The sequence below is a fragment of the Vigna unguiculata genome, chromosome 9, assembly GCF_004118075.2.
Source record: "Vigna unguiculata cultivar IT97K-499-35 chromosome 9, ASM411807v1, whole genome shotgun sequence".
Lineage (NCBI taxonomy): Eukaryota > Viridiplantae > Streptophyta > Magnoliopsida > Fabales > Fabaceae > Vigna > Vigna unguiculata.
This window is the reverse complement of record NC_040287.1, coordinates 43,066,263-43,126,634: the sequence shown is the minus strand read 5'-3', so window position 1 is coordinate 43,126,634 and position 60,372 is coordinate 43,066,263. Positions and strand designations below refer to the sequence as shown.

The 60,372-nt window shown below is 31.4% G+C and overlaps 8 protein-coding genes and 1 non-coding gene across 14 annotated transcripts; 6 read left to right on the top strand and 3 right to left on the bottom strand.

Annotated features, from left to right (window-relative positions):
* The first annotated feature begins 9,876 nt into the window (after window positions 1-9,876).
* Window positions 9,877-11,714, top strand: LOC114163232 (40S ribosomal protein S10-1-like). The gene is made up of 5 exons (XM_028047413.1): window positions 9,877-10,031; window positions 10,121-10,169; window positions 10,254-10,533; window positions 10,717-10,852; window positions 11,494-11,714. Exons 1-5 carry the CDS (start codon window positions 10,029-10,031, stop codon window positions 11,566-11,568), a joined length of 543 nt encoding a protein of 180 aa, XP_027903214.1. The 5' UTR covers window positions 9,877-10,028; the 3' UTR covers window positions 11,569-11,714.
* Window positions 11,715-13,953: 2,239 nt separating this feature from the next.
* On the top strand, window positions 13,954-19,188 carry LOC114163226 (probable phosphoribosylformylglycinamidine synthase, chloroplastic/mitochondrial). 2 transcript variants are annotated; one of them, XM_028047404.1, is made up of 3 exons: window positions 13,954-14,095; window positions 14,302-14,368; window positions 14,791-19,188. In XM_028047404.1, the coding sequence occupies exons 2-3, from the start codon at window positions 14,327-14,329 to the stop codon at window positions 18,979-18,981; spliced, it is 4,233 nt and encodes a 1,410-aa protein (XP_027903205.1). In that variant the 5' UTR covers window positions 13,954-14,095; window positions 14,302-14,326; the 3' UTR covers window positions 18,982-19,188. The 2 variants fall into 2 exon arrangements, with proteins under 2 accessions (XP_027903205.1, XP_027903204.1); XM_028047403.1 differs by lacking the exon at window positions 13,954-14,095 and having other exon boundaries at window positions 14,136-14,368.
* Window positions 19,189-22,738: 3,550 nt separating this feature from the next.
* On the top strand, window positions 22,739-26,579 carry LOC114163227 (BEL1-like homeodomain protein 7). Of its 2 annotated transcripts, none has more exons than XM_028047406.1 (5): window positions 22,739-23,030; window positions 23,207-24,363; window positions 24,886-25,262; window positions 25,373-25,433; window positions 25,568-26,579. In XM_028047406.1, the coding sequence occupies exons 2-5, from the start codon at window positions 23,509-23,511 to the stop codon at window positions 26,225-26,227; spliced, it is 1,953 nt and encodes a 650-aa protein (XP_027903207.1). In that variant the 5' UTR covers window positions 22,739-23,030; window positions 23,207-23,508; the 3' UTR covers window positions 26,228-26,579. The 2 variants fall into 2 exon arrangements, with proteins under 2 accessions (XP_027903207.1, XP_027903206.1); XM_028047405.1 differs by having other exon boundaries at window positions 22,740-23,030; window positions 23,241-24,363.
* A 3,217-nt stretch (window positions 26,580-29,796) lies between these two features.
* On the top strand, window positions 29,797-31,382 carry LOC114163230 (26S proteasome regulatory subunit 10B homolog A-like). The gene is made up of 7 exons (XM_028047410.1): window positions 29,797-30,003; window positions 30,111-30,197; window positions 30,289-30,375; window positions 30,463-30,600; window positions 30,685-30,876; window positions 30,942-31,040; window positions 31,128-31,382. The coding sequence occupies exons 1-7, from the start codon at window positions 29,803-29,805 to the stop codon at window positions 31,176-31,178; spliced, it is 855 nt and encodes a 284-aa protein (XP_027903211.1). The 5' UTR covers window positions 29,797-29,802; the 3' UTR covers window positions 31,179-31,382.
* Window positions 31,383-31,473: 91 nt separating this feature from the next.
* LOC114163228 (bifunctional phosphatase IMPL2, chloroplastic) lies at window positions 31,474-34,634 on the bottom strand. Its single transcript, XM_028047408.1, has 9 exons — window positions 34,273-34,634; window positions 34,082-34,160; window positions 33,533-33,627; window positions 33,395-33,444; window positions 32,886-33,010; window positions 32,633-32,699; window positions 32,051-32,140; window positions 31,831-31,942; window positions 31,474-31,713 (listed from the first exon to the last, which is right to left on the bottom strand). The coding sequence occupies exons 1-9, from the start codon at window positions 34,487-34,489 to the stop codon at window positions 31,643-31,645; spliced, it is 906 nt and encodes a 301-aa protein (XP_027903209.1). The 5' UTR covers window positions 34,490-34,634; the 3' UTR covers window positions 31,474-31,642.
* Window positions 34,635-35,404: 770 nt separating this feature from the next.
* On the bottom strand, window positions 35,405-36,355 carry LOC114163233 (late embryogenesis abundant protein-like). The gene is made up of 2 exons (XM_028047414.1): window positions 36,040-36,355; window positions 35,405-35,939 (listed from the first exon to the last, which is right to left on the bottom strand). Exons 1-2 carry the CDS (start codon window positions 36,313-36,315, stop codon window positions 35,673-35,675), a joined length of 543 nt encoding a protein of 180 aa, XP_027903215.1. The 5' UTR covers window positions 36,316-36,355; the 3' UTR covers window positions 35,405-35,672.
* A 1,512-nt stretch (window positions 36,356-37,867) lies between these two features.
* On the bottom strand, window positions 37,868-42,704 carry LOC114163358. 4 transcript variants are annotated; one of them, XM_028047624.1, is made up of 5 exons: window positions 42,559-42,704; window positions 41,280-41,689; window positions 39,947-39,993; window positions 38,640-39,606; window positions 37,868-38,383 (listed from the first exon to the last, which is right to left on the bottom strand). In XM_028047624.1, the coding sequence occupies exons 2-4, from the start codon at window positions 41,593-41,595 to the stop codon at window positions 38,662-38,664; spliced, it is 1,308 nt and encodes a 435-aa protein (XP_027903425.1). In that variant the 5' UTR covers window positions 41,596-41,689; window positions 42,559-42,704; the 3' UTR covers window positions 37,868-38,383; window positions 38,640-38,661. The 4 variants fall into 4 exon arrangements, with proteins under 4 accessions (XP_027903425.1, XP_027903423.1, XP_027903422.1 ...); XM_028047622.1 differs by having other exon boundaries at window positions 37,868-38,386; window positions 42,480-42,665; XM_028047621.1 differs by having other exon boundaries at window positions 42,480-42,665.
* A 3,963-nt stretch (window positions 42,705-46,667) lies between these two features.
* Window positions 46,668-50,987, top strand: LOC114163908 (pre-mRNA-splicing factor SLU7-A-like). The gene is made up of 9 exons (XM_028048294.1): window positions 46,668-46,975; window positions 47,694-47,857; window positions 47,961-48,073; window positions 48,626-49,033; window positions 49,148-49,283; window positions 49,379-49,678; window positions 49,869-50,085; window positions 50,212-50,315; window positions 50,606-50,987. Exons 1-9 carry the CDS (start codon window positions 46,960-46,962, stop codon window positions 50,750-50,752), a joined length of 1,605 nt encoding a protein of 534 aa, XP_027904095.1. The 5' UTR covers window positions 46,668-46,959; the 3' UTR covers window positions 50,753-50,987.
* A 1,195-nt stretch (window positions 50,988-52,182) lies between these two features.
* LOC114164902 lies at window positions 52,183-52,343 on the top strand. Its single transcript, XR_003599637.1, has one exon. It is a non-coding gene; the product is annotated as a U1 spliceosomal RNA (small nuclear RNA).
* Window positions 52,344-60,372: the final 8,029 nt, after the last annotated feature.

Genomic DNA, 60,372 nt, shown 5'->3' with positions numbered 1-60,372 from the left:
TAGGTTAATTTTTATTTAACGATTTGTATTTAAATTTGAGTCGTTTATATTTACTATATTTTTTATGTAAGGAAAAAATAATAATGTTACTTAATCAAGTTGAAATCTGATGTAACAGTAACATTATAAATTATAAAGTAATAAAAATAATAACCTTAATAAATATTTATGATCCCTTGTATATTTAATTACTAAAATTACGTTCTCTATTAATGTAATGGAAAAAATAATTAATGAGAATGTGGTTTTTAATTGATTCTTATGTACGTTTCTTTTATCATCTTGGTATATATAATTAATTCCATTAAGTATTATATTAAACTAATTACAAAGAATTGTAAATGTTACAAAAATAATAAAGTATAATTATTGTAATTATAAATGTATTTATTTTAATAATTATTATGTAATTAATTTTAACTGATTTGATAATATTTTCAAATTAGGTAACTTTATCTATTAATAAATACAATATTTATTTGTTTATTTAATAAATTAAATAATTAAATTGTTTTTTATTTTAGTTTAAAATACACATTTGGCTCTTATTTTTGTTCAATTATGTCAGTTTAGTCATATTACTTTGTAAATCATATCTCAAATTTGTTGATTTTGTTCAATGTGGTCTTTTTTTTGTTAACGTTTTAAAATAATTAACTTTAATAATTAATTTTAGTGGATAATGACGGTTACATGTCACTTCATTTTTTATTAATCCTTAAAAAATGTTCATGTGTCAACCAAATACGTGTCATATGTCAAAGGGAATGTTTTATATTCAATTTGTTTTTATATTCCTTAATTTCTTTTTTCAATTTAGTCATTTAAAAAAATGAAAAAAAATTCTTTCCAAATAAAAACAAAAATTATTTTTTATATAAATGGTTTACGGTGTTTGTAAAAAAAGGAAGTAACACCATTAATTGATTTGATTATGTAATTTTTAACCTCTTAAATTTTATATCAATGATATTAGTCTTCATCCTTAACATTTACAAACTAATTTTAAATTAATTGTAATCATAAACCAAAAATATTTAACAAAAATATAAATTTTAATAAAAACATTATTATATTTATAACATTTATAAAGAAATTAAATTTTGTCTCAATCTGAAAGGGAATCAAATTGTTCCATCTTAGAAGACAGTGGGAACTATAATGAACAAACATAATAGATATAAGAATCAAATTGAATATAAAATATTTAATCTGACACGTGACATTAAAACAAAATCTATTTTTATATAAATGTTATAATGATGTTTGTATTTAAATTCACACTATTATTAAATATTTGATGTCTAGGGTTATAATGAAAATTTTGAAAGGTTAAAAAATGAGAAGTAACACCATTGCTTGATTTCATTATGTAAATGTTAACTTCTTAAATTTTATATCAATGGTATCAGTATTCATCCTTAACAATTTTCATACTAATTTTAAATCAGTTGTAATCATAAACAAAAAGTATTTAACAAAAATATGAATTTTAATAAAAATATTATTATAATATTTATATAAAAATTAAATTTTGTGTCAATTTGGAAAGGGATAAATTTGTTCCATGTTAGAAGACAATGAAGACTAGATTGAACAAAAAATAATAGATATATGGATCAAATTAAATATAAAACATTTACTCTGTCAAGTGACACGCGACTGGATTGACATGTGAACATTTTTTCAACAATACAAAGATTAAAAATTAAAAATGTTAAAGAAAAACAAAAAAACTACAAAGTGACACGTGACCGTCTTTATTCATTACCACTAATTATTTAAATGACGTTAACAAAAATTAAACAAAATTAACCAAAAATGGATCTGATAGAAAAAAGAAAGTATTTGGACTAAATTGACATAACTAACGAAAACAAGAATCAAATGTGTATTTTAACATTTATTTTAACATCATTAAAAAAACTTGTCACATAATATTTTAATATTATTTTATATTAATTATTCTTAAAAATAATGAAATTATATATTTTAATGTAATAAAAATTAAATAAATGTCCACTTTTGATTAAAAAAAATAATATTTGAATTTTCATACGTCGTAACTTTACTTAAAAAAAGGAAAATGGTTTATTTTTCAATATTTTTAAAAAAAAGTTAACCACTATTGGTATAATTAATTAAAACTGTATTCATATTATTTAATAAAGTTTAAAATTTAATATAAATTAAAAATAAATTTTAGTAAAAAACATTTTCATTATTAATGATTTATCTATAAAGTTAGTATACTACAATTGTTTGAAAAATAATAAATATTAAATGTTCATGATATTAAAGTTTGATTTATTCTTATAAAAATGTTTTTTATAACTTCACATTCATAATATAATTTATTGTTATCAATTACTATTATTAATAATAAATATATTTTAGGCTTTAATACCTTTTTGGTCCTCATTTTCGTAGTGTTTGTTGTGGATGATTCTCATTTTGATAGAATGTTTAAAATGGTCATCATTTTCGCAATTCATGTTTTATTGTTTTATTTGGTCATTTCCTGTAAGGCCGTTTAAATCATTAACGGAGTATTATAGGTGACACAGTTTGTATTATGGTGTGTTATGTGTACTTTACAGGTGGCTAATTAACGTTAATTTTTTAATTTAGGATAAATTTTGCAATTAGGGAAATTTCTTCATCTTTATCTTTCTTAAGCTCGGATTTGCAGAGGAAGCAGCTAATACTTGCCATTTCATCATTGGATTGCAGTTGCACTCTTCATTTCAATTTTCCAATTAATCATCATCAACGAGGTAAGTGGGTTTAGGGTTTTCTGGGTTGTGTTTGCTTGTGGGTTAGGGTTTTCGTAATTCTATTTTGGAGTTTATTTGTCTTTCGATTGTTGTGATGTTCTGCATGGTTTCTAAATTACCTGCTGAGACTGCACCAGATGCCCAAACTGCTGAGAATGCACCAACTGCTGAAACTGTTGAGAATGCACCAACTGTTGAAACTCAAACAACTCAACCAAGGAATGAAGTGGAGAGTCAAGCAGCACCACTACCAACACCAGAAGAACCATCTCAGCAGTTTAGGATGAAATTACAGATTAGGAGGAGACCATGATAGCAGCTACAAACGTCTTAATGATTTGTTGGAATTTTTGATGTAGAATTCATTATTGATGTACTGCATTTTGACTTTCCTTAAACATCGTTCAATTTTACTTTTGCCAAACATTGATGTAGTGCATTTTGATGAGATGAATTAACGTTATGAATTTAACTTCTTCCAGACTTAGATCAATTTAATTTTTCCCAAGCTTAGATCAATATCACTTACTTCAATGCTCAGATTAAGATGTCATTTTGAACATGTTGGGACTAATATCAACATAATCAAACTAATTCATTTCTTCATTTAACAATAGTACAAAATAGATTGGACTTTAAAAGATTACACACAATAACAGTACGAATAATACAATAACAACACAAGTGAACCCTATTACTAATTGCAGCTTCTTCTCAGCAACCTTCACTGACTCCTTTTCATCATTAATTTGCCCCATTTGTGTCATGATAATGATATCCTTTTCATCAACACCACCATTTGAAAAAGTTGCAACCCACATTATTGGAACCACCACTTTGTAAATCAATAAAGCAAAAATTAAAACCAAATTATTATTAACACAAAAATAAAAACATATTGTACCCAAAATTTTCTACCAATATTCTTTGAAGTTCTTGCCATCCTCAAAGTTGCCATCTCTCCGCAACTACAACTCGGGGTTAATCAATTTCTCGTTGAACCACCAACCGTGCACGAAGATTGGGACCGTAACATACCTATATAATGGGATTGTAGGAAGAAGAAGATTGCAACAACACCAATTGAGAATGGAGGAACAAGATTGTCAAAACTCACCAACTGCCCAAATATTCCTTACCAAAATCATAGCTCACTTATTTATCCCCAAATATCTAATTACCACACCTGTACAGTACACGTAACACATCCTAATACAAACCGTGCCACCTGTACAATGCTCCGTTAATGATTTAAACGGCGTTATAGAAAAGGACCAAATAAAACATGAATTGCGAAAATGAGGACCATTTTAAACATTCGGTAAAAATGAGGACCATTTTAAACATTCTGTCAAAATGAGGATCATCCGCAACAAACACTACGAAGATGAGGACAAAAAAGGTATTTAAGCCTATATTTTATATTTTACGATAGTAATTGAAATTGAGATATAAATTACAGAAGAAAAACTGAAATACTTTTCGTTAGTATTTAAATTTATATCTAATATAAGTGAAAGTTATCTAATATAAGTGAAAGTGAAATAAAAATGAATGAGACAAGAAATAAATCAAAAGTTATATTAAATTGGTAACACATTATATATTAATTGTTTTTTCTTCATTGAAATGGTTCAAGTTATGAAACTTTTTGTCTATTATTATGACACATGATTATAACATGTGATGTGAAGTATATTTATAGTAGTTTTTAGGTGAATTAATAAAATACACAGCCTTGGAAAATGTCGATAATCTAATAAAGTGACTTTTTTTTTCATCCTAACCTATTACAGTACTTGTTTGACATTATGCTATTTATTAATCAAGTTGCATGTTGGTTGAAACATTATTTCTGTTGACTTATAATAGGTATAACTTACATGGTAACTATTAAGACTTTCATCAATGATCATGTTTGTGAAGTACTTAATAAAACAAATTATTATTTGGTAAAAGTGAAACTTTTAGAATTTCAAAAGTAATTCCTCATGTGCGATATTGTTGAGAAAGTAATATATTAAATTTTGTGTTGTAAAAGAAAAAAATTGCATCCACATGTTCTAGGAAGGACACATGATCAGTAAAATCATGAAATATGTGCTTGTAATGCTCATTTGGTTTACGTGACAGGTGTGTTTAAATGCTATTTGTAGTTTTTACATTGTTCAGGATTTGAATGATTTTGAGTCTTTCAAAATAAGTTTATCTTCTTTCATTGAGATTTGTTTGATGTTATATTAATTAGATTGCTAAAGAAAAAATACAGGTGCGGATTAGGGCATTTCTTATTTATCTCACCTGATTTTAAAATCCCACTTTTATCTTCATGTATTAAAATTTATTGTTCTCTCCCATTTTTCCCTTTCTCATATTTGTCACCCCAACACTATCATTTTCCAGTCACTCTCCTTTCGTAGTTGATATGGACATATTAGACTGATCAATTCAAAATGATTTTTCAGATTTATTGATGCATACCGGACTTATTGACATGGAGTTGTGAAACTCTTTTTGTATAAGAGAGTCTGAGGTGTATAGTAGTCACAACTTGTCCTCTTCGCCATATGTTTTTACACAGAAAATACATTTGTTTTGTTATAAACCTGCTTTTCTCGGTCTTTTTTCTCGTCTTTGGAAGCGAGCAGCTGCTTAGCTTTATAAAGGTCTCTAGCTCATCCTTGTTTCAGTCCTCCTAAGATCGCGGGAGGTAGTTGATGTGTGTGGGGTTACCCGACCTACCTTTGTTGGGATGTGGCGTTATCCTCAGAAGAAAGGGACTACGTTTTAATTGAATTAGGCATTCCGGATAGGTCGGGTCCAGGTCAGACACAATGTAGTGGAGTAAGTAGGTTGACTTCAAGTCGGGCATAACACGTCCTTACAATGAAGTCGGCTCTAGTCCAAACCCAATACGTACTCGCACCTTGGTCTGCTCTAAGTCTAGTCCAATACGCACATACACATAGGTCGTATTGAGGTTGGCCCACTGCATACATACACATAGGTCGTTATGAGGTTGGCCCAATACGCACATACACATGGGTCATCTTGAGGTCGGTCTAATACACACATACAAATACGTTTTCTTGTGGTCAATCCAGTGCGTGCATACATATAAGTCAGCTAGATTCTGATTGCCAAGATATAAAAAACCAAATCATAAACCGAGTTTCAGAAACCCTCAACATTCCCTATAATCAAGTTGCATCGGTGTCTATGTATTTGACTCTCCATGACAGAACAAGATGAGAGGATATCAAAACGAATGAATACCATGAGACTAAAAAAAGTATATACAACATAACACGACTATTAAAATACATTTGTTGTAATGCATGTTAAAGAGAACAAACATATCCTAGATACATACTGAAATAACAGTGGTAGAGATCAAGTTCTCTGATTATCATATCTTTAGAGGAAAAATATTGTTTATTTTGAAGTCAGCATTTAAATAATTATATGTAGCTTTGGATTCATGAGCATCATCAGAATCAAAATCTCTCTTCTTCTCGTTCGGCCTTCACGATAATCTCTCCCATGTTCATTGTGATCAAGGAACATTATTTATAAACATAACATTTATTTTTTTTTAAAATGATATATATTTTATAATTATGTTAAGATAATAATTAGCACAGTGCTATTGTATGCAAAACAAAAGTAAGATGCAGCTGAACAAAATTAAAAAAACAAGTGAACATATTCAACATGTAAAATGAAGAGAACTGTATTATTAGAACAACTTAAAATTAGTGAATGAGAATAGAGAAAACATATCAAAGAATAGAGTTGATCCGGAATGGATGCAACCTTCTAAAACCCATGCATAATAAACATGCAGTTTTGGATTGGTCAATGTATATACTAATACATAATACATGTTAGATTGACCCTAATCTGAAAAATTAATTTCGAATTGAACAATTTGGTATGCATGATCAGATTTGAGATGCATTTCAAATTTATAAATTAATCTGAAAATAATAATGTAAAAATTATGAAGATGAAATTGGTGATGGGTGACAAAGATGACTGTCCATGTAAAAAAGAGAAAAAATATTTAAGATTTTTAATATATTTTATTAAAAAATAAGATGAGGATAAACATTTTATACATTACTTATTAAAATATAATAAATATATTTTTATTGTTTTAAAATACGAATATTAAAAAAAGAACAAAAAAAGTTGTATTATTTATCATAACTTTTTACTTGTTCATTTGCTATTAATTAATAGTTTTTTATTAATTTGTTAATATTATTTTCAAAAAAAACTTAGTTTAAAAATTCAATTCCACTATTTTATTGTGATGCTCTTTTTTATCCATCCAAATTTGAATTTCGAATAATTTATCAAGTATATTTGAATTATGTTTATCTTTTGATAAGAATGCAGGTGTATTTTACTTGAGCACAACTATTATTTTTCATAATGCTCTATTAAAGCAACCTTACAAAAAAAATGGAAAATAATTTTTTCCCCATTATAAATATTTACATGAAAAAACAAATGCATGCAAATTTCAATTTTGATGTAATTATTAATAGGTTCAATAATTTAAAAGAATGGATAATTTATTATATATATATGTTTTTTTTTATGATTGTAATCATATTAAACTAAATATTTAATTTTATTCTATTAATAATAATAATAAAATATAAATATTTTAGATATATGATTTTGATTCCCAAAATTAATATGGTTTACATCCGCTAGTGGACTTACTAAGATATAATATACTTATAGTAATTTGTCTTTCAATATATATCTACTTTCTTTAGAAATTTGACGATTTTTTAATTCTTTTAATATAAATGTATTTTGTTTTAAATACGTATGAGTGATATATTTAATATTTTAATGCCTTTACTCAGTCTTTTATAGTGGTATTTATATTAATCTACTCGTCTGAAATTGAGATGGGAATAAATGTAATCATTTTTTTTTCAAATATTATAGTAGAATATTATAAAATGATTTTATTGGTAGAGGCATATTATAATATATATATATATATATATATATATATATATATATAAACTAATTTAAAAAATATAATAATTTAAGAATATAATAAAATCTATTATTTAGAATATAATCAAATCTCAATTATCGAAATATATTATGAAATATATTATCAGATTCGTGTGATCGCAGTTTAATTATAATTTACTAATTATAAAATAAAAAAAAGAATAAATTATGATTACTACAACTTTCTTAAGACTATCAAACTAATTGTGCTTAATTGCAATATGTGTTTCTTGTAATTGTTTTCAAATTATATTATCATAATTTTAATATAGTCTTATTTTGTTTTAACGATGTATTAGTAATATAATTACATTGTTGTTTTTATGGTGACTTCTTTAGTAGTCTCTTTACTAACTTCTTTAGTAAGAATGAAGAAGAATGTAAAAACTACAAAACTAATATATTTTATGTTTGCTTGCTTCCTTTTTCAATTCGGTGATTAATAAATTTTTAATATAGTTTTTTTAATTTTTTACTTGTACTTTTTATGGCATTTATATTAACCATATTTTATGACTTTGAGTATTTCTGAGTATTCAAGAATGTATTTTAATTCAGGAATATTTAGTCTAAAAAATATTTAAAAAAAAGGAATTACATTACTTTTTATTATAATTTAAATAGAGATAGTGAGATGATTACAAATTTTATGGGATTGCAAGAATAAAAAAAGAGGTGCACGAAGAAATGCCCGAGATGAAATTGCCATTCTGAATTGTGAGGTCCACGAGCTCATAGTACAAAGAGCCATGAAAAGACAACTCAGGGTTTATATCGAAAAGAAAAGAAAGCAAAGAAAAATTGTCAATTTTAAATTTAAAAACAATTTATAATTTTGATAAAAATTTGATTACAATGAAATATATATGGGTACTACATTAAAATAAGTACAGTAATATTTGTCACCCGTGATATTATCAGGTTACGTGCCACTGACATTGTTACATGTCATGACATGAATTTAACACGTGGCAAAATTTAAAAAAAAAAAAAACAGGAAAGTGATACGTGCTTTAACGAACGACGTTAATTATTTCTTTCTTAAAGAAATTTAATTGAAATACTTCTCAAAAGTGCAGATGTAATTGACACTTTTTTTACCTGTGGATACCAAATTGACACACTCCTACTAAAGTGGATACCATCCGATTAATTAAATATTTAATTTACTTATAAAAGTGTAGAGTTCTAAAAAAGATTTAGGACACTTCTAGTATAACTATAATAAAAAAAGTCAATATACTTTATACTATATGTACAAAATCCAAACAATAATTTATTAAAAATTAAAACATAAAAACTAATTAGAAAAGTTTAAAGTTTAGTATAATGTAATTATCCTTTTTAGGTACTTTAAAGGTAATATTTCAAATCAAGTTTTTTAATTATCTTGATAAGTATATATATAAAATTGTTTTTTTTCAATTTTTATTAAAATATTTCTTATACTGTATACATAACCAATTAACGCATATATATTATTAATAAAATTAAAATAATATTGATAATTATATATAAAATAATAAAAAAATACTTATTGATAATATAATAAATGTAACTCATATTTGTTAATGGAACAAAATATCACATCACAAACAAACAAAACACCATGGTATATATATATGAATTTCAAACTAGTTATACTAAAAACAATCTCTTATGAAGGCAACTTTTTGTTTTGCATCTTTATATACTTCCTCGTACACTTGCATATTATAAAAAGCTTCAATTTTATCCTTTGTGCAATCTAAAAAGACCAAATAAATAATTTATTTTCTGAATTATGCATTTAAAAGTAAAAATTACTTTTAGATTGTACAATCTCAATTTTTTTTCTTTGAAAAACTTATAAATTGTATAGTTAAGAGGTCAAAAAATTATAAATTATATAATTAAAAAAATCAAATAACTTTTAAATTATATAATTAAAATATAGTCATTTTTTATTTACATATTACTCAATTCAAAAATTATTTTTGCCTCCCAAAATATACCAAAAAAAATTTACAAAATGATTTTATTTTTTTTCACATCAAATGCTGGGAGAAACATACAGGGGTGTGCAAGCGGCCCATGAACAGGCCCATAATGCAAATATGAAAAGGAAAGTTAGGGTTTACGGAGAAGAAAGAAGGTAATCAAGAGATAACTCTGTGGATTGTTGGCGGAGCCTCCATTGTATCTCTTCCACCTTCTCTTCTGACCATGGTACGACTTCGAATTATTTACGGCTAATACTTTTTTCGTTATTCAGTTGAATTTGATTCTTATGTTTGCGTGCGTTTTTATTTGTTCAGATCATTCCGGAGAAGAACCGTAAGGAGATCTGCAAATACCTCTTCCAAGGTAGGTGTCTCAGCGTTGATCCCGAATAATTTTGTTCTTTAGGGTTTTAACTCGTTGAGTAATCTGAGATTGTTTATGGTGCAGAGGGAGTTTGCTTTGCGAAGAAGGACTTCAATTTGGCGAAGCACCCTGAGATTGATGTGCCTAATTTGCAGGTGATTAAGCTGATGCAAAGTTTCAAGTCCCGTGAGTACGTGAGAGAGACCTTTGCTTGGATGCATTATTACTGGTTCCTCACCAATGATGGCATCGAGTTTCTCAGAACCTACCTTAACCTTCCTTCCGAAATTGTTCCTGCCACTTTGAAGAAACAGGCCAAGCCACCTGGCAGACCCTTTGGTGGCCCCTCCGGTGATCGCCCTAGGTATGTCAAGAAGATCACTGTTGCAATTGATTGAATAATATCATAGTATAAAGCAATAAACCATACATTTATAGGATAAGTGGGGTACTAAGTGAAGTGTTATGACCTTATAAAACCCAATCCAACAGATCACTTTTTCTACTAGTTGGTTGTTATGTGGATGATCTTTGTTTTCTTGAACAGGGGTCCTCCTCGCTTTGAAGGCGAGCGGAGGTTTGGCGGCGATCGTGACGGATATCGCGGAGGTCCCCGAGGACCTGGTGGAGACTTTGGAGGAGACAAAGGAGGAGCTCCTGCTGACTACAGACCCTCTTTTGGGGTAATTCTATTGCCAATGCAGTTCTACTGTTGTTTATCAATGTGCATTGTCATCTGGTTGGCATTTGTTTTTGGCCTAGTTTTCATCATCAAGATTGTTGTTTGTTGTGTAGTTTTAAACTAAATAGAACTTTAACTTTTATGAGTATTTGTTTTCAAGCTCTTACAAATGTATAGGTACTTGATGTGCAGGTTTAAGTTAATTTTCTTTCAACAAAGGTTGACTCATTCACTATATTTTTTATTTTTCTTTGACAAGCTCTTGGTGATAAGTTTACTCGAATAGATCGAGTCTACTAGATTATAATTTCCCATGGTTCGCACCTTTTACTAAGTCCTTTGTTGGGAACTCTATCTTGTGAATGCACAATCTTTTCTTCAGTTAGGCGATGCAAATAAGCTATTCCTTCATTTTTTAAAGCTTGAGGATTGATTAAGTGATCAATAGTGTGATGTGATTAATGCAGTGTTAGTGTTATGATGACTGTGTCCTTGAAGCTGTACAATTAAATGTTCATAATCATGCTTGCATCTTCTAGGGACATTTCATTATGCGCAGCAAACAATATATATAATGGTTTTGGTTTCTTTTCATTCCGTTGTTTTCCCCCTCTCCTTATCAATTGTTTTGCCATATTGCAGGGACCTGGAGGAAGGCCTGGCTTTGGTCGTGGATCTGGTGGTTTTGGGGCGCCAACCAGCTCAAATATTCCTTAAGTATTATGTTTTGTGCTTTATTTTTTGTTTAGTTTTCTAGAATATTGCCCTCTCCTATAGATTGTTTTATGGGCTTGACAAATTACTTTATATCCAGCTTTTCTTTCAGTGAAGATTTTGAATTGAGTGTTTCTGCTAATTTGTGACCTTCTCTTTCATCCCCCATTTTATTCCAACTTCAAATGCCTGCAGTTCTCCCAACCTTGTCAAAGTTTGGTCAATACATACATACTAGTATTTTATTCTCTGCATTTTAATGGACAAATTTAATATATATAATAAAAAATAATAAAATAGTTAAGATTCAAAAAACAGTTAAATTGAAAAAATGTTAAAGACTGAAATACTGATACAAGTAATTATTTTGGTTTTAAAAAATTATTATTGAAATGGTAAAATTGAGAAACAACTGTGGACAACTGAAAGGATAATTATTTTGTTATATATAGCTATAGATTAATTAATATTCAAGTTGAAAAAAACAAATGGTTGCGAGGTAGTTTATCGAATCCATTTACTGACTCTGTAAAAATTGGCTAAGATACTTGAAGTCGATATAGGGATTATTAGGACCCTTAAAAGGGAATTGTGATAATCGAATAGGGGAAGGAAAAAGAAAATTTTGAAAGAATAGATTAAGAAAAACTGACGAGTGTTGTTGGTTCTAATTACTCACATAATCGTATCTCAAATACCTATTATATTACTTAAATCATACATACACACGTGTATATATATATATATATATACATTCACTATTATACTCATACTTTCTTCTCAGTTTTCGTCAATATCTCTTGTTTTATTATTTTATTGTACTTTTTATTCTGAAAATTTTTGACCTACTGATACAATTTTCAATTTTATTTTTGAATGTAGGATACTGTACTTTATATCTTGTGAAATAATACAATTTTGAATTTGGTGTGATGTTGATTATTGAGAAGCTGAATTGTGAGTTAACTTTTTGTATTTTTTTAATTGAAAATTTTAATTAGTTAAAAATAAATGTTTGAAGGAAACTATAATTAATTATGCAGTATTTAATTAAGTAGACATCTACAAAATTAGATATATATTTTTTAAAATAGATATATTTTGAAGAAATGCCTAGAAAAAAATATATATATATATATATATAAACAAATAAAAATAAATATTTAGAAAACTTATATATAAATAGATATAAATATTCTAAAAGATGTTATACAAAAAATATTTAGGTAAATAGATATAAAAAATAGATAAATAAATATTTAGAAATACATATATTTTATAGTAATTAAAAATAGCAAATTTTTAAAGATTTTTTTTGGTGAATAAAAAAATTAAGATTTATTAAGAAAGTAATAGAATAAATGTGATATAACTGAATTTAGTGAATTGTAAAAAATATATTCATTTGAAAAAATTATCTAATATATAATTTTAGAGAAATAAAGATATAAATAAACAAATATTTTAAATAATTTTTCAGAATGTATTTATTATTTTTAGAGGCTATATGTTTTTTTCAAATAATAAGAATTGTTTTCGTGGATACAATGAAATATATACAATAAAAGAAAGAATGCAAATGAATGGTTACACGTATAGAAATTTAAATTTGCTATACAAGAATTAATGTGATATAACAACAGAAATAAAGTTCATATTCAAATATGTTAACTCATTAATCGTTATTTGTTTCAAAGTTTTGTAAATCACTTGCAATTTGATAGAAACATTACAACTTAAAAAAGAAAATTCAAATTGTACTTACAATTTCGGTAAAGTCAGTTATGCTTAGAGTTGAATGAACGGTCACACAATAATAATAATAATAATAATAATAATAATAATAATAATAATAATAATAATAATAATAATAATAATAATAATAATAATAATAATAATAATAATAATAATAATAATAATAACAGTAACTACTTTTTCTTTTGTCAAATAAAAGTCGTACTCATTATAAAATACATAGAAATTACTGTTTGCTAACTTCAATTTAATTACTTTTTTCTGTATCAAACTTAATATTTACATTTATCTTACTCTAAAAAAGAGAAAGTGGTAATCGTATAATATTTCACACAATATTTTTATTTATCTTACTCTAACATTATATTATATTAATCTCTCCATTATTATGAGATATAGTAGTAAATAATACGAAGGGAGATAAATACAAAAAAAACTTTTATAGAATATCACTTTTCTTTTTCTGAAAAGAGATGAGGAAAACCGGAGCATACACAACTTCTGAATATGAAACCATATCTTATTCACTAGACAAGTAACAGTATAAGAATATATTATTAAAACTACCTCGTCCTTATCTTTCTAAAACATCATAGTAATTTACAGCTCACAATTAAAAGAAAAACAAATGTGCTTACATTATCATTCGGATTCGACTGAAGAAAGACAGGAAAAATGAGCAGAGAAACAATCGATCGATGAAACAGAGGAAAGGGAACAAAGAATATAAAATTGAAGAATATAAAATAGCGCCAACGCAACCATAGTTGAAAGGGTAAGAACATTATATTTTATTCATTCATTGGACCAAGTGGCTGACTGTGTAGGGTTTTATTTTTGTGCCACTCCAAAACCCTTTAATGTCTTAAGCTACTGCGTTTTGTTCTTCTTCCTTTCTACTTCATTCACGCCCACGCCCACGCCCTTCTGCTCAGTTCCCTTTTCAAACTTTTTATTTTTCCCCCACTTTTTCTGTTTTAGGGGTTTCCAACACTTGATCGAGGACATGGCGGCTGTCAAGGAATTTGGGGTGTCTCAATTCGTGCAGGTTTGGTTTTATTTCATCTCTTTGAATTAACATCGTATGATGCATCCTTTTTATTCATGAAATGTTGTTTTGGGTTTCATGCTTTGATGTTGTAGTGGCATGTTTTTTATTCGTTGAAGGTTTCTACTTTTGCCATATGTTTGCTTTAATCTGTTAGTTTTTCGTAGATCACTAGGTGCTGCGTGTTTAATTTATCAGATGAAGTGCAACGGTGTTTCATGGGTCTTCCCTTTCCCTTCTGTGTTTTTTTTTTCTCCTTTACTGTTGTACTAACATATTGGGTTGACTATCAAGTTTGCATCGTTGACATGGGTTGGCGTTTGTTTTATTTTTAACTCTGTCACTGACTAGTTGGTGGCCATGTTTAATTTGGCAATTGAAAATGCATCTTTGCTTATTGTTTTTTGTGATTTTGGTTCCAGGGTACTTCTAGGCAAACTTTGTTTTTGAAGAAGAAGCCTCATAGACAGAGAAATCATATGCTATGGGGTACGCTTTGGAATAGGAATTGGGCGCTGGGATCAACTCGAAGAGCTTTGCATTTAAGGTGTGAGGCTCAAGAAAATCCCAGAGCTGTGGTTTCTGGGAGTGTGAGCTCTTCTGTAGAAGAACAACCTGGCTTGGTTCAGAAGCCTGCTTCAGAAGTTGATCATTTGTACCGAGTCCCATTTATGCAAGAAAGTGCAGCTGCTGAGCTTCTAAAGGAAGCTCAAGTGAAAATATCTAGTCAGATTGTGGAAATACAAACGGAGCAATGCTATAATATTGGCCTTAGTTCACACCTTTCCACTGGAAAATTTTCAGTCCTTAAATGGCTTCTTCAAGAAACTTTTGAGCCTGAGAATATTGGAACTGAGAGCTTTCTTGAGAAGAAGTGGAAGGAGGGTTTGAGTCCAGTTATAGTTGAGGTTGGTCCCAGGTTGTCATTTACCACAGCATGGTCTACTAATGCTGTAGCAATTTGCCAAGCCTGTGGATTGACAGAAGTGACACGTTTGGAACGGTCAAGAAGGTACTTGTTATTCACCACAAGTGAGCTGCAAGATCATCAAATCAGTGAATTTGCTTCTATGGTTCATGATAGGATGACCGAATGTGTTTATACTCAGAAGCTAACATCCTTTGAGACCAGTGTTGTTCCTGAAGAGATTCGTTATATACCTGTTATGGAGAAGGGACGAAAGGCATTAGAAGAGATTAATTTGGAGATGGGTTTCGCCTTTGATGACCAGGATTTGGAATATTACACCAAACTTTTCAGAGAAGACATTAAGCGCAACCCAACCAATGTAGAGTTGTTTGATATTGCTCAATCCAACAGTGAGCATAGTAGACATTGGTTTTTTACCGGAAAGATTTTTATTGATGGGCAGCTTATGGATAAAACTCTAATGCAGATTGTGAAAAGTACTTTGCAGGCAAATCCCAATAATTCAGTCATTGGCTTTAAGGATAACTCAAGTGCAATCAGGGGTTTCCCAGTGAAGCAGCTCCGCCCAGTTCGGCCTGGTTCATCATGTCCACTAGAAGTTGCAGTACGTGAGTTAGATATACTGTTTACAGCTGAAACACATAATTTTCCGTGTGCAGTGGCACCTTATCCTGGTGCAGAGACAGGTGCAGGAGGTCGCATTAGGGATACACATGCTACAGGAAGAGGGTCCTTTGTTCAGGCAGCTACAGCTGGTTATTGTGTTGGAAATCTCAACACATCTGGCTTTTATGCTCCATGGGAAGATACCTCCTTTACTTATCCAGCAAATTTGGCACCACCTTTACAGATTCTCATAGATTCTAGTAATGGCGCATCTGACTATGGCAACAAATTTGGAGAGCCATTGATCCAGGGTTTTTGTAGAACTTTTGGAATGAGACTTCCAAGTGGGGAGAGGCGAGAATGGTTGAAGCCAATCATGTTCAGTGCAGGCATTGGACAGATAGACCACCTTCATATATCAAAGGGAGAACCTGACATTGGAATGCTGGTTGTCAAGATTGGAGGCCCAGCTTATCGCATTGGCATGGGAGGTGGAGCAGCCTCAAGCATGGTCAGTGGGCAGAATGATGCAGAGCTTGATTTCAATGCTGTGCAACGTGGGGATGCTGAGATGGCTCAAAAATTATATCGTCTTGTTCGTGCATGTATTGAGATGGGGGATAAAAATCCAATTATTAGCATTCATGATCAAGGTGCTGGTGGTAACTGCAATGTTGTGAAGGAAATTATATATCCAAAGGGTGCTGAGATAGATGTCCGAGCAATTGTGGTTGGTGATCACACGATGTCTGTTCTAGAAATTTGGGGAGCAGAGTATCAGGAGCAAGATGCAATCTTGGTGAAGCCTGAAAGTCGTGATCTCTTGGAATCAATATGTAGCAGGGAAAAAGTTTCAATGGCAGTTATTGGAACTATCAGCGGTGATGGACGTGTTGTGTTAGTTGATAGCTTGGCAACTCAGAAGAGTATTTCGCATGGACTTCCTCCACCTCCTCCTGCTGTTGATCTTGAACTGGAGAAAGTCCTTGGTGACATGCCCAAAAAATCTTTTAAATTTAATCGGGTCGTCTATGAGCGGGAGCCACTTGATATTGCACCTGGGATTGCAGTGATAGATTCTTTGAAGAGGGTATTGAGTTTACCATCCGTCTGTTCGAAACGCTTCTTAACTACAAAAGTTGATAGGTGTGTTACTGGTCTAGTGGCACAACAGCAAACTGTTGGCCCTTTGCAGATCCCCCTTGCTGATGTTGCTGTTACAGCTCAAACTTTTAATGATTTGACTGGAGGTGCTTGTGCCATTGGGGAACAACCAATCAAAGGCCTGTTAGATCCCAAAGCAATGGCTCGGTTGGCGGTTGGAGAAGCACTGACAAATCTTGTATGGGCACAGGTCACTTCACTTTCTGATGTCAAGGCTAGTGGTAACTGGATGTATGCTGCCAAGCTTGATGGGGAAGGAACTGACATGTATGATGCTGCCATTGCTTTATCTGAAGCAATGATTGAACTTGGCATTGCTATTGATGGAGGGAAAGACAGCCTTTCTATGGCAGCCCATGCTGAAAATGAAGTTGTCAAAGCTCCAGGAAATCTTGTCATCAGTGTTTATGTTACTTGTCCTGATATAACAAAAACAGTAACACCAGATTTAAAGCTCAAGGATGAAGGTGTTTTGCTTCATATTGATTTGTCAAGAGGTAAGAGGCGATTAGGAGGATCTGCTCTTGCCCAAGCATTTGACCAAGTTGGGAATGACTGTCCAGATCTTGATGATGTTCCTTATCTTAAAAAGGTATTTGGAGGTGTTCAAGATCTTCTCATCGATGAACTGATTTCTGCTGGTCATGATATTAGTGATGGTGGGCTTCTTGTTTGTGCACTAGAGATGGCATTTGCTGGTAATTGTGGACTTAGTTTGAACTTGTCATCTCAAGGTAACAGTCTCTTCCAAACACTATATGCCGAAGAGCTTGGATTAGTTCTTGAAGTAAGCAAGAAAAATCTGGCTTTGGTATTAGATAAATTAAACAATGTGGGAGTTTCAGCTGAAATCATTGGTGAAGTAACAGCCAATCCATCTATAGAAGTCAAGGTTGATGGCGAGACTTGTTTATCTGAAAAAACTAGTATCCTTAGGGACATGTGGGAGGAGACCAGTTTTCAACTTGAAAAGTTTCAAAGACTAGCGTCTTGTGTGGATATGGAGAAAGAAGGACTGAAACATCGGTATGAGCCCTCATGGAATCTGACCTATCTCCCTGTTTTCACTGACAAAAAGTTTTTGCTTGCAACTACAAAACCTAAGGTGGCCGTGATTAGAGAAGAAGGGAGCAATGGAGATAGAGAAATGGCTGCAGCGTTTTATGCTGCTGGTTTTGAGCCATGGGATATCACTATGTCGGACCTTCTCAATGGAAAGATCTCTTTGCAGGAGTTCCGTGGAATTGTGTTTGTTGGTGGATTTAGCTATGCTGATGTGCTTGACTCCGCCAAAGGCTGGTCTGCTTGCATAAGATTTAATGAACACGTTTTGCAACAATTTCAGGAGTTTTACAACCGTCCAGACACTTTCAGTTTAGGTGTATGCAATGGGTGTCAGCTTATGGCTTTGTTAGGGTGGGTACCTGGACCTCAAATTGGAGGTGTGCATGGTGCAGGTGGTGACCTATCTCAACCAAGGTTCATTCATAACAAGTCAGGGAGGTTTGAATGCCGCTTTACAAGTGTGACCATAAAGCCTTCACCGGCTATAATGTTCAATGGCATGGAGGGTAGCACATTGGGTATATGGGCTGCTCATGGTGAGGGAAGAGCTTATTTCCCAGATGAAGGTGTGTTTGACAGAATACTTCACTCTGACTTAGCTCCTATAAGATATTGTGATGATGCTGGAAATCCAACAGAGACATACCCTTTCAATGTGAATGGCTCTCCCTTAGGGGTAGCAGCTATCTGTTCCCCAGATGGGAGGCATCTTGCCATGATGCCTCATCCAGAGCGTTGCTTCTTAATGTGGCAGTTCCCATGGTACCCAAAGCACTGGCACGTGGAGAAGAATGGGCCTAGTCCTTGGTTGCGCATGTTTCAGAATGCCAGAGAGTGGTGTTCCTGAAATTATACAATGTTGCTTTTCATTTTCCCATAAAGTGCTTTCCTTGTTTTAGAGTTGATGACTTTTCCATCTCTCATCAATAATGAATTGACAGGTTACTCAACAACTCTGCACTTTACTCTGTGTAGAATTTCACATACAAGATAGCTTTGTAGTGGAAAGGTTGGGAATTTTCAATACCCCTCTGTATATTGCTTGTTTATTTAATTGTTGATGTCAGAAATTAAAACAAGTTAAAATGCTTGATCGGTGAAATGAATTAGATTAGATTAGATTGGTCCGAAAATGACTTCATGATTAAGTCTTGACGGTTGCTATAATGATTATCGACTGAAGAAAAAAAAAATAGTAAGCGGTAGTGCAAGTGTAAGCATAAATATTACATGGCCTACACTGAAAAGAAAGCTTAACCCTATTAAAGTTTATTATTCTCTTATGAAGCTAGCCCTTATCCTCTGCAACCTCGTGTACGTCCTACCTATGACCTTTTTTGTATTTTTTTTCTTGAATTGAGTCGAGAAACCAAACAGCAGTTTCTGTCTGCATCTTTCTCTTTCCAAGCTACCTCTGTTAAGACAACTTTTACATGGATTTGTTAGTGACTTTTGATTTTATTGCGTGTTTCTTTTTCCAAGTCACACTGTGGAGACAACTTTTACATGAATTTGGTTTGGTTCAGTGACTTTTGATTTTACTTTATTCTTTTTGAAGCTTAATTCTTATGTGTGTATGCCTTAGATTTAAGATTTGCAATTGAAACATGATGTTGGCTACATGTTAAATAATGGTTATGTTACTGCATAAAATTCAGTTCATGAGGAACACAACTTCTGTTTCAGCTTTCATCACTGGGCAATCTAAAGTTCTAGACTTTGTAGTAACCACTGTTTCTGTGACTTCTAGGTGGGAATCAGAAAGATATGACAGACACTATTGGTCTCATTTATGTTTTTTTGTTGTAGACTGCCTAAAATTATGGCAACTTACTATCAATGTTCAAGTAATCAAAGGGATGTAATGCCTATGTTGTGTCTTAGGGAGCCTTTGCATAATCTGTATACATCAATTTTGGCAGGCAAGATGACATTGTATATGAACTCTGGTACAAGTTCTGAAATCCTCTGCAGAAAAGTATATAAATAATTTTTTCTTCAGATGAATATTTGTATAAACATGATGGTGTAATGTTTTTACTTGTTTGAAACTGCTTCCAAACCGACAGTGATTCTGCATCAATCCCAAAGACAGGGCAGCATATGTCAAATCACATTCACACTGTTCTCTGTGCTAATTCCCTTTCCCTCCTCACTCATCTTCTTTCTTTTTCTTCACCTTTCTTTTCTTCCCTCCCACCATTCACACAGCACAACCTTTTGTCTTTGTTTTCTTTCTCTGTTCTCACTCAACTCACTCATTCTTGTTTCACATTATGCATCTTTCTCTTTCCAAGCCAACCTCTGTTAGGAAAACTTCTACATAAATGTGATTTTATTTAGCCACTTAAATAGCATGTCACCACACCATGCTTCAATTGCACTTCAATCTCAGGTGTACCAGGCATTACACATGATAATTAAGCTTCAAAAAGAAGAAAATAAAATATAAAGGGGCTAAATAAAAGCACAGTTATGTAAAAGTTTTATTTAAAAACAATAATTTATTTAAAAATATAGGAAAGGCAAACATAAAATAAGAGATGAGAGGAGGAATTAGATATGAAGCTATTTATTGTAGTAGTCGAGAATTCAGTTTTTGGAAACTTCACTTTTCAACCGCACTTTCTGATAGAGGAGAGTTTTTTTTTTCTTTAGTTTTTTATTTAAAAAATACTAAAAATAAAATTAATTAAAATATTGAGATTAAATTTTATTTGTTTTAAGGGAAAAAATTAAAAAAAGAGTGAATAATATATTTTGCAATATAGTGTAAAATATTTTTTTTATTATGTAAAAAATTGAACGAAAAATGAAAAACAAAATTACAACACTATAATTTTTGTTCTTATTATTTATTTAATTAGTTTTACTATAATATATATATAAAAAATCAATGATAAAAATTTTAATTTCAAATTATACTACAAAATAAAAATTTATTCACCTTTAAATTATTGTTTTATTAATTATAATTTAAAATCAATATTTTTAGCTAATTATTTTAAATTACCTTTTCATAATTTTAATTTTAGTTTTTAATTATTTTGTCTTCCTTCCCACTTTAAAAAAAAAATCCTTTTGAATTTGATTTCAAAAAGTTCAGCTTAAAAAAAAAAAATCTGTTACCGGATACAAAAAGTTCAATTAAAAATTATACTTTTAAAACTAAATTTTAAACTATAAGTAATTGGTAGATTTGGAAAAAAAATATTTTAGTACATCTATTTATTTATTTATTTATTTTTAAAAAGTATTATTTTAAAAAAAATAATCCGTGTCTTTATAAGTAAATCACTAAAATAACTATAGCAAACAATTTTTCATCAGTGTATTGTATATTATTTTTATGTAATTATTATTAATTTGAATGAACTAATATTTAAGTTGAAAAAATAAACATGGACAAACGGTGTAAGGTCATTTATGGAATGATTCACTGACACAGTAAAATGTGACTAAGATACTAGAAATTGATATAGGTATTATTAGGATCCATTGTGATAATCGTATATCTATCTTCTTTTTTTCTTTAATGTATATGTGAAGGGAAAAGAAAAGTATATTATGGATCTTTGTTAGAAAGTGAATATAAAAAGTTATATATAATTAATTAAATTAATCGAGATGATTAGTTTAATTGAATTCAATCTAAGTCAAATTAATTAAATCTAGTTATACTTATTTATGAAATTTGTGATTTACAAATTCTATTAGTTTTAATTATAAATAAGTAAATTATATTTGAAAATTGAATATTCTTCAGTTATTTTAATTTTCTGTTGTCATATATATTATATTGTAATTTGATTTGAAAGATTTATTCTTTCTTAATACTGTTGTTAATGTTGGTGATAATAATTATAAATCACATGTTTGTTTGTACAAACAATTACCATCCTTGCTTAATCAATAGATGTTTTCTATATAATAATTAAATAAACATTTTTTTACATAATAATTATGTAGTTTTTTATAAATTTCTGTAGAAAATCTTTTATATTAATTTTGGAAGTCTCTCAGACTTACCCTTTGCCGTCTTAATACAAATAAGACACATTTCAAATTTTGTAAGAAATACAGAAAAAAGAAAGCTTAGGAAATGATAGTATTTCATGAATAGGTTCTTCTGTATCACCCAGCATATAAATTTTCTTGAATAAGTTTATTCAATTTTTCCTATAATAATACATATCAATTTAAAATCTTTGGGTAACTTTTTTGTTTGAGGAATCTTATTTATTTATATTAAATTTGTACAGAATACAGATAATGTTATTTTTACAAGATATCGAGTCACGCTGTCGCATGCATGCGGAAAAATCTTAATTTGGTAGAAAATCTTTTCTACTTTATTATGATTTGTAGGCTTCCATAACTAAAGGTAATTTAATAGTAACTTACTAGTAAGATTGTGAAATAATAATCTAAAAAATCTTCATTTTATTAACATATAAATTGTTATTTTTTTGTTTAGTTTAATATCTGTATAAACATGATGGTGTAATGTTTTTACTTGTTTGTTTGAAACTGCTTCAAAACCAACGGTGATTCTGCACCAATCCCAAAGACAGGGCAGCATTATGTCAAATCACCTTCACACTGTTCTATGTGCTAATTCCCTTTCCCTCCTCACTCACTCACTCACTCACTCTTATCTTCTTCTTTCTTTTTCTTCATCCTTCTTCTCTTCTCTCCCACCATTCACACAACACAACCTTCTTCTTTCTTTTCTTTCTCTGTTCTCACTCAACTCACTCATTCTTGTTTCACATTATGAGATGTTGAGTTCAACTTTTAATGTTGCACTTCCTTTCAGCTTCCAACTAAAGACTAACAAACCAGTTGCAGCAGCATAGCTTCATGTTCTCTGTTTCTTATCCTCTGCAACCCTGTGTAAGTCCTTCCTGTGTGCCTCTCTTTCATGGCAAACAAAAGCTTGCTTTATTTTTTCTGGAATTGAGTTGAGAAACCAAACTTTGGTCCTCTCTGCATCTTTCTCTTTCCAAGCGACCTCTGTTAGGAAAACTTTTACATGAATGTGGTTTTGTTTAGCTGACTTTAGATTTTAGTTTCTTCCTTTTGAAGCTTAATTATCATGTGTAGTGCCTGGTGCGCCTGGGATTGAAGATCTGCAATTGAAGCATGGTGTTGGTGACATGCTATGTAATGGTTATGTTACTGCTGCGTAACAATTAGTTCATTTCAGGAGCAATCTTAAGTTCCAAACTCAGCAGCAACCACCAATTTGTGACTTCTAGGAGGGAATGAGAAGAGTTCAGACAGTATTTGTCTCATTTAGTTAACAACATAGACTGTGTTTCATGGTTCATAGTTTACGGTTACGGTTTTTACTTATAGTCTGCCTAAAATTATGACAACTTACTACCCATGTTCAAGTAATCAAAGGGGTGCGGTGCCTATGCTGTGTCTTAGGGAGCCTTTGCATAATTCGTATCCGGAGACACCAATTTTGCCAAGCAATATGACACTGTTGTATATGAACTCTGGTTCATATTCTGAAGCATTACCTGGAAATTCTCAGCAGCAAAGCAATTGCTTTGTGGTTCCATCAAATTCCACCGCTGAGCAGCAAGAAATATTGGCTAATATTGGTGGATACCAAATTGGGGTTCATGATTTCGGTAGAAGTGAGATGTTGGTAAGACAATCTATGGATGGACAGAACTTGCAGGGGCAGGGATTATCTCTAAGCCTTGGAACCCACATGCCCTCAGGAATTCAACTGCCTTCTGTCCATGATAGGAATCATTGCTCAAATTTTGATTCGTTCTTGGGTGGAAATCCATCGCTTTCAGCCAACGAGGTCTACCAAAATGGATCTTCTAGACATTCTGAAAATTTTCCTCCTGTGTTACCTGAAGCTAGTCATGATTTGAACAAAGCAGATTTTTCATTTCATGGAATTTCTAGTGTTGGAAGAACGGTTCCTAGCTCCAAATATCTCAAGGCAGTGCAACAACTGCTTGATGAAGTTGTTGATATCCGACAAGCTATGAAAAGACCTGATACAAGAAGTCACGGAACACATGAGAACTCTGCGAAGAATTCTAAGGAGGGTGGTGAGCTCCTGGAAAATGAACGGCCATCTACAAATGCTGTGCCTAATTCTCAAGCCTCAGCCAGTAACTCCTCTTGTGAGCTTTCACATGCTGAAAAACAAGATCTGCATAAGAAGTTAGCAAAGCTCCTGTCAATGTTGGATGAGGTAAAGCCTATTTATAAACATTTCCACTGTTTGGTATCTCTGATTTCTCCATTCGGTTGAACATTTTCTCAGACCATTTTGTTCATATGATTGTTCATTGTGTTGTGATGGCTGTAACCTTCCTCAAGTTGAATATTTTAAACTCCTCATCTCCGATGTCTATGTTCATTGTGTCAGCTTTTGTTAAATAAACTCTAAACTGTGATAATTGAGATTGCCTTTCTTTCCTTTACTGCAAAATATTCGTGTTCATGATTTCAGTAGTGGTTTAAGCACCTTAAAGTATGAAAAGGAAATATGTCAACGTGATATAAGTGCAAATTTTGTATCTGTTTCGAGCTTTTTGCGTGCTGCCATGCGGTGTGAAAGAAGGAATTTAATTTCTGATCTCCTTACAATTGATTAAATCTTTTATGACTAATTCTTATTTCCTCTATTCTGTGTAATTTAGTACTTAAGACGATGTATGTGATACAATGATTCTGTTCTTTCTTGCAACAATGATTCTGTTAAATGGTGTAGGTTGACAGTAGGTACAAACAATATTACCAGAAGATGCAGAACGTGGTATCATCATTTGATGTGGTAGCAGGATGTGGGGCAGCTAAACCATACACGGCCCTTGCTCTACAAACCATTTCATGCCATTTTCGGTGTTTGCGTGATTCAATCACTGGTCAAATTCGTGCAACACAAAAGAGCCTTGGGGAGCACGACGCTTCTGAAAGTAATAAGGGAGTTGGAATGGCAAGACTAAAGTATGTGGACCATCAAGTTCGACAACAGAGGGCTCTTCAGCAGCTTGGTATGATGCAGCATGCATGGAGACCGCAAAGGGGGCTTCCAGAAAGCTCTGTTTCAATTCTCCGCTCATGGCTTTTTGAGCATTTCCTTCATCCGTAAACCCTCTCATATCAACCTTGATCTTCTGTTTTTTTTTTTTTTAACTTTTGGATCCAAGATCATTGGGGTTGTTTAATATAGTTGCCATTTTTTCTATTCTTCACAGATATCCAAAGGATTCGGAAAAGACCATGCTAGCAAGACAGACCGGCTTGACCCGAAGTCAGGTGCAAAAACAAAATACTTTTACCAACTTGATTCATTGTGCTTCTTTGTGCCTCTCTTGTTGCTTGAGATTACTGATTTGAAAGAACTATAGAGTTTATGATGTTTTTATGTATTTGAAATTTGCTTGAATTAGGTCTCAAATTGGTTCATAAATGCACGTGTGCGTCTATGGAAGCCTATGATTGAGGATATGTACAAGCAAGATGTTTCTGATGTGGACATGGACTCAACTTCTTCATCTGAAAATGTCTCCAAGGCAACAAGAAGTGATGTCAAGATCTCCAATGACACGGTTGATGATTCACAGCACTGTCAAAGTCCAATGTTAACCGATACAAATCATGGTGGTGGACAAGCTAAGGACCTTGGATACGATCAAGTTCTTGATACAAAAATCATGGCTTCCACTGGATTAACTAGTCATGAGGTTGAAACCGAACACAGGTCAGGAAAGCTGATAGAGGAGAAAAGGCCAAATTTTGATAATTGTGGTCTCTTCTCTGATAACATGGTGGTTCAATCTGATGGAGCTAGTAATGAAAGGTTTATGGCAGTTGGTTCAACGTGCCAAATGTCAGAGTTTGAGAGCTTCAAGTCAGGAAGTGGAGTGTCTCTAACATTGGGTTTACAGCACTGTGAAGGAGGTAATTTTTTGGCTGGTGAGAGCCATCTCAGTTTCGCAGCTGCAGCTTCTGCAGTTGGAGTACAGACAGCAGAACTTGAGCACGTTGGTGCTGGAAACCAGCGTCAGAGGTTCAGTTCACCTCATATGTTACATGATTTTGTTGTATGATGATAATCTGTTGAGACCATTCTGTGAATGGTAAGTGCTGATGTTGGGACCAGTTTGCAGACAACTAGTGACAGAAGGAACTCAGTGGTCCCTCAAGGGATGATAGAACTGACAAAAAACAGTTGTATGATATCCTGAAATTTTTTGGGAAGATCTATAACTCATGATTAATGTTTAGAAGGAAACATTAATATTAGGCCTATTTCTGCAATGAAAAAAATTAAGAAACACATGGCAATAAAAAAGCCTTTTTTTTCCATTAGGTTGGGTCAGTAACATGCATTATCAGACACCATGAATTTTTGTTGTGTATTAAGAATAGAAATAGACCATTTATCACTGGTTTGGCTTAGTAGTTTTTCTCAGTGTGATTCTGCTTTCTACTGTTAGACTCTGCAATCTGAATGAATGGTGGGAATTCGTAGAGTTCTCAAAGAAAAATTGTTTTCCTCATGCCTTGGTTTCTTTATAACAGAGAAAGATAATTGAAGGAATCGGAATTGCAGCTATTACAGAAGCTCCATCCTTAGAAACTTACATGGAACATGAAAGTTTAACAAATTAGCTAAGTTTCTAAATTTTTACAGAATCAATTATTTTAGTTTTTAAAGAATCGATTAAGCCTCTGTATCTTTACAATTAAATATCTGGATAGAAAAGAATGAACAGAAGATGAATTTTGGCAGAGTTAAAAAGTGGAGAAACATAAATTAAAGAAAATAGAAGTCCAGTTCACATGAAAATATAAATCAGGGTAACTAATGATACAGACAAGTCTTATTATATATATATATATATATATATATATATATATTGTAATATATATTATTACATGTTGATAACATGAGATTATGTGAAGAAAGAAGGTGTTTATTTGAATTGCTGCAGCAGTAGCAAGAAAAAAGGATGGGAAAAAACTGGATAATAGATTGTTATTTGAATTTTCTAGTGTAATACAGAAAAAACCACATTCAAGCGTGAACAGTTTTTTTGGCTTGAATAGTAAAGTAAAATGAATGAAATCAATATATACATAGCATCATAGGAAGGTAGCATATGGAATGAGTTTGAGCTACAAAATTGGAATTTGGAGTAAATAAAATGCTAAACGTTGACGTATGGAGTGCTTAATTGAGTGCAACTTGGTGCCCTTCGGCAAGGAGATGGAGCAAGGTTCAGCAGTTCCTTCCTGTGAGAACGTTTCTTCCTTTTCTTTGAATCAGAGTGTTCTGGTTTCTTCAAATCCTCCACTGAGTGTACATCTTCCATGCAAACAAATGATCTTGATTTTCCAGAATAATACCTAGATAATCCTCTCCTGTGCATGCATGCAATCAAATTTTCAAACACAGAAAACACATATTCATCGATATAGATATAGAAAAAGGTTGTTTGACACCATTTGACAATTTGTATAAAGATAAAATAAATTTTACAAAAGTCAATTTTTATATTTTTAGAAAGAAAAGAAAGTAAATAGTTATGAAAAGAAAAATGGTGTCAAAATATCCGATAGATATATATTCTTCAGAAAGAAAATCTTACTTACTTTTGTGGAAAGCTGGTTCCAAGAGAACCCATGTTCATTATCAAATTGTCAATTTCTTGGTCCATGTTCAAGAGAGGCAACGGAAGATGAAAATGTGGTCTCAGACGCTCATTTGTGAAGGAAAGGCTTTGGTTTGGGATTGAATAAATATTTTAGATTTTGGAATAAAGTCTTCACTCATTCATGGTTATGACAACATTTTTTCTACACTTCCTCTTGATCATTCAAGATGCTACTATTTTTGGCTGAAATGCATGTTTCTGAAGCTCTCTCTACCCTCTTTTTCTCTTCGTTTCTGATTTTAGCATGCTCCTGCACCACCCCACATGTGCAAATCAAAATATGCACCAATGAACAAACAGTGATACTTTTAAATATATAATAAATTTATAATTATTTTTAAAATATAAATTGTATTTTAGATTCATAGTTAAAAAAATTTAATGCTGTGATGTACAATCATTTTTAACCATTTAATATTAAAAAAAGGAATTTGGATATAAAAGTAGGTAGATTGAAATAGACAAACAATTGAAAAGTTAAGCATCTGATAACAGATCTAAGAATGAATTCCGTAATTGTAATATGAAAAAAAAAATGTCGTATAATTTAAACTAGAATATAAGCATATAGAAAAAGTTATTTTACATTATCTCATTTGACGATTATTTGAGAATTTATATAAAGATAAAATAGTCTTTAACAAAAATTAATTTTTATATTTTTAGAAAAAAAGAAAGAAAATAAATAGTTACGAGGAGAACGATGTCAAATGATAATAAGAAAAAATGATATCAAAATATGAATGTGCTAACCATATCCATGGCAGCTTTATGATTCCTTGGCATACACTGAAACACACACCCTTTCTTGACAAACCTTAATTTTACATACTAATTTAAATAAGAATGAGTTTAACAAATCAATTTAATAAAAGAAGTGTAATTTAATATTTGAAACATGTTTTAATTATTTATAAATCAAATCATGATTATGTACTAATTTAAAAAAGTTATTATAAAAGTAAAACATAATTTACACAAAAAAATAATTATTTATTATAATATATATTATTTTACGTAATACTTATATTTAAAATTATTTAATCATGTAAAACAGGCATTTTTCCCATAACAAAAAAGAAATATAATTTTTCATCATGAAAGGAATTGAAGAAGAGAAGAAGAAAAGAATACATTTATTATTTGAATGTAACTTTCTTTAAATATGATTCCAAATTGTTTTTGCGAAGACGAAAGAGTAACACAGAAGAGAGAGTTGTTTAGTTAATGGGTTGTTGGTTGTTGCTGTAACTGCGAGATGTCAGATGAAACTGCACGACATCGTTCGGCGGAGATTCGGTATTTCGAAAAGCTTCTCCTTCGCGGAGCTATGAAAGGCCTAAGAATTTGCGGTCCCCGACCAACCCCTTTTCTTTTCTTTATCTTTTTTCACCTTCACGTTTATGCAGAGTTTCAAATCTTTTTCATTCTTTTGATGTTATTTGGTTTGGAATTGCGTTGTACTCAGCGAGATTGTGGGAGGAGGGTTTAAAGAGAAAAATTGCGAAAACTGAGCAAGAGCTCAGGTACTTGGAGGGTGCTGGTTTTTTCGTTGGTCGTGTTGTAAGGCCTAATGGCAGTGAACGCTGTAAGCATACATACTCATGCATGCATGCATATAACTTGTTTTCTACGTTCAAGATTCAAGAAATAGTTTATTATTTGATGCTATAACACTTGTTTGGGGGATTGGTTAGAGATGGATTAAGCAATGTAATTAAGATTTTTGAATCTTTTCAGTTATTGTAGAATCAGAAGCTGGATTTAGATTTATAGTTGGCTATGATAGGAAGCTGGAGAAGGAGAAGATAACTGAAGAAACAAGAGTTTTCCTTCACAAGATCACGCTGACCATCATGGGAATTCTTCCCCGCCAAGTATACATCTCCATAATCTATTGTTCTTGGGTTGGATGGTTGATTGTGCTGGGATCGTTATTATTTTACAGTACTTTGATGACATTTATGCGTGCATATGCTACTGTTTTATTCATCATGTGCCAGGTTGAACCTGAGATACAAAATATGATTGTTGAAGACCCGGGGAATGTTAGCTACGCTGCACTTGGAGGGCTTTCAGATCAGATTCGAGAGCTCAGGGAAGCCATAGAACTGCCTTTAGTGAATCCTGAGATTTTGCAGAAGGTTGGAATCAGAACCCCCAAGGTATGTTCACTATATGGATGTTTAATTTTGGAAGCATTTTATGTTGAATCATGGATTTGTTAAAAGAGAAAAACTACTGAATAATATGTTTCTCGCATACAACGCAGGGTGTTCTTCTTTATGGACCTCCTGGAACTGGGAAGACACTCTTAGCGAGAGCAATAGCCAGCAATACAGATGCTAAATTCTTGAATGTTCAATACTTGTATTCTGTTCTCTGTGCTTTTTACAAGTGCTTAATGGGATTTTCCATAAAAAAAGTGTACTTTCTTTTTTATATTTCAGATTGTAGGTAGTGCTCTTGCGGTTAAATATCTTGGTGAAGGCTCAGGATTGATTAGGAACATGTTTAGATATGCACGCGATCATCAGGTGTTGGAAACTTCCATTGCTGAAAAATGAACTTTTTTTTCATGCTTATCTGAAATTGATTATTACTGTTTGCATCCTTTTGTTTAGCCTTGCATCATATTCATGGATGAGATCGACGCCATTGGTGGACGACGTTTGAAGATGAGCTCAGTTGCTGATCGTGAAATTCAAAGAACCCTCATGGAGCTGCTTGACCAGATGGATGGATTTAATGAGCTAGAAAAGGTGATGCTGCTGTTGTTTGTTTATGGTTCATAATGAATAGGGTTTTTAGTATTTGTTAAATTTTGATGTTGTATTCTTATCCAGGTGAAAGTCATTATGGCTACAAATAGGCGTGATATTCTTGATCCAGCACTTCTTCGCCCGGGTCGACTTGATAGGCAAGTAGAAATACCATTACCAAATAAGCACTCAAGGATGCAAATCCTCAAAATCCATGCTGCTGGAGTTGCAAAACAGGGCAAAATTGACTATGAAGCAGTTGCTAATATTTCTGAGGTATGCATGCATATTGAAAGTGTTATTTTGCATTCTTTTCCTAATGGTTTTTTGTTTGACTTCAGGGATTCAATGGTGCTGATCTTCGTAATGTTTGCACTGAAGCTGGTATGTTCGCTATTCGTGAACTCCGGGATTATGCGATTAATATAGATTTCATGAAGGTGAAGTGCTTACACTTGATAAAAGAATGTAATTTTGACCCACATTTATAATATACCCTTAATGCTTTTTACTTTGTGATCCTTCAGGCTGTGCGCAAACTGATTGAAGCAAAGAACCTGGGATCGAGCAGCCATTAAAATCAAATTGTTGTTAGCACTCAGCACAAGATGTTTTTCTGGTGTCTGCACAGTTTGTCACTAAATTGTCCAGCCCATTGTGTTCAGTGATAGAACAAGAATTTGATAATCTGGTTTACTTTGACAGCATCATTAAATTACATAAAATTACCATATTACCATAACCCCTAGGACAAGTTAGAAAACGAGTGGAAGACGTGAGTTTCTTTAATTTTGAAACCGTTCAAATTCGAGTTTTCAAATTGTTTATATGTCGAATTTTGAACTTGTTTATCAGGTTTGAAGAGTTCATGAATCCATCCAACTGAGAAAGAGATTAATTTCAGCAAGACACTCAAGATTCCGAGTACACGGTTTTCAACTTAGATAAATGCCGAATAATAATGTTATGATAATACATACACATCTGAACCAAGACGCGATTTTTAGAGAAGATTATTCCTGTCGAAGGTTAATTCAAGCTATCACTTCCATTGCAATGAATCTAGAGCTTGTTGATGAATCTGTTTGTCACCCGCAGCCACAACATTAAAACCTGTCACGTGATATTGTATAAGTCATAAAAAATTCGTAGGGTTTCATTTTTATAAAGGTGGCAGAAAACCAAGAAAAGCAACTACGAATGATATTAGAATTAGACGAAAGGGTATACTTGTCGCGATTGAAAGTGGAGAAGCCTCCCAAAACAGTTTATCTCCTTTCCAATCAGTTATGACACCTCCAGCACCTTCAATAACGGGTACTAGTGCAAGAAAATCGTACGGCTGAAATTCAAAATTTAACAAACAAAAATTGTTTTAACCATCTTGGGGTCTTTATCTCTACATGGGTCAAAAGTTAAACACGCAACTAAAGGTGAGAGTGCAGCATACCTTCAAACCAGACTCAACAACAAGATCCACAAAACCAGAAGACAAAAGAGCATATGCATAGCAGTCACAGCCGTATAATGGAATTTTAACCTGTAAACGTGCAAAAAATAATAACTTGATGACAATAATATTTTGGAAAACAGAAAATTTTCATTTTGGCAATACTGCTTGATGTAGTCTTCTTAGAAAAGTTAGATGTTAATTTACATAGAGACATAACAAAGCAGAAGACAGGCAACGTAATATTGCTAACTGAGTCAGAAATGTAAAAAGTCCAAGTTACTCTGGTGTCTTACATTCACATTTTCTGTGATATCTGAGTAGTTCAGAAGGCTGACTTTGAAACGACGAAAAAGGTGATGCAAATAATATGTATAGGTTTTAAAATTAAATTAGAGGTGGACAAGTGGATAAATGTCCACTAACCCTGTTTGATTTGAACTTGTGATCAATGCAATGCTTCAGTTGGAAACTAAACAACCTTAAGATTGGGAAAGAAAACAGGCCTCAAACTAATATTGACTAAATATTTCATCCTTTTATGATATCATGTAGTCCCTTTATGTTAAAAATGAAACCGACCTTGCTTCTAACACGGATGAATGCCTCTTCTGCATCTCCACTAAACAGATGTGGGCTTGTGGTGTACCTATATAGGGAAGAAATGAAATTAGATTTTATACCTGCTTTTGTAGACCTATGCTAGCCGTGTCTAAAGCTGCAAATATGAAAAAGAATGTAAACTACTCTTGTAACCAGCTTCTTTTCTCTCTTCCAATCAAGATCAGGAAAGAATTCATAATAAGTTTGTTAAGGAAAAATAAGAAAAGTATACAAGTATGCTTGAGAAAGGTCTGCACATGTGCGGGTAGATATTTCTTGTCCATTCAGTGTAGTTCTCTTTCCACTTATCCCGATCCACCTCTCTTTTAACACAGGTTGATCAATTATGCCAAGGATCTATCGAAAAGGAAATCAAACTCAACAACATAAAGTTTTTGACTTGATTAGCTGAATGATGAGAAGATCAATTTCAATTTCATATGCACTTTGTGGGTAAAAATACCAAGTATCCCTTACAATCAGATAAGTGTATCAGTTAGCAGAAATAATTGAAATCGATTGATGTTGACATTTTGCATCATTTTCTTTTTATTTGTTTTCACATTGTAAAGTATAAAGAGAAAAGACTCAGCTTTGTTTAAAATATTTAAGATATGAAGATGATTGAACATCCAGTTTTTCTTCATTCTAAAGTAAGAAAGCTGCAATAATTTGGGATGATTCAAGGAAAATAAAGTGTGAATGGGTCTAATACGCATTCAAGTGGCAAGAGACTCTTACTGGTATTCCATTTTGTAGAAGAGCAACGAGAGTACCAAATACGGGTTTCCCTGAAATGGAAACAAAACAAACAGAGCCAAAGTGAAATCTGGGAACTCTCACCCAATAATAATTAAAAAAACCATGAAAGAAAATTACCAGTAATAAAACTCTTTGTCCCATCTATGGGATCTAATACCCAAACATAATCAGCAGTCTTTTCTTTACACCTCCACCCATTTTCCTCTCCATAACTGAAATTCAGTGAAAAATCCACGAATGAGCTTCAGTCCACAGAATCTACCAAACTATTGCATTTATGGATTATTCAATGGATGCGGCTGGCTGATAACTCATGCACATAGGCACCGGGAAACAGAAGCATTATACACTACTCTCCTGTTTAGTTGTTTCAGTTGTAAGTTAAATTGCATAATTACAATACAAATTTATCGATCTAAAGAGGCCAGAATTATGGAGCATTGACAGACTCAAGTTAACCAATAGTAAAATCCCTTGACTCATTTCAATGGGGGTAATTCTTTCAGGCTAGTAGCAAATACTTTATTTCAATGATGTTAGCATTTCAGCTATTGACTTACAACGAACTGAATGACATGCAATGTTGCTGCAAGACTCAACCCGATGAAAATGGAATCCACACAATTAGTCGGCAACGGCAAGAAAATGATAAGATTAAATAATTACATTGCATGGGAAGGAAAATTTTCTTGTATAATTGAAACCATAGCCTCCTCAGCCGATCGATCTGCAATGGTTACTGGACCTGCAACATCATGTAAAAGGGCAGAACATAAGCATTCAAATAAAGAAAACAAGAAACGTTATAAAAGTGAAAGGGATTAAAATGAAACAAGAAAAGAGAACAGGTAACTGACTGAGATCATGTTTGTGAATAACGTCGAAGTTCTTCCTGAAGTATTTGCGGATAACTTCTCCGGCAGCATCGGCGACTGTGTTACCGACCTCGGCGAATCGATTAAGCTGAAGAGGCGTAGTGTGAGCCGCCATGGCTCTGAGACGGAAGGTTGGGGGGAGAAAAGAATTGGGTACTGGCGAGTGAGAGTGAGAGAGAAAATGGCACTGTGAGAACATTGCTCTGCAATTAACGACCAAAAATCAATCTCGAACTCAAACTCAAACTCAAACTCTCTCAATCTCTTAAAAAACAACACATGCTTCAACGGTAGCAGATACCTCACGTATGAGAAACAAACAAGGGTTTTCCATGTCTCTTTAATCTTGCTGTTCATTCAAAATCAAAACGTGGTCGTTTCAATTAACTATCCGTTTTCTTCTACGAGATATTTAAATACCTTTTCTTGAGAGAATTAAATAATTTTTAGTGCAAACAAATTTTTAAGAGTTATTTTCCCCTCTTTTGCAACTGCAATATTGTTGATGAGAACATAATGCTTAACTAGTTTGTATAATTAATTATGATGAATAATAATTTCTTTTACATTATACTTAAAGTTTATAAATATATCTATATTTTAGATTTGTAATAAATAAGTTAAGTTTTAACATATACGTTCAACTATTGATATCTTATATAAAAATAATTGTCAGGGTTTTTTTTTTTTGACCTTTCGTTTTTATTTATTTATCATTTTCAAAGACTCAGATATATTTATTTTATTTCCTTCTTCCGAAAAAGCTTCCATAAACTCACGCTTTTAACGTAGAAATAATTTATTCACTTTAAATTAGTTTTTGCTTAAACTTTTAAAAATTACTTTAATTTTTTTTTGTTATTTTCTTCATTCTGACAACAAAATTATTTATTCTACAAGTATAACTAAATTCGCTATTTAATCCTCGTAAACGAATTAGAATGCTGAAATCTCACTATATAAAAGCACCAAGAACATATTTAGGTATTATTATAGTACCATATATTCTTTATATAACTCCTTAAAAAATAACTCATTTGCATTTATGGAAATTATGAAGCTTGCTTCTTTAGTTAATTAAAATATATATCCAATACCATACCATCAAAAAATAAAAATGAGTGGAATCCCAAACCTTGTTAATGACAATAATAACACACAGCATTTGAAAACTAAATAAAATACACCCTCACGTACATGATTTAAAAGATGGCCACGTCACATAATACAGAGCATATATAATAAAACTACGTACTTAATTAATTAATTAATAATCACTCACGACACATAATACAAACCTATAATAACAACTAGTTAATTAATTAATTATTAAATCACTACTCAAACTAGATCAGAACACACAGACCCACAGAGAGAGATTTTCAGTGGTTATGGTGGCCAGGCAATTTTTCTTTGATCTTCTCCATTATGCCCTTCTTGTGATGCTCATGGTGATTAGGGTTAGGGTTAGGGTTTGTGGCGGTTGGTTGTGGAACACCAGTAGCAGCGGGAACACCAGTAGCAGCGGTAGTAGTTGTGGTTGTTGTTGGTGAATGCTGCTGATCCATATTCTTCCTCCCTGGAAGCTTCTCTTTTATTTTATCCTTCACTCCCTTCTTCCTCCTCCCACCTTGTCCATCATCCTCAGACTACAAATTCATACACGTTACAAGTTTTTTAGATTCAACAATCTGTGTAAAACTATAAAACGATTAAAGTAGAGAAGAAAAGAAAACGATAGGTGCATACCGAGCTAGAGCTAGAACTAGAGGAACGACGAAGCTCTCTAGTGTCCCTTGGTTGGGTTGTTATGAGATCCGACACGGTGGTTGTTACTGCGGTTGCACCAGGACCACCGTAGGTCCCAAACCCTGAACCTGCAGTGGCGGCGGGGGTAGCAGTGGTTGCGACGCCGGTGACGTGAACGGGGTTGCCGTGCTCGTCGGTTAATACAACGGGGTTACCGTGCTGATCGGTGAGTGGGATAGGGTTCCCATGCTGGTCTCGTAGTTGTGCTTCAGCCATTTCAATTTGTCTTCTTCAACTTCTACGTAACATACCTTCTTTACACTGTGTGCGCCTTGTTATATAACCTCAGCTACGTGGCGGTGAATATATGCATGTAATTCCACACCAGCACGTGGCTCGAAAAGGTGCTGACACCTCACAAATTTGTCGCCACGTAAGAGGAATGATGAGGACAGGTGTCTCTTTGTTTTTAGGGTTCGTATACCGTTTATGCTGTAAACATTCTCTTTATCGATTTGCCAACTTTTTATTATAATAATGTTTAAAAATTATTTTGCTTACTTTTATTTCTATTATTATAAAGTTCTCAAATATCATTACATTATTCTAACGTTGAATGTGCAAATTTAACAATTGAAAAAATTGTTCAAAATTTTGTAAAGAAATAAATATAAATTTGTGAATTTTTTATGTAATATTATCTTGTTTCATATGGCTTTTAATTTTTAAATTATTAACTTTATATATTTATATTTTATTCAACAGTTAGACAATAATAATTTACTGCAACTAATAGAAATAAATATACTTCTGAGCATCAAACTAATATTGAATTTTAAAGTGCAATAATTAAAAAATTGGAAATTTGATTGAAAAAAGAGTTTTATAATAATTACTAATGTGAATTAGTTAGAACCAACTGGGATTTAAACTTTCCTTGATTAAATATAATCAAGAAGGTAATATATATATATATATATATATATATATATATATATATATATATATTATAGATATTATAGATAATAAAGTGTTTTTAACAAAGTTTTAACAAACTTTTCTATTTAGATAAAAAACTATTATTTTATTGTTTTATTTTAATTAAAAAATAAAAATTTATTTACTTTAATTCTACTTTTTAGAAGGTTTGTTAAGTTTGTAAAAGAAAAATTATCAAAAGGTAATTTTCCTTTCTAAAATACATCAGTAATCTAATAAGAACTTCATACAATGGTGGTCAGAAATGAATGGGTGATGTGATGAATAGTGGAGCCTGTATGGCATTTGATGAAAAATTGCGAGGATATTCTTGTGACAGAGTTCTTGTGACAAATAATGTCTATTATGCTATTGTACTGACTTATCTCATAAATGCGTTCTCTGTGATTGACATTTATAGAATTACGAGTTGGTGACTCAAAAGAACAGTTAAATAAGTGTTCTGTTCTGTTCGAGGATTCTTACATTTAGTGCTGCACACTAGTATTTTTAAACTTGTCTCATTCATGTTTTCGTTTTGTACCTTTCATCTTGTAGCCTTATATTAATTCTCCTCAACTGATATTTCAAGGATTATGCTGATACAGGAGAAGATGTTCATAACTTTTCCACCATTTACAATACACAGTGAAAGTAAAAAATAAGGATATATTAAAAAACATAACTTTATACAATTTAATTTAAATACACTTATAGTATAAACTTTATATTATCAATCAACTTCAGTCAAGAAGCACCGCAACTCCTTCCACCATGAAGCACCCAACCCACTGATCTCTATGCATATAATTCAATTTGCTACCGACAAAAAACCATTAATCGAACAGGATGCTATGCTGAAAACGTTCTTTCATTAAAGCCAACACATCAGAATAATGTATACATATGATTCGATCCGCTAACTACAAAAAACACTAATTCGACAATAGGCTATCCTGAAACTGCTCTTTCATTGAAAGCAACCAACTAAAGACGATCCAGCTATTTGGTATTGCCTATCAATCTGTGAAAATCATTGCCCAACTTCGGAAACGCCGAAGGGCTAATGTTTTACATTACATATGAGCAGAACCATGGACAACAGAACATCATTTGGATATAAGAATTATATCCATGCAATAAACAAATCAACCTGTACACAATGCAGAAAGACCCTTGGGACAAACACTACTTTTTACGTCTGTATGTCTCTCATATACTTCTCTATGTCTTCTTACAGAGTAACTTCAACTTCTTATCCAGTTGAAATTGCAGATTAGTGTATACAGACGCACTCCGAAAGCATGAATTGCATCTTGTCTTTTCCTAAACCTTTAGAGGATGCACAGATGATCAATAATGGAACCTGCTATAAAGAAAGTGAAAAAAAAAAGTTTTAAGTACAGAAGAATTACTTAAGATTTCCAGTGTACCGTGCAGAAGAACCTTTTAAGTACAATAACTTGACAGCTATACCACATTTCTTCATTACAATGCATGGCATAAGCTAAAGATGCTACTCATAAACATAAGCATGCCATAGATGGAAGATAAAGACACTAAAAAGATGCTACAGGTAAACATATACATGCAAGAAAAGAAAGAAAGATAAAGCCACCGACCTCCCAACAAACAAGAAGCACCTTATTCCTTGCTAGATTTGGCCCAAAAGAAACCCTTCTTTCTTGTAGGGTGATTATCTAACATGGATCTGGGACCCTTTGATCCAAAGGAAAAGTGTCGCCGCAAAAAAGGTTTCCCAAAGGAGCTTCTCCTGCTGGAACTGGAGTCATTCCTAGGACCTTTACCTCTAAACCCTCTCCCTTTAAAGTGATCAAACACAACAGAATCATCGTCAATATCACTGTCCACAATCCGATTCTTTGATTTATTGTTTCTAGCCTTCAAATCCATTTCAGCTTTCAGGGCCTTTGCAGACAACTTCATAGTTTGTTTTTCACCGAAAGTGCAAACTGGACAAGCTGGATCATACTTATTGATATCAGATGTCATTCTCTCCAAACATTCAGCATGATAGACATGTCCGCAGATAAGTACAGAAACTACAGAAAGATCATTACTCGCAATTATCTTTTGAGTGCTCCAAGAAGACTTCTCCGCTAGAAGTTTTGAGCAAATTCCACATGATTGCAAATCAACTGATGAAGCTGAAAACCAACTACCAGATCTAACTAATCTTTCACGGTTAAAACCAAAGGACTCACTATCAAATGACCACCTTTCTCTGTGAGGAGTTCCCATCAACTCAGAAAAACCAGGTATGGACCAACCATCTGAAGATCCACCATGCGAGCGCATACCCACATCATTGTTCCATGAAGGAAATACCGGCCTTTCTTCAGACAGAGAGAAGCTGCTGGGTGACTTGACTGCTGGAATTCGGCTATCAGAAGCTTGCTGTGATAATCGGTATCCTGGGGAATGGCAGGGCCACCTTACAGGGGTCAAGTTTGAGGGAGGTATGTGACACTGGGATGATAGAGGAGATGTTGATAGTGATGTTGAAGGCAGTGATGGTTTTGTGGGAGATGGACAAGATATTGTTGATGATTCCACCAGCCCATTCACCTAGAGTGTGATTCATTATTAGGAATTGCTACAAAGAAGAAACATACGTTTCAAGTATGTGTGTGTGCATGTGTGTGGTTGTGGTTGTGGTGGGGAGCGCATATATAGTAAAAGGGTCATATTTTAATGAGTGAAAGAGTAAATAAAAAATCATACAGATATACAAGGATGTTCTAGACTTAAAGTCGGGTGACTTCTAAAAAAACTTACAACACGCATTTTCATCTTGAGCGTTGATGATAAGATCTAATGTCAATATTCATTTTTTTTTAACTCAAAAGAAAATGTCTTCTCACTAAATACACCACCCTTAAACACACATTCATTAATATAACCTCACCTGTTCCACACTCACTTCCGTAGAAACAGTCCCTGAAAAAGATTGGTCTGCAATAATCACAAATAACCTTGTCAGACAGTGTAGAAGAATCAAATGACAGAATAATAGTAAACCCGGATTAGTTAAATTTAAAGTGTAATAATAATATTCTAATAAGATTCAAAATAAGCAATACAAAACCACCTTATTCATCATACTTATTTTCTTAGTTGCCTAAATTATATTCCCGGGTTCTATAGGAAGAAGTACTGATTAAAATTCACCTACCCTATCTAAATGACCAAAAAACTTCAATATCCTGAACTAAAAGCTAAATTGAGTAAGTCTGGTGTTAAGAATTCTTTCCTGATTTGATTTCCTTCAGTATAACTACTTGAAGATAGAAAATGCATGACAAAGGAACTTTTCCCACCTTTAACGTTTTGTAGAACCCTCGGAAGAAATAGAAACAAAATATTTATTAGAAAATATAGATAATTTTAAAGGATGATCTCCAGTGTTTCCTGAGGCAAGGAGATTGACCACAAATGATTGAATAGCCACCTTCAACTTTTGTAGGGACACGGATACAGTAAGAATTTTTCAATATTTTGGTGACTTCCGACGATATTTAACTAAATACTTTTTACAAACTATCACCAAAACTTCCTGTCCGAAAAAAAGGGATGAACCGGATAAATCTAACACTAATTGAAAACCTGGTTTCTGAATCTCAAAAGCTGGAAGTATTTAACTAAATCTCATACAAGTTTCAGAATAAACAAAGATGATGCTCTACCATTACCATCTTTTCACTTTTCGATTCCCTTCTGGATTATTGTGTGTATGGTTTATCTTTAAACAATGATTAGCGCTGACAAATCTAAATTCCTAGCAGTTCATTTCTCTTATAAGATTAACGGTGCCATCAAATTTAAATAACCATTTAATCTAACCCCTCTATATTTGCTACTGCAACAATGTGAAAAATAAATAAAAAACAATTGATAGTTCTGTGGTTTCTGCTCTTACTTTGCGATGTCAGTTTCCGTCATCTCATTCATAGAGACAGAAATTTTAGCCTTTACAGAACTATCCATTTAAGAAACCAGACTTTATGCTAATTTTCAATTTGTCCTTATATCTGAATCTGATTGCTTTGGACACAAAATACGTGAGAATACATATCTCCAAGTTTCAGATATGTACTAGAATTTCATATCTCTCACACGTCTCGATCGATATAAGGGTAGAGAATAAACTATGAAAAAACCGAGAGAACAGCCAGTTCTAGAAAAGTCCAACCCAAGTCGGTTAATGTTTAAAACCAAAAGGGAAAATTCCGAAGAGTTACCTGATGTTGAATTTCTCCCACGTACAGCAGTTGCTTCCGAAATTGGAGACTGTTGGAATCTTTTCCGTTGATAATTCTGCAATGGACTTCCGTCCTCTGAAACATATGCTGATTCATTTTTATTCTCCGATCCATCATTTCTGCTAATACCATCAGAAAACCAATTTATAGAAGTATCTTCACCAGCTACACGCCCTCGGTGATCCCACCGAAAGCTCCATGTTGGAGAACACCGAACGTTTCGGTGCAAAATGTCACTGGTTGATCCACTTTGTATAGTTTTGTCTCTGGCAGCAACACAACAAGCAGCACCCATCGTGAAGTAGCAGCAGTTCTTAGTTTCTTACACCAACATAACCACCGAATGCATCAACAAATACAACGATTCACTCGTTGACACAGCACTATACCTGGAACAATAATAAATAAATAAATAAGGCAGACCATCAATTGCAACGAACAATAATATGACAGTCAAAAGCATGACCCAAAAAATCGTTATTCACTGTTACTCAACCAGTAATAATCCTGGTCAGGTTAAACAAAATTCCAAATCAAAAACCCCAAATAAAATGAACACAAGAGAAAGACCAAAATAAAATTTAGAATGAAAACGATAGAATATTGATCGTGATGCTACAATGAACCACTTCAAGACAGAAATAAACTTCATATACGATCTAAACAATAGAATATTGATAGTGATGAACACAGAAATTTCATAACAGTAGAATATACAGGAAGAGGGGAAGTAAGAAGACCATTATTGTTTCAAAAAAATGATATTCTACTCTCATCACGGATATCGTACCAACCTAAAATCACTGGCGACACAAAAAACAAAAAGAAAAACAAAAATGATATTCCCCAAAATTGAAAAGGGCCTCGGAAATGATCCAATAAATTTGACACAATTTTAAAAAAAAAAATTCAGACAAAGACAGAAAGAAACCAAAAATCCGAAATAAAGAAAACATATAGCTCACTGCAAAAGTCAGAACGATCCGAAATAAACGCTGAAGAAGAGGAATTCACAGTGAAGACCTCCAGAGCTTGAACAGTAACAACAACAGCAATTAATATCTAGTAATTGAGGAGGGAAAGGAAAAAACAACAAGTAATTTTGAAATTGGGAGCATAACATGGTTTTGGGTACAAAAAAAAACACATCTTTTGGCTATGACACCGACCCACCCACACCTTTTGACGAAACCAAGAGCCACACCAGAGAGAGAGAAGAGCGGAAAGACGAAAGAGGAGCGTTTCAGCGGTTTCTTACGCCGTTTTGAGGACCCTCCCTCTTCTTCAGTAGAGGCGATTCGCACTTGAGTTTTCTGAAATAATAAACCAAAAATGCCTCTCAGCAGTTTCGGCCAAAAAATAGAGATTTATCAATCATTATGTTGGGCATTATTTTTTCTTTTTTTTTTAGAATTAATAAATAATAAATACAAAATAAGATAATATAAATAACAATTTATATAGTTATTTAGAAAATAAAATATACTAATCATGATAGCAATATCAGGGAGGTAGCTTTTTTTTGTTGCCCTGGGAATTTATGCCATTGATGTATTTCTTTTTCCCTCATATCAATCTTTGCATATATTCCTGAATTTTTGTGTCCAGTACTCTTTCTTTCTTTTCCTTTTCTACATTAAATATTCTTTTAACTTTTATATAGTCTGAGTTTGGTTATTATTTAAGAAACTTGTTGAATTGAAAGTTAGAATATTATTTTTTTTTATGTTGATTTTCATATATATTATTTGAAAGTGGATGGAAGAGCCAAAATCAAAAGCTTTGGTTGGTGCTTTTAGTTCAGCTCCCTTAACCCTAAGCAATCTCTAAAGTCTTTCTTGTTTTTTCTTTCTTAATTTTAAATAAATATGTGGTACCTAATTCCAAGCTTTTTTTCAATAGAAAAATAAATCCACTTAGTCAACAGTTATTAAGATTTCTTCGATAATTACTAACTCAGTTTTATTTATTTAATTAAACAGCTAAATCGAAATAGTATTTTTTTTTTAATAGTCAAATCTCAATGTTCAATTAAATGGGTCTTGAGCAATGAATTTTGTTCGTAAATCAAATTAAAGTTTAAAGAATTTGGTTTGACTGGTATGTATATACTTCGAGTGCTGCATTATTATTTTCTATTTTGATCTTAATTTTATTGACATTTGCATCATATATCGACTAATTCGATATCGATTCAACACTCGCAGTTTTATTTTTAAAATTATATTTCGGTTAGTTGAGAAAAAACAAAGTTTATAAACTACTTTGGTATATTATAACATTCACAATAAGTATTGGAATTTTGTATTTTTTTTAAAAGGCGTAAGTCTGTAATTTGTGATACATTAAATAAGGGTTAAAGGTAAAACAATAAAAATAAAAATTCACAAATTTGTTTATTTTTGGTCATGTCAAATCATATATTCATTTTGCTCACAACTTTAAGACGTTGTTTTTCACTTCTCACCTCAAAGATACTCCTAACTTTGCATCTGATAACTATTTGACTTTATTTAATGTTTAGTTAAAAATTATAAAACCGAAGGTCTCCTTTTTAGGAAGTAAAAATAACTTCATCAAATTAAAAAATATACTTAAAATTGAAACTTAACAACAAACAAAGAAAAATACTTAAATTTATTATCTTAATATTTCATTATCAAAAAGATATTTACTTTTTTTCTTCACAAATATTAAAAAGAACAAATGAAAAATAAAAATAAAAAAAATAAGTTTTTATTTTTTATTTTTCAAATAAAAAGAAAATATATGAGAGTGTGAGATAAGTATAATTTATGAAAACTATACAAATACAAAATAATAATAATAATAAATATCTTAATAAATATTTGTATTCTTCACTAAATTTTGATTTTATGTTTTATTATTTATTAACATTAAATGTTATGTTTTATAAAATAAATAAAAAGATACCTCATTCAACTTTAACTTTGATTAAAAAATTGAAAATAATTAATATATATATATATATATATATATATATATATATATATATATATATATATATATAATATAAACAAATTAAAATTGTGGGAGGTCATGGTCACCCTTCTCTTAATAATTTCATGGTGCATATTTGATTTATGTTTTGTTTATCTAGTAATTCGTCTTTAAAAGATTTATAATTGATATCGTAGTTTGGTTAGTTTTCACAATTAACTTATATGTATTTATATGTATTTGTATAAAACGTCTTTCTAACTAATGGTATGTCTTGTTAAAATAAACAATTATACAAGTAAAAAGTATTCGTAAAAAATTATTAGAAATTTAAATACGAATTTAAGTTTCACATAAAATAAAATTGAAAAAATCGAACAACAAAAAGAAAATACTCTAGAACTTTGTTTTAACATTTTTTTATTTAAAATGGTATATGTACGTAATTTTTATTTTTTTTATATAACACTTTTATTTGATTATTATTTATTCAATTGATGTGCGTTGTCCTTAACGAATTTATTTAGTTATCTTATTGTTGTAATTAAAATCATAAAATAGCTTAATATAATTAAGTTGATTCCAAAATTCTTAAAATTTTGTTCCACAATCCAAACTTACAATTATAAATTGTAGTTAAAGGGAATCGCAAAGTAAATATATACTGTTGTCTTTCAATACAAAAATATCATGTATAGAAAATTTTGTGGTGTTCTGATAATAGTTTAAAAAAATATATCATGAAATATTTATTTATAATAGAAATTAAAGTGAAGTTACAAATTGAGTTTTGTGAGAGATTATGCGTATTTGGTGTAAACAATAAACAAAATGATATTTGAACTGTACTTTTCTTACAAAACTTGTATGTGACTCACGAATTTTTTTTTTAAAAAATAATATAATTAAAAATGAACTTGTTTAAATAAATTAAAAAAATATCTACGTAACTATTACAATTATATAGATGTGTCATAGAAACATAAAATCATTTATAATATAATTAAATAATTATATTATTTTATGATAATATACTAAAATAATAATATAAATCCTAATAATAATAATAATACAAATATCTATATCTATCTATTCTATAATATATATATATATATATATATATATATATATTATATATTATATATATATATATATATTATATATAATAATATTATAATTATAATAATCTATAACAATATATAAAGGGGATTCTCTTTTTTGTGTTCACTTTTCAAAATACCGATTTTACCCTTTAAATATAATAATTTATTAAATTTTTAAAAATTGACCATTATTTTTACAATTTTTTTATAAAATCAGATGTTTTGCTTCTTCTTTATTTATCAATGCTTATTCTTTTATCTGTTCTGATATATTTCACTTTATTTTTAATAAATATAATTATAATATATGTATTATCACGCATATTTAAAAAATACATACACACAGGCGCGCGATAGCGCCTGTGTTACGCTAGTAAATAATAAAGGGGATTCCTCATTTTGTATAAATAATAAAGGGGATTCCTCATTTTGTATCCACATTTAATAATACCCGCTTTACCCTTAGTTATTTTAAAAATTAATTATTTTATAAATAATTTACTTTTAATCACTTCTCTACAAATCTCATTATTTAAATTTTATTTTTACATATCTTACTTTTTTTAATTTTATATTTAACAACTATTTTAAAAATTATATATTTTGTTATTATCTTAAATTTCTAAAAAATTTAAAAATGCTAGTACTAATAATAATAATCAATTTTTATTTTGGAAGAAAAAAACTTATAATAAAAGAGCACTATAAAAGGAAAAATTTATTGTTCGTCAGTGATTTACTATTTACACATAAAATGACAAAAATATCAAAAAATATATTAAGTGTCAAAATGTGATTTATAAGTATTTATGGATTTTAAATTGTACTAATATTTTCTTCTTATAGATACTAGGGAACATACAGGCGCTATTGTCTTTGTTGTTATTGTGCATTCGTATTTTTTAATTTTTAAGAAATTTAATATTAATAACAAATATATAATTTTTAAAATAGTTGTTAAATATAAAATTAAAAAAAATATGTAAAAAAATTTTAAATAATAATTTAAGATAAAAAAATTTGTAGAAAAATGATTAAAAGTAAATTATTTATAAAATAATTAATTTTTAAAATAACTAAAGATAAAACGGATATTATGAAATGTGGACACAAAAAAGAGAAATCTCTTTTATTATCCTTTATTATTATAGATATAGATCAAAGATATAGATGCAAATAAATAAATAAGTTATATTTAAAGGGTAAAATCATTATTTTGATAAATGAAAAAAAAAAGAAGAATCCCCTATTAATATATTAATATAGATATTAGATACCAGATATATTAGATTACATTAGATTATAGATATATAGGGTTACGAAAGTTTTCGTTTTCTGCGGTGGTCTTGATCCCAATCATCTGCAAGCTTTTGTATTGTCCTTCGCTTTCTCCTCTGATCTATTCTCCTTCCTTTTGTGCTCAATCAAGAATATCGAGTCTCATTTGTAAGCAATGTTGTGAACCCGCGTACAGAGGCTGTGGTGGTGCTTCGGAGTTTCGGCGGAAGTTCGGTGGTGGTGAAAAGATAGAAGCTTTTGATCATTTTCTTCGTTTTCATCTTTGATCTTCAATTCCTTTCTGCGTACTTCACAGCATGGCTACCGCTTCAGGTACTATCCTCTCCCTTCCAAAACCCATATTTTCATTTTCTAGGGTTTCTGATATCAATGCCCACACTTGTACCCGTTTCAAAACATTAGTCCATTTTGGTTGAAAACATTTTAAGCCATTAGTAGATGACTCTGGAAACTGGCCAAAAATAAAAGAGACTCTTTGGGAATTTTTACTGCAGTGAAAAAGTAAAAATTCAGTGACTCCCCTCTCTTTTGTGAACGAGAAAACTGTTGATCAACTTCCAAACTCCTTTTAGTCTCACTCCAATTCAATCTATTTGTGTGAATATCAATTTCATAAGATATGTAGGATCTTACTATCCGTGTTACAATTTCCTGATTTACGATTTATATTTGGGAATTTCCTGATTTAACTACTTGTAGATTACAATTCATATCTATTAATCGTTACTCATCATGTTTTGAATTAATAGATGATAGAAACAAGTATTTTGGCAAGGTTTAGAGAGAGTGAGTTTTTTTTTTTTCTCAGACTAGTTTAGTATTGTTGGGAGTTTCAGAATTGGATTCGGATATCTGTTTAAATTTGAAGTACCGGGGCTTCATAGCTCTTAGGTTGATTGGTTTGAGACTGTTTGCACAATTCTTCAATTTTCACTTTTTAATTTTAATTGAATTTTAAACATAACTATGTTCGTCTCATTATACCTTATATACCTCAATGTTGTTTAAAGTTTTTTGGCATGAATTTCAGTGGCATTTAAGTCCAGGGAGGACCATCGCAAACAGATTGAGTTGGAGGAGGCACGAAAAGCGGGGCTTGCGCCAGCTGAACTTGATGAGGATGGGAAGGAAATCAATCCTCATATTCCCCAGTATATGTCATCTGCGCCTTGGTATCTTAATGCCGAGAGACCTGTAAGTGTCTCTACTCTTTAGAGTTATTGAGATCGGAAGGAATTTGGGATGTTTGATGTATAAAAGTTAACATTTTCTTTTTGTCCTATTGTTATGCTTGTAGAGTTTGAAACATCAAAGAAAATGGAAATCTGATCCCAATTACACCAAATCATGGTACGATAGAGGTGCTAAAATCCATCAGGCTGACAAGTATAGGAAAGGCGCATGCGAAAAGTAAGTGATCTTTATTTGACAAATATTTTTGAGCATTTTCTCTGTGTTTAATGTATGTACATACTTCTTGTCTGACAAAACTCTTGATTAAACTTTTACTAGTATTGGTTATAAGACAATAAATAAATGCGACGTTTACTTGCATGTAAATTCTCTCTCAAAGCAACGTGTTTAGGTAAACACTCGCATAATCAGTTGATTCTACTCTTGAACTTAAGAGGTTTCCAGGTGCAACTTTTGACTGGGTTCTTGGTGCTGCTAGTCAATGTGTATTTTAGGTTTTCGAAGTCTGAATATTTAATTAGTTTTCTATTGTTATTTAAACTAGACGAAAATGGCTGGGAGTGGGACTGTATATAGCATAACAGATGACTTAGTATTTATGTTTTTACCTTATAACTTCATTAATTATGAGTACGTGAATATGTTGTTTGATATGTTTGGCTATTAAGACATGTTTTCTAAATATTATCTTTCAAATCCTGTAAACTATTTGACAACCAGGCTTGTCTTTGAATTTATTTATGGACCACTCCAATCTTCTTGTTACAGTTGTGGAGCTATGACCCATGATGTGAAGTCATGTATGGAAAGACCACGAAAAGTGGGAGCAAAATGGACAAACACTCACATTGCCCCTGATGAAAAGATAGAAACTTTTGAGCTCGACTATGATGGAAAACGGGACAGATGGAATGGTTATGATGCGTCAACTTATGCTCGAGTCATTGAGAGGTATGAAGCTAGAGATGAAGCACGGAAGAAGTACCTGAAAGAACAACAACTTAAGAAATTGGAGAAGAGCAACCAAAATGGTGAGGATGCTGCAAGTGATGAGGATGAAGAGGAAGATGATCTAAGGGTAGATGAGGCAAAGGTTGATGAGAGCAAACAAATGGACTTTGCAAAGGTTGAGAAGCGTGTGCGTACAACAGGTGGTGGAAGTACAGGAACTGTGAGGTAATTTTTATGTTACCATCATTTTAATATATCTTTTCAGTTTAATTGGTTATATTTAAGGTTATTTCATTATTTATATTAGATGAATTGGAGCTGAACTATTTTTTCCTACAGGAATCTACGTATTCGAGAAGATACTGCAAAATATCTTCTTAATCTTGATGTCAATTCAGCACATTATGATCCCAAGACCAGATCCATGCGAGAGGATCCACTTCCAGATGCAGATCCAAATGAAAAGTTTTATGGGGTAACTTGTCTTGAATGAAAATTTGGAACATTGTAACTTGTTTCTACTGCTATATGGGATCTTGTATTTAGACTGAACCTGCTTTCGTACTGTAGGGTGATAACCAATATAGAAATAGCGGGCAAGCTTTGGAATTTAAGGAGTTGAACATCCATGCTTGGGAAGCATTTGAAAAGGGGCAAGATGTTCACATGCAAGCGGCCCCATCACAAGCTGAATTAGTCCATAAAAGTTTCCTTATCCGAAGTGAGGAGCTGAAGCATCAAACAAAGAAAACCATTATTGAGAAGTATGGCAATGCTGCTGATGAGAACAAGCCTCCAAGAGAACTTCTGCTTGGCCAAACTGAAATGCAAGTTGAGTATGATCGTGCTGGTAGAATAATTAAAGGCCAGGTGAGAGTTGTATTCTAAATCTGTAGAGTACCATTGTAGTTTGCTTATAAATCTTAAATATTCTTGGTAGTGGGACATTTTTCATGATTGTTAACGTTTGTGTTTTACCTTGAATTTTAGTTTTGACTTTAATGATTCTGCTTTATGGTTACTTGAGATTTAATTATTATTTATCTGATGTTTCCAACAGGAAGCAGCAGTCCCCAGGAGCAAGTATGAAGAAGATATTTACATTAACAACCACACAACTGTGTGGGGCTCATGGTGGAAGGATCACCAGTGGGGCTATAAGTGCTGCAAGCAGACAATTCGAAATAGCTATTGCACCGGTGCCGCTGGTATTGAGGCTGCTGAAGCTGCAAGTGATCTTATGAAAGCTAATATTGCCCGTAAGGAGGCTGCTACAGGTTCGTTCGCTAACAAACGTTGTTTCTCTACCTCTATTTCGTTCCTTTCTTATTTCTGTTTGTTTGTAAATTTTGTTTATTGTATTTAGCATGTCTATTAATCACTATCTTTTCAATGAACTACAGAGGATCCTGCACCCGTGGAGGAGAAAAAACTTGCTACGTGGGGTACTGATGTCCCAGATGATTTAGTTCTAGATGAGAAATTGCTTGCTGATGCACTCAAGAAGGTAAATGACATTCTATCGTATGTGTACTCGGTCTTTGGTAGTCATTCTGCGTCTTATTTGTACCCACTGGAATTAATTATATTTTTTTTGCCAATAACTCTGTCGACCTTAATTACCAAGGACACGACACATTCGATTTAAACTAAATTTTGTTGATAATTTCTTCTAACAAATATGACTTTACATTATGATGTCTATTTCTAGTGTAAAATGTATTTTTATGTATCATTCAATCTTTTGAGATGTAGTTATTGTGACATTTATACAAACGTTGTAACGTTGTTTCACAGGAAGATCTAAGGAAGAGGGAAGAGAAAGATGAGAGGAAACGCAAGTATAATGTCAGATGGAACGATGAGGTTACTGAAGAGGACATGGAGGCATACAGGATGAAGAAAGTCCATCATGATGATCCAATGAAAGATTTCCTACACTAAGCTTCAAAATAAAATGATATCATGGAAAGTCAGGAGCTCGGGGAACTATTAATGTTTGTATATAGTTTTTTATGCATCAGTTAATCACCGACTCGCATAAATCACTTACTTTGTACCTTCAAAAAGCTCGTTAATGCCACTGTAACATTTTATCACAACCTTTAAAGGTTCGTTTCCTTGTGTGATATGTAAAATGAACAGTAATATAATGAGTTGATTGAAAATGGTTAAATTACTGTCGATACGCGCAGAATAAACAGTAATCGGTGTTTTAAAGTTATGTAAAAATTGTTAAATTCCTGTGGGTTCGTTCTGAATAAATAGTAATAAATAGTAATGGGTGTTCTAAAGTTAAGTACAAAAAAATATTGAAAACATTCAGTAGATAAGAGGGTAGTGTTCTCAGTATAAGGTTATCAATTGAGTTTATTACTCGCGCAATCCAGTAAAAGATAATCTTTATTGTTGCTTTTCATATAATTATAAAAGTAAATATATAATATATATGATTGTTTGCGGTTAAAAAAGGTTTACAATGTTCCTGTGTGTATTTTTATTCATTATTTATCAATTACTATTATTTGAAAATATAAGATTTACATTTCATACTTTCCTGAATATGAAGGTAGCATTGTTAGACATGTGTAAATATTTATCCTGAAAAAAAAAAAAAGAGAGAGCAGGTAGCTACTCTGAGACAACAGTTGACAGATTTTTAATCTCCTCAATCATGTTTCTGGTGAATGCGAGTGCTGGAGTTCGATTGGTACTTATTTTACCATCACTGTTGGCATCCTTTCTTGTCAGAGAACGACGTAGTTCTATCACAATGTTGGGGTGTTAAAGTCACTACATTGTTAAAGCCCTGGTGGACATGTAGAATGAGCGACTCCTTTGAGGTTAAGTAGCTCAGAAAAGTTTCATTGAAGAAAGCCGCAATCAATGGAAAGTAGTATCAGGCTAGGCTGGGCTTGAAGGATGATGCTTGGTGCCACCACTTGAAATTCTTTAAACCTAAGAAAATAGTTACCTTGAATGCAAAAATGAGATATCTAAACTATCTCTTTTGGTAATACAAATTATGAGAAGATTCACTTATACTTCATGAATGATAAAAATCTTATAAGGTGATATAAATTGTACTTATGGTGAACACGAAAGAAACAAGAAACAAAGTACAATGATTCTATTCCATTCTATTTCTTATGGATTTTCTGATATGCTCGTATGTGAGTTATTTCATGGAACACACTTATTCCTTTCAAATTTGTAGTGTGGAATCGGTGAAACAGGTTTCTTTGTATGTTTCTTCTCACAGACAGATAGATAGAGCAGTAAATGGTTCTCCTATCTAGTCCCACATCGAGCAAGTTGTAGTCATGCCAGTTGACAACATTGTATAAATAAAGAGCAACTGGCTACATTTGAACATACTTACCTGGATGGGGTCAATGGGTGATCAATAAGGTCCATGGCCTAGGTTGGTGACTTCCATTGCACTTTGGAAGGGTGCCACCCTAAAGTCTCCCCAAGTGGGAGAGCCTACATCATAATTTGTGACAGCGGGGGCCTGCGTTCGCGCGGCCCCTTCCAATGTTAGTTCTTAAATATTTTTAATGTAAGAAACAATTGTTTACATTGCTTTGTTGGAAGTTGTAAATTTGTAATAGGTTGAAACCACAACATTGACAGTTCAAACTTTTTTAGTTTTATATAACTATGCTTCTGAGTTTTTGGGTTCAGTCAACAGTATTTTGCTTCAAGGTGCAATAGCAGTAATGTATGATGAATCAATAGAGTGAATTACATGGTATAATGCAGGCCAAAATATATGTGGGCCAGTCAAATATTCAGCCCGCTTTTCAAGTGGACTGGGCCAGTCCAGCACACGACTCCTAAATGGACGGATCAACGCTACTAGGAACAAGTGGGTCTTTCTTCCTGCACCTCCAAAATTTCTTTTACACCTCCAAACTTTCTTTAAATTCCCAAAAAATCCTTTGACCATTTAAGAAAACTCGTAGACACCACACCCCCAAAATTATGTCGACTTCCGGAAGTAGAAATATATGACTTCCGAAAGTCAAAATATATCACGAAAGTCAATTTTCGGAAGTCAAAATATATCATCGGAAGTCGACTTCCGGAAATCAAAAATCATCACCGGAAGTCATAAAATATTCCCAGAAGTCGACTTCCGGAAGTCAAAAAAATTCTTCGGAAGTTGACTTCCATAATGTTTTTTGATTTCCGGAAGTCGACTTCCGGTAATGATTTTTGACTTCCGGAAGTTAACTTCCGGTGATATATTTTGACTTTCGAAAGTCGACTTTCAATAATATATTTTGACTTCCGGAAGTCGACTTTCGGTGATATATTTTAACTTCGGGAAGTCAAATATATTTTGACTTTTGGAAGTCGACATCCGAAAGTATTTTTGGGGGTGTGATGTCCGTGAGTTTTTTTAAATGGTCAAAGGGTATTTTGAAAATTTAACAAAAATTTGGAGGTGCAGAAGAAATGCTTGGAGGTGTAGGAAGAAAGACCCGAAACAAGTTGATAGACAAATATAGTTAATAATTCAACAATCCATTATTTTTGTTTTAAGAATCACCTATTATTTTATAAGGATCAATTGTTGTCTATTTTTACATGCTCCCAATCATACATATCAACTCTCTCATCAATTTATTTCCACCGATTACATGAAGAATACTAATAATCTTAGTAAAATAATAAATAAATAAATTTGTTTTTTTTCTTAACTTGAAGTGTAAAAATTGTAAAATATATAAACATACTATATCTCTCTTTTGTTAACATTCAAATATAATTTTATTATCTCTGAAATAATAATTAAATTTAAATCAAGACTATATTATAGTTGAAAAAAACCGTCACATTAAAATTTTTAATCACAGAATGTCTCTTCATTGTGATTATTTATCATTTTACATATTTCAAATATTATAAGACCGTACACAAAATTCGATCACGCTGTCTTGGGATTAGTAGAGAAAAAACTCTAATAATAATTTAGATGGAAAATTAAACATTACACTTGATTTGAATATATTATTTTCAGACTCAAAACTATTCTTGATTTAAAAGTATTATAGAGTATTAAAGGGTTAATATCTGGTGATGTAAACTGATATCTTCGTTCTGATGATTCATGGATTGTGCATGTTATTTGTGAAGCTAACCTAACCGTGATATCACCACCGAAGCATGAATCATCAGAGCATTGATCCCGAGAGTTATATATTACATCCTCATCTCATCTATCACTCACTCAACAAATCAATAACACCAAAAGTGAAGAAGCAACCGCCATGGAAGGGTTTCTTAAGCGTATTCAAGTATTTGCAGTTTGTTTTGCGGTGGTTGTTCTTGTAGCCTCAGGCAAGTCCCGTTAAACCCTAAACCCTAGATAATCTTGATTTGATGAAATTGATAGATTATTTGTGTGCGTGTGTGTGTTCGCAGCTTCGGAAGTGACTGAAGGGAGAGGCAGTTGTTGGCGCAACAGTAGAAGCTGGCCCCATGGAAAATGCTTCCATTCTTCCATTTGCAACCATCATTGCCAGATCTCAGACAATGCAATCTCAGGCCAATGTTTCTTTTTCAAGTACTGCAAATGCAAATTCTGCGATGATCCTCGCTCGCTGATTCTATCTCCATGATAACACCTCACCTATAATGCTTTCATTCACACCAATAAAATACCATCATCCACTACTTTCAATCTCTTCACAATAACTGCTATATCTGTATTTTACATAGTTAATATCATTCTCTTGTTTCTCTTCACATTCTTAGATGATGAAATATATACACTTTGACATGAGGATTCGGGTAAAATCACAATTCTAGTGTCAAAATAGGTTAAAAATAGTAATTTAACATAGAAAAAAAATAGAAACTCACACACAGTGGACTAATTATTAGTATTGATTGGATTAAACCATAATTAAATTATATATCAATTTATAAAAAAAACAAATTTTGAATGGGAGACATTGAAAAAAATGAAGTTAACTTCTTTGAAATGAATTGTGACAAAACGCGGAGATTAATGGAAGAAATTTATAATTAATTTCAAGGTTTAATTATTTATTTGATACAATGCCTCACAGAGACGTCGTTTTCTCGACCTTCATCATTCACCGACAGTTAAAGATTAAAAATTCAAGTATTAATCTAAGTCTCGTTAAAATAAAATATTAAATACTATATAAAAAAATCATTATCTTAAATTTTTTTTATTAAAAATAATATTAATCTTTTATATAAGTTGAACCGGTGATTCTCTCTAAAAAAAACCCAGTATTAAGAATACGACTGTGCCCGCGGTTTTAACTTGCTGTAGAAATGAACGCAGGCTTGATTCAGGAAGGTTAAGTGTTTTTCAAACGTGAAGATATGTAATATTGTGTATTAAACTCTTTAATTTGTTTAGTTAAAAGTATTAGTAATAATGGATTTAAGGTAATAATTGAGTTTGCACTTCAATCTAATGTCAAATCATTAAAAGGTTTCTCAGTATCAAGACTATTGTTTTCAAGTTAAACTTTTTTATTGGCTTTCCCATACCATACTTATCTAGATAAGAGTGAATCAAAACATCACTCATTTATAATCTGCTGAGCCATGTATAATATGTATCTTCTTATATCATAAGATAAGAATTAGAATACCAACGTGTTCTATTAGGACCCCTTTTTGTTTTTTTGTTTTTAGTTTATGTAAATGTTACATTGTTTGGATTGAAAATGTTTTATAATATATTGGTTTGGTGTATGGCGTCACATAAGTTTGAACTTAATATCTTGTCAGTTGCATATCCAACCTTTCTCCATTCTCATGATTGGTTTTAAAGTTAATGATTGAACCCAGAATTTATGTAGCTGCTACAGATGTTTCCTTCTTTTTATTACGTATCTAAATGCATTAATTTGTTTTCGCAAAATAGAAATGCAATATGAATTATATTCAAGTTTCATGAACTTATTTTAGTCAGCGTTATTCACCCAGAAAAAAAAAATCCAGAGTTTGACAGTTAGGGGTGTTCTGAAGAACTTCGAATTGTTTTATCAAATAAAATACCAAAGGATGCATTATAATGTCTTAACTTTCTAACTGTATCTTTTGTTGCGTGAATTCTTTCAAGATATTTAACATTTCAGAAATGGAAATATGTAATATTCTGCCATTTTCGTCGTTTAAGTGAGATAAAAATTGGAAAGACAACAATAACCAATTAAAAAAAAATTATACAGTATGAACCGTCGATCAGGAAGATGAGCGATCGATAGGTATTAACATAATTAACTAATTTAAATGAAACCGAACACAATTTAGTCAGTTGTTACAAAAAATAGATTTTAAGTGTAATTCAATTTTATAAAACTAATTTATAATTAAATTATATTTATTATAGCATTTAATATTTTTGTACTCAAATACTTACGGACTTAAATATCAAAATAATTTTTAAATGTATATCTCAAGCGGTTTGAGATAATAAAAATACTCTTTGTTTCATTCAAGAGAAAGATCTAAGTGACCTTAAAAAACAAAATAGAATAGATAGAAGTTAAAAGTAGAATTTTTCTTTTTGTGTTCACATTTTAAAATATCAATTTTATCTTTTAAAATATAATTATTTATAAAATTTTTGAAAATTGACTGTTAGTTCTACAAACTTTTTTATAACATCATTTATCTCTGTTTTTCTCTCTTTCTCTATTTATCAACAGTTATTCTCTTATCTTCTCTGATATATTTCACTTTATTTTTAATAAATATAAATTTATTTATATATTATAATTTAATAACATTATATTATCATCACATACTAATATAATATCACATATATTTAAAAAATACGTACACATAGGTGTGACAATATATATATATATATATATATATATATATATATATTAAAAAAAGACATGTTTATACCGTTTTAAATAAACTCCCACAGTCCCCCATGTGTTAGATGATTGATTATTGTTAGGGATGGCAACGGGTTGGGTCAGGCACGGATAGTGTCTACCCGCAACCCGACCTGTAAAAAAAAAAATTCGTCCGCTACCCTCCTGTTTACTCGTCGGGTATTTGCTTAAAAAATACCTGCGGATATTCTTAAAACTTGCGGGTACCCGTGGATACCCAATACCCACAAATATTCAAAATATATATATTTTATAAATTTTTTAATATAAAATTATAAAAATAAAATATAAATTTAATTTAATTTTAATTATAATCATATTTGACATAATAAAACATACTATTAATTTTAATTTTAATTAAATTTAACTTAAAAAAATATAAATTAAATTTTAATTTTAATATTTTTCGGGTAACGGGTACGGATAGTATGATACCCGTACCCAACCCGTTTATAAGCGGGTATTAAAATACACGCTACCCGCTATCCGCGAGTAGTAACTATCCGCCACAGATATCTGCGGGCGCAGATATTTTTTGTATCCCTAATTATTGCGAGGGTCAACATGTGTTTAGTGTGTTTAGTTGGTACCTTACACTTCCTATTTCGCCGGAGAAAATAAATGCTTAGATCTTTGTCCGAAAACGTTATCAGGGAATTGTTAATGCTGAGAAATCCTTTTTTTTTTTTCTAACTGTAGTCAACAGTTGAAGATTTCTAACCTAGATCTAGTGTCTAACTGGGTATACAGACAATAACTAGTTGAAATCAATACATGAACCAATCTCGGATTAAATGGCAATTTTACAGACAAAATGCTAATCAAAGTATCAATCCAAAGGTAGTAGATTTATTAGATCAACCAAATAGTATAAGTTTGACTAATTTGTATGAAATTTTAAGTTATTAAGCAGTTTAAACATCGGCAAAAATTTCTCTTACCAATAACGATATCTGATTCTCCATTATGTTTTTTTTGTCGGTCTTTTACTGTATCTTTAAAATATACTGATAAACATTTATATTGATGTTTTAAGATAGAATAATGAAATTTTAATTACCAATATTTATACAAGTGTTTATAAGTATATTTCAAAAACATAGTAGAGAACCATACAGAAAAAAATTACTAGTAGGGATGGCAACGGGGCGGGGCGGGGACGGGTTTCGCTATCCCATACCCATCCCCGCATAAAAAATTCATCCCCATCCCCATACCCAAACCCAACGGGTATCAAACTTTTTTCCCATCCCCATCCCCACCGGGTAACGGGTATAATCTCGTACCCATACCCGTACCCGTGTTCTAACTACTTCAATATTAATTTTTATAAAAGAAAAAAAATTACGGTAAATAAAACATAATATTATGAAATATTCAATATTAGGAGGATTTTCTTTGATGCCAAATACCTTAAAATAAATTATAATTGTTTACATTTTATATTAGAATACCAAATAAAATTTCATGTGAACCAAAACATTTGTTAAATTTGCAAACTACAACATTGATGAACTTAGTTGATAAAATTAAAAAATATTTCAAAAAAATATAAAAGGAAAACAAATATTTAAATTAAAATATATTTTAAATGTTTGTTTACTTCAATTTTTTAAATTCTAATGAATATCTTTTTTATACACTAATAAAAGTTATAATATATCACTTGATCAAAATGACACAAAGAATAAATAATAAACATAATAATAAAAGGAAAACAAATATTCAAATTAAAATATATTTTAAATGTTTGTTTACTTCAATTTTTTAAATTATAATGAATCTCTTTTTTATACACTAATAAAAGTTATAATACATCACTTGATCAAAATGACACAAAGAACAAATAATAAACATAATAATAAAATTTTGACATAGATTTTGTATCTTTTGAACTTCAATAGATGTTGGATAGTGACAAAAAAATATTCATAGCAATTACATTAAATTTTTATATTGTAGTAAATAAAAGTTATTTATACAATTAAAGTGAAAAAAATTACAGTATGATTAATAGTGAGTTATAAAATAACAAATAATTAGATAGAATATATCGAAATATTATTCTACATGATGAAAATAAACAATAAATAAAAATATTAAAAGACTAACAAATGTGTGTTTTAGAAATAATTTGAGAGACTATCGAAAGAAATCGCACAAAGGAAATCAAATGTATAATTAAGGTATGATAAAATGAAAAATACCTTACAGAACTAATTATTAAATTATGTTTGAAGTGGTTAAAATTAAATAGAAATATCATTAGTGACCAAAAAATTTGTCATTAAATTACATATAAATTAGTAATTAAATTGGTCACTAAATCAAGTACAGATTCGATCATTGAATCGGTCACTAATTTAGTCATTGATTCAGACAATAAATCAACTACTACCACCAATGACGAAAAATAGTGACTGATATGGGTTACTGACTAAATCAGTCACCATTTCATGTTTTTCTTGTAGTGAATTATCATATACTATTCCTAAATATCATTATATATATATATATATATATATATATATATATATATATAAAATTTTAACCACTTCAAACAGAATTTAAAGTGAAAAAATTACATTATGATTAATAATGAGTTATAAAATAAAAAATAATTAGATAGAATATATCGAAATATTATTCTACATGATGAAAATAAAAAAAATAAATAAAAATATTAAAAAACTAACAAATGTGTGTTTTAGAAATAATTTGAGAGACTATCGAAAAAAATCACACAAAGGAAATCAAATGTATAACTAAGGTATGATAAGACGAAAAATATCTTAGAGAATTAAGAAAACTTTTCAAATATTAACATATAATTAATGGTTGAAAAATAACGAAAATTATTTTAATGAAACAAAAGAGTTCTTCAAATTAAACAAAAATTAATAATAATAATAAGTAAAGAATTTTTTTTATATTATCTTAAATTGAGAGTATAAACATTCTCATGTGAAAGAAAAATTTATAATAAATAAAAATATTAAAAAATAATATAAATATTCAAATGTGAGGCATAATTTTTTTTTAATTAACATACATCATTTTAACATAATTACATAAAGGTTATGATAAGATAAAAAATATATTGGAGATGAGAATGAGTTTCATGACAAATGAAATAATTAAAAGAAATAAAAAATAGAAAAAAAAAATATATATATATAGGGGTTACTTGATTAATTGTGAATATTTTAATAATTTAAACGAGAATGAAGATATGGCGGGGACGGGTATTATGGCGGGTATATGTACATCCCCATACCCATCCCCATACCCAACTGAAAAAGTCGGGGATTCCCCATACCCATACCCATACCCAGTCAATGCGGGGATTCCCCGTCAAAACGGGAACGGGTTCGGGCAATACCCACGGGGACGGGTTTATTTGCCATCTCTAATTACTAGAGAATCTTAACTCATTATCTATTGGGTGTGCTCTGCACACCCATAGCAAGATCTAACTTTTATTTTGGGTCAAAAGCTGGTATATAACTTTATTGAGAATGCTTTTTATTCTAACTCCAAACGTGAAAGAAAAATGGAATGGACCCTCTCAAAGGGGAAGCACTGCGTATTTGGTCCTCTAAAGTTAAGCCCTACGTTGGAGGAAACTTTGAGAGAGGTGTAAACCATTACTTATAAAAT

Bases quoted from the DNA above. Each gene is read 5' to 3' on its own strand.
- LOC114163232 (XM_028047413.1), top strand. The intron at 10,534-10,716 runs GTATGTCAAGAA...TTTCTTGAACAG, and splicing joins CCCTCCGGTGATCGCCCTAG to GGGTCCTCCTCGCTTTGAAG. The intron at 10,853-11,493 runs GTAATTCTATTG...GCCATATTGCAG, and splicing joins ACTACAGACCCTCTTTTGGG to GGACCTGGAGGAAGGCCTGG.
- LOC114163226 (XM_028047404.1), top strand. From the start codon at position 14,327: ATGGCGGCTGTCAAGGAATTTGGGGTGTCTCAATTCGTGCAG. The intron at 14,369-14,790 runs GTTTGGTTTTAT...TTTTGGTTCCAG, and splicing joins GGGTGTCTCAATTCGTGCAG to GGTACTTCTAGGCAAACTTT.
- LOC114163227 (XM_028047406.1), top strand. From the start codon at position 23,509: ATGACAACTTACTACCCATGTTCAAGTAATCAAAGGGGTGCGGTGCCT. The intron at 24,364-24,885 runs GTAAAGCCTATT...TAAATGGTGTAG, and splicing joins TCCTGTCAATGTTGGATGAG to GTTGACAGTAGGTACAAACA. The intron at 25,434-25,567 runs GTGCAAAAACAA...TGCTTGAATTAG, and splicing joins CCGGCTTGACCCGAAGTCAG to GTCTCAAATTGGTTCATAAA.
- LOC114163230 (XM_028047410.1), top strand. From the start codon at position 29,803: ATGCGTGCATATGCTACTGTTTTATTCATCATGTGCCAGGTTGAACCT. The intron at 30,601-30,684 runs GTGATGCTGCTG...ATTCTTATCCAG, and splicing joins GATTTAATGAGCTAGAAAAG to GTGAAAGTCATTATGGCTAC. The intron at 31,041-31,127 runs GTGAAGTGCTTA...GTGATCCTTCAG, and splicing joins TTAATATAGATTTCATGAAG to GCTGTGCGCAAACTGATTGA.
- LOC114163228 (XM_028047408.1), bottom strand. From the start codon at position 34,489: ATGTTCTCACAGTGCCATTTTCTCTCTCACTCTCACTCGCCAGTACCC. The intron at 33,628-34,081 runs GTAATTATTTAA...ACTGAATTTCAG, and splicing joins AATTTTCCTTCCCATGCAAT to TTATGGAGAGGAAAATGGGT. The intron at 32,700-32,885 runs GTATACTTTTCT...TTCCCTATATAG, and splicing joins GACCTTTCTCAAGCATACTT to GTACACCACAAGCCCACATC.
- LOC114163233 (XM_028047414.1), bottom strand. From the start codon at position 36,315: ATGGCTGAAGCACAACTACGAGACCAGCATGGGAACCCTATCCCACTC. The intron at 35,940-36,039 runs GTATGCACCTAT...ATGAATTTGTAG, and splicing joins CTAGTTCTAGCTCTAGCTCG to TCTGAGGATGATGGACAAGG.
- LOC114163358 (XM_028047624.1), bottom strand. From the start codon at position 41,595: ATGGGTGCTGCTTGTTGTGTTGCTGCCAGAGACAAAACTATACAAAGT. The intron at 39,994-41,279 runs GTAACTCTTCGG...TGATTATTGCAG, and splicing joins TGGGAGAAATTCAACATCAG to ACCAATCTTTTTCAGGGACT. The intron at 39,607-39,946 runs GTGAGGTTATAT...ATCACACTCTAG, and splicing joins CGGAAGTGAGTGTGGAACAG to GTGAATGGGCTGGTGGAATC.
- LOC114163908 (XM_028048294.1), top strand. The intron at 47,858-47,960 runs GTAAGTGTCTCT...TTATGCTTGTAG, and splicing joins ATCTTAATGCCGAGAGACCT to AGTTTGAAACATCAAAGAAA. The intron at 49,284-49,378 runs GTAACTTGTCTT...TTCGTACTGTAG, and splicing joins CAAATGAAAAGTTTTATGGG to GGTGATAACCAATATAGAAA.